Raw genomic sequence first — 72,089 nt, forward strand, 5'->3', positions numbered from 1 at the left:
AGCTAAGTTAGCAGAAAACAAGCTTCTAATGACAAAGCAAATGGGAGATACATGGAACTTGAAGCAGCTCAAGAACCACAGCCTAATGTAGTAACAGTAGACGCTAGTTTTAACAAGAGATTGTTAAAATTGAAAAATAACTATTCACAAACACAAATTGTTCGCATTAGTGGTAGAAATCATCTTTGACTTGAGAAATGTGGAATCTCTCATTGATGAGCTTTTCTGATGGATCTGGAAAATCCACCAACTACCAAGATGTTATGTAAGATGTCGAATTTGGTAACTGAATCAGAGTCATGAATATGAGATGTCATCCTTATATAAGAATCAAGTGTGGTCTTGATTAACCTTCCTCCCTATGGAAAGGCTATAAGGCGTAAGTGATTCTTCTAGAAAGAATACATTACATAGATAATTATACACATTTAAAGCAAGACTTGTTATAAAAGTATTTTCTCGTACTCATGTCATTGATTATGGTCTTCATCATACTCATAACAGTGACTATGATAAAACCTTTTTAACAAGTAACTATGATTATATCAACAAGGATATTATTTACTATAAATTTATATTCTCAATATGAGATATAGCAAATAGATTTTAAGAAATATCATTTTCCTTAACAGATATCTACTAGGAGATATCTTTATAAATTAGCCAGGAGGTTTTCTTAATCCATGTTATCCTAACAAAATTTGTAAAGCTTGAAGATCTACTTCGGGATATAAAGCAAACATCTCAAGGTTGCAATTATCATTTTAATATAAAACCACAAGGTATGCTTTTATATCAAAATGAATATAACATGTGTGTTTACTAAGAACTAGTTGGAACACTGTGACATTCGTAATCATGTATGAAAGATACATACTAAATCATGATAAACTACATTCTAACCATGCTAGGCATTTTCACCTTGACTCGGAATGTATTTCTAAAATGAAAGACTTAGGAAGGACAAGATACATTCTTGGAATGTAAAATCTATAGAGACAGATAAAATGATTGTTAAAAGTTTTATATCTTTATACATACAGTGAACATATCTTGAAAGGGATCAAGATAGAAGATTCCGTTGGAGGAAACTTAGCATTGTCACATGGCACTAAGTTTGAGCCAGCCTCAAAAGGACCTAGCTCATAGGTTTAAACTACCTAAATTGATTAATATTCAATTTGCTTGGAAAATGAATCCATCATTTACGTCATATTATGCATAGCATGTGGTATATGATCATGCTATGAGCACATCATAAAATATCAATTAAAAACATGGTTAAGTCACCAATAACTATGAGAACATTCTAAGAGTATTTAAGAAGAACTAAGAGAATGTATATGAGATAATTAGTTTACAATAAAATCTTCATGTAAATAGATAGATAATAACGAGTTATGACTTCATTGTGGGTTGAACAGTAAGTTTAGTTGGAATGTGGTCCAAGAAAAACAAAATGACACAATTTACTACAAAATAAGAACACACTAGTTTAGAAGTTGAAATCAAATATGATTGGATGAATGAGTTCATTGAAAAACTAAGTTGATTTCTGCCATTCAAGAATCACATAGAAATCTTTATGGCTTCGAGAGTATACTTAATCAAGCTAAGAGACACTAGGTTACGAAAAAACACCAATCATATACACCAAGATATTTAACTATACCTAGATTAAAGTAAAATATGGAGATGATTGTATTTGCATAATTCACAGAAATTAAGTTTAGTCGAACCTATTAATAAAGTCCTTCTTTTGAGCTAAGTATGAATGGTATCACTTCAACTGTAAGACTTTATTATTCTAGAAATGGGATTTTGATTTGGATTTAGTATTTGGATATTGGAACATTGTGACGAAAACTATTGGATAATGTCTTGATATACTAGGATATGATCATCACATTAATACTGATAACCTTACCTTATACATCAATCGTAGCTTTGAGCTTCTAGGGAATTGGGAGTTGATAGAATGGCACAAATTCATATGTTGATAGGGGCATTGAAATGTTACTAGACGTTCACCACTGTCTATATCAGTCTAATGTGAGTCTTACATAAGTGGGAGATTGAAAGATCTTGTATGCTCAAGAGTCATATTCAAGTGATATTGCTAATTAACATATGATCCTATGGGTCACACTAACAACAACTTGATATAGTTGATTATTTATTAGAAATTGATTTTAATAAATAATCAATAAACTATTATAATTAATTGGAAAATATTTACTTCATGGAAATAATAATTTTGATCAGAAATTAACATAATATATATCATATGGTATGATTTATTAAGTCATGTACATTATTTTGGACTAGAAAGATTTTTTTGAGCTAAGTATATGGAGATGATAGTATTCGCATAATTCACACAAATTAAGTTTGGTCGAACCCATTAATAAAGTCCTTCTTTTGAGCTAAGTATGAATGGTATCACTTCAGGTGTAAGACTTTATTATTCTAGAAATGGTATGTTGATTTGGATTTAGTATTTGATATTGGAACATTGTGACAACAACTATTGGATAATTTCTTGATATACTGGGATATGATCATCACAGTAATACTTATTGTGTTCTATATTAACATGTTTAATCCATGAATAATCTTATTATTCTAAAAGTTCATAGTCGGTTATACGTATGGAAGCAATTATTGATGGGTTTTGAGCACAACAACATTCCTATGTGACCATGCAACCCTAATTGCTTTGGATCTAAGTTTTTCTCTAGTTATACATGCAGATAGAAGTTCCAAAGCAACAACCCTAATACTAGCATACAATTTTCAAAATGAATATGAAAACTAGGGTTTGAATGTTACCTTACTTGGTATCTAGTATTAACAAGTATTCCTTGGATGATCTTGACTCTTGAAAGCTCTAGTGCCTCAAGTGTTGCACCTCTAATGGAGTCACAAACACCAATAGCAAAGGATGAGTGAGATAGAGGGTAGAACACTATAATTTTTGGCTAGGGTTTCTCTTAGAATGCATAGACCGAAAATCACATGCCAAGGGGTTCTTTATATAGCTGAGGCTGCTAAGGTTTTTAGGTGGAAACCCTAATCTGATTGCTTAGGCCTTAAGCAGTCCATGAACCTCCTTCCTAGAAGCCTTGGAAGAAATTCTATAGGGCCTCCTATAGATTTCTTCCACTCCATGTAAAGGAGTTCATCAGCCCAACTTTTTAACTATTATTGATTTACAAAACCAGTCCTCGTACTTTCATTCAGTTCCTTTTAATCCCAAAATTAATTCCAAATTAATTTCTGATTAATACTAATTGAATAATATGATTTATAATTAATATATTATTCTTATAATATATTAATAAATCATTTATTAACCTCTTTCTCCAAAAGTCATCATGTCAAGTTGCTATGGTGAAGGCAACCCAAAAGGACCATGCTACTATCAAATCAAGTACATACCAATTATAGTTATGGGCTTAGACACCTAATCCAACAATTATGAAGTAAGACTAATATGAATTGGATTGGTTGACTATCACCAAATGAAAGTAGCCAATGGGTTGTAACCAAGTTTCATAGGTATTGTCCAGAGAACTAGTATTAAATTAACTCGCATCAAGATCACCTCATGGATCGCTATCATGAGTGATACTTGATTAAAAGGTACAATCTTTGTATGATTAACACCTAATATACATAGTGGGACTTACGTATATGAAGTGTTGTGCTTTGATATGTTCAAATGTTGGTCCTTAAATGGGCAGTTATAAAAGCCATTTTCAAGTATAGTGTGAACTATGCAAGAGGCTTATGTAGTCAAGATGTGATTTGTTCCTCTTATGTGTTCAGAGTCAAACATCTAAGGTGCCTTAACAAAATTTGAACACCAGATGAGATTAATTGCGATCTGTATCTCATGTTGAACATGATGACTGTGACAAAGGGATAACTGATAAACTTAACTTATACACCAATTGTAGCTTTGAGCTTCTGTGGAATTGGGAGTTAATAGAATGGCACAAAGTCATATGTTGATAGGGGCATTGAAATGTTGCTACACGTTCACCACTGTCTATATCATTCTATTATAAGTATTGCATAAGTGGGAGATTGAAAGATCATGTATGATAAGGAGTCATATTAAAGTGATATTGCTAATTAACATATGATCCTATAGGTCACACTAACAACAACTTGATACAAATGATTATTTATTAGAAATTGATTTTAATAAATATTCAATAAACTCTTATAAATAATTGGAAATTACTTATTTGATTGAAATAAAAAATTTAAGTAGAAAGTAACATAATATATATCATATGGTATGATTTATTAAATTATGTACATTATTTTGGACTGGAATGAATTTTTTTTTGTCTTTTAGCCAAAAGTCGAATTTTATATCTTTTAAAAGAGTTTGAAAACTTTTATAAAATTTGGTCTTTGTCTTGGATTTTGGAAAATTAGAAGACATATAAAAGAGTATGGTGTTTTGCTTTTTATAATCAAAAGAACACTTCTCTTTGTTTCATGCTTAGACAAATGATTAAGAATGGGAGCTAGGTGCATGGTAGGGCAAAAAGGTGATGATCTAATGGGTAAAGAATGCAAGTTAAAGGCTTTCATGCACTCTTCCTTTCCTCACTTCTTTTAAACAAAATATACTCCTTTTTTCTCTCATTCTTCTCACTTTAAAGTGTTAGAGTTTACTTTCATATGCTCTCCTGAAGTTCATACTTTGATTACGAACTTTAAGCTTAGGAGCTTAAGAGTTTTATAAGACTAGCATCTTAAATCATGTTGGATGATTGTTGGTGTCTCAGAGGTTTCACCTTCTCCATCAACTTCTAAGCCTCCCCTAGAGGATTCAAAGTCTACAAAGGTTGTTAAACTCTTCTTCTTCTTTGGTGATTTTTTTATTTCCAAACTTTGCAAGAAGAATGCAAGTTAAATCATGTTGGATGATTGTTGGTGTCTCAGAGGTTCCACCTTCTCCATCAACTTCTAAGCCTCCCCTAGGGGATTCAAAGTCTACAAAGGTTGTTAAACTCTTCTTCTTCTTTGGTGCTTTTTTTATTTCCAAACTTTGCAAGAAGATACATGGTGGGTATAAACTAGTTTTTTTTATTCTAATTTTAAAGTCTTCTGTTGCTAAAATCTCATGTTTTTTAAACTAATTTTGAATAAAAACCCAAAAATTGGTATCAAAGCCACCTTGCAAGTTTGGTTAGATTTTATGATTTTGGAAATCTTAGTTTGTGCAAAATATGGATAACTTGTTTTTGTAATAAAATAAGTTCATAATATTTTCTATGACAACTTTATAATTGTTATTTTATGTGACAAAAGTTCCATGCATCTTTTGTCATTTAAAGTTGTCTTAGAAAAATAAAGGTTATTTAATGTGTATGTTAATATTTATGATGTGCATAAACTAGCCAATGACCATTGTGTTGTTGTGTTTGTTGTTTTTGTTATAAAAATGTTTATAATAATTTATTTATTCATATGGTATGTAATAAATTAAATAGATTATTTTTCTTGGTTTTTTTATATGTAATTGATTAGTTTTTACGAACAATTTATTTGTACAAAAATGTAACAAGAACCGTAGTTGGAGTCATTTTTTGAAGAAAAGAAGACAAATTCGAAGTTAATAGCATGTTATGAAGTTAGTGACAATTTCTAAAAGGTGTCACTAAAGTTGTTTTCTTAAGGGCTTTTGCACTTTTAGCGACAGTTGCTGAAATATAACATTTAAAGAAGTTTTCCAATCTTTTGTAAACAATGAGTGTTTTCTCAAGTGGGAACTTCTACAACAACGTTACAAGAATATTTTTGGTCCTTTTAAATTTCCCTTTAGCAATGGACTTGGGAAAAATGTCATTAGTTGGTTATGTTTATACACATATATTTTTTATGCATGTTTGTGTTGTTTATTTTATGCAATTAGTAAGTGTCGTTGATAAATTAGTTTTTCACATGTTAAAATAATTTTGAACAAAATAAACATCACATTGATTTTGGTTTTCAGAATTTATAATGTGAACATAAGATGTAACAAGTTATTTTTTAAAATAAAAACAAATTTTATAAAAAAATGTGAATAACGACAAATTTTGTAATACTTAATTATAAGTTTTAAAATTATGATTTTTGTAACTTATACAAACTCCAAAATGTATAAGTAATAAAATAAAGTTTTAATAAAGATATAAAAGGTTCAAATGCGCTCAAACTCAAACTTAATATCGGTTATTAAAATTGAATCGCGTTAAATTATATAGAAACTAGTTTTTTTTATATAAAACCTTTAAAAGTGATTTTTTTTTGAAAATTGATATCGTGGCTTATTATATGCATGTAATAACCATAATATCTTATGTTCTTAAAACTAGAATTATAAAACATATAAAAGACCCCTTACAAACTTCAAATCTATGCAATCCATTTTGAAGAGCACTGGCACATCTCTTGTATGCACTAGTGGGATAAAGGATACCTAACTGCTTAGTATTATCTTTTGATGACCAGGGTGTATTCGCGATTTCTATAACCAAGTTATAGGCCGATTACACAAGTTTTTCAAATTTGATGATTTGATCGGAAATCTTTTGTGATAAATGATACCTAAGCAAAAGAGTTACGAGGCTTAGATGAGATCAAACATGTCTCATTAAATTAGGTGTTAGAGATCCCATAAATCTAGGAATTATATAGTAATATATAATTGATAATCGGAATATACCAGGTTGGATTCAATTGGATGGAATAACGGATACCTAACCATTTATTTTTTTTTGCAACTTGGATCCTAGACTTTGATAATTAATGTTTTTGGAAACTAAAAGGGTATTAATTATTAAAGAATTTATATATTGAAAATATTAAATGAATTTTGTTAAAATTTTGTAGGAAAATAATCCATTCTCTTTATCATGATTTGTCATTTTTATTTAATGACTTAATGAAACAATAACATTACTATGAGGCACGTTATGCTTCAATATCAACTACATTTATTTTTAGGGAAATTGAGTAATCTAACCCTTATGAACAACCATTTTAATAAAAATAACCAACAATTTATTTTTTGGAAAAATGACCACTTGATCCAGAATACCATATTCCGGAGCACGATGTTTTGTTCCAGTGGTGTGCTCCAGAATACGATATTCCAGAGTATTTGTGATATTTTTCGGTAGGGGTTGCCGGTTGGTAGGGATGAGGTCTGGAATCTGACACTTTGTACCTTCCGGACTGGAAAAGTGTATTTCGGAGTGACGTCCGGAACGGCCGTACATCCCGGAGTAGTGTTCCGGAGAGATAGAATTAGGGGTATTATATGTTTTTCTTCCAAATATGCAATACATTTGTGTTCTTAATATATTTGTGTGTTCGATACTTTCGAAAAAAGTTCCGGAATGAGTACGTATACAGGTTTTTTCCATGTTCCAGTTTCTAATGGAGGGCAATGGCAGTGTATCGATGGATGTATGTAGTATCTTGCTTCGGATTACACATGCTTTGGTGTAGATATAGCCAGTTATATCAACTTCGTTGGGTTAGTTATGTTGGTTGCTTCCAATTCCAGGTTACACACAAATCAAATTTATCTATCTTTTCAATGTCCTGGATCAATTATAGTTATGCAGATTCTTGACGATAGCGATGTTAGATATATTCTTAGTTTCGTTACTATTATGCCTCCCAACACAGTACAATTGTTTGTTGTTAATAATGTTATGAATAATGGTACTAATTAGTTTCCCGAGTAAAATCGTTCTGGAAATGGTTCTTCTGGTGCTGGAAGTAACCAAATTTGTAATTTATTACCTATGACAACCAACCATGTTCCTTCATACAAGGACCCTATACATGGGGGTGATTATAGGTCTAAAGGTAAGGCTATTGTTCAAGATGATCTTACTGTTGATGTTGATGAATCTGCGAATGATGAGGCAAAACTAATGATGTTGGTTAATGATAGTAATATAGCTCCACTCGGAGAGCCAGTGGAACATTTTTCGAGTTATATTGAATTTGATGGGGATGGTCATGAAGATGGAGAAGATGAAATTGATCCCTTACCGCAACCCCGAAAAGTACAACAGGAAAAGTTTCTTTATTATTTTTCCGATTCTATAGAAACACAACCCACCCATTTAGGGTATGCCTGATCCTTTACCACTGCCCAAATTAACTCAAAAAATCGTAAAGGGGCCACAATACACAACTATAATTCGCATGTTAAGTTATTCCAGTTCTTCAAAAACAAAGAAGAACTTAAGCTTAATTTAGGAAAGAAAAGTGTTAGTGAAGGTTTCCAATATAAAGGGAAAAAATCTACATAAGACAGGTTTGAAGTTGTTTGCTATATAGATAATTATGACTGGCGGATTACGGAAACAAAACATAATCCTATTGATTCATTTCAAGTGGTTAAACTATTGGAGAAACACACTTGCTCAAACACTTAGCTACGTCCCCATCACCGACAAGCCAACAAAAAGGTATTGGGTCACTTCTTGAAGGGCATATTAGCTGATAGTACTGGTAATATGTTGCGGGGGAAACAGATACAACAAACTTTAAATGACCATCTTTGTGTACATGTTTCATACTGGTAAGCATTGAATGCTAAAATGTATGCTCTAAATGTATTGAGAGGGACCCCTAAAGAAAGCTTTCTTAGACTACCTATATATTGTTACAACTTAGAGAAGAAGACTCAAGGTACGGTTACACATATAAAGACGAGTGATGACAACAAATTTAAATACTTTTGTCATGGCTATAGGTTGCGTGGTAATATATTTTATATACCTACTTCTTTATATTTAATTTTTGTACACATGTGTTTGATTTAATTAAATTATTAATTACTTTTTAGGTTCGAGCGTTTCAAAGATGTTTGTGTCCTATTATTATCATTGATGGCGCACACCTTAAAGGGAAATACTTGGGCACCATGTTCCTAGCAGTAGGCATGGATGGTAATAATCAAATCCTTCCTGTTGCATTTGGTGTGGGAAAACTGAGAGTGGAGATTCATGGATTTGGTTTTTATCAAGACTCAAAGAATGTATTGGGGACATGCTATTTGTGGCTATCATATCAGACAGAGCCAATTCAATTGAAATGGCCATTCAAGACGTGTTCCTGAATGCATATCACGGAATCTGTTGTCGCCATTTGTTGATGAATATGAGAACAAAGATCGGCATGAAAGAGAGAACAAAGATTTTGTTCTGGGAGGCAGCAAAGGCATACCGAGAGTCTGATTTCAAAGAAAGCTTGAGTAGGTTACGTCGTGCACTAAACGTTGATTGTCAGACATGGCTAGACAGAATCGGCAACGAGAGATGGGCAAGGTCGTGTTTCCCCGTGGTTCTGACATCAAACAGTGCCAAGTCTGTCAATGCATTATCAAGATACGCAAGGAAACTACCGATAACAATGTTGATCGATTTCTTTCGAGCAAATATGCAACAATGGTGGTGCAAGCCACATAATGTTGGAGGTAAGTGTTTCCCTATATTGTAATAGTTCAATGATAATTGTAGTGTAATTTACTGTGCATAACAACGTATACGTAAATTTGTTATAGCTGAAAGCAAAAAAGATGCTACTGAGTATGCTGGAAGGTCATTGTTAGGAGGATCAACAAATCATCTGGTTTTCAAATATACCAGATTGATCAAAGAAGATATGAGGTGACTGACCAAATGAAAAATGGTATAGTAAACTTGGAAATTCGTTACCGCACGTGTGGGAAATGGCAATTGTTGGGTATACCGTGTAATCATGTTATAGTGATATTCAAGGAACTGAGATATCAACACTGCAGTGCATGGGTGTCATCATACTTCACAATGGAAACATATCGTTCAACATAAGCAAACGTTGTGTTTCTTGTGCCAGTTCCAACTGAATACGAAGAACAGGATGAAGTCATGGTTGTTTTGCCACCATTGATGGACAAATGACAAACTGGATGACCTAAAAACCATAACCGTGTCTCATCCCTAGGTGAAGGTCCGATTCAGAAAAAATGTAGATGTTGCCAAAGGATCGGTCACACAAGCAGAAACTATGACGCTCCGTTTCCCACAGAGTCAACAAAAAGTGAATCTTCAAGTAGGACCAAGTCAGGTGGGAAAAATAATGTTTAGTCTAAGAGTAGACATACTAGTTAAAATGGTAGCCAACAGTATGATATTGTTGATTTAAAAAACCTGTCGTGATGTATGTGCGATATCATAATTTTCTACAAAATGTTGTTCGAAAGGATAAACTTGTTTTTGCTACATCTTCAAAAGACAATTGTTTTAAAACATTAACAAAGAAAACTATAACTCAAATATTAGCGTAATACGCAGCATTTATCCACTGGACACTCTCAATCCACCACCTAGCATCACGCTCCTGCGCAGTAGGTTGCAACAACCTGTTGGGGTGACGTTGCATAAAAAACAATATATAAAGGTTAATCGTAAGTTATTTATGTCATATCAACATATAAATTATAATGTGGACTAAACAACATACATTAGTAACATCGAGAATACGTTTGTAATCAGGTGCATGCAAACACCTCATCCTAGGGTATGAAACTGCCCGAGGGATAACACTCGATATAGGGGAACCAACAATACTATTGTTGGGAAATGTCTCGAAGATCCAAATCTACAAAATTAAGATGAAAAAACAACTTACCAAGTTAAAAAAGTTACAATACTTGTTGTTTAAAAACTCTTATTAAACATAGTGTACATACCTTAAATACATAGACAAATCCCTACAGAGTACATGTGTGTCTACTGCCGATTCTTGCCGCATTTGGGTTCAAATAGTCCTCAATCTTATCAAACACAGTACGCAGTTGTTTTTAAGTGAAATCCCATCTCAATCTGCCCCATGGGCACCTATGTCAAAAAAATACACTTAATAAGTATATGTATTATTTTGATATAATGTGGATAAAAAACTGTTATACCTGTTCAACTCCTGTAAATTAGGGATGAGTGTCATACGTTCATTAGTAACTGGTTGTCGCGGGTATTTCCCCAAAAATCCTTGCTCTAACATTGTTAACACATTGCCGTGCGCGTATTAAACAAGTAAATTATCACTGTTGGTTGCACTAAAAATATAGCACATGGAAGCAGGGTCGAATCCTCAGGGACACGGCATAATGGTCAATGCCTTTTTGCATCAGGCACATCTAGTCAAGAAACAAAAATAAAAAGAGGATTTGATTAAACTAAAAACTAAAAATGCAGTGACATTGAATTAAACGAAAGTCAATAATAAAACGGTTTCAGTTCTGCTGCAACTTTCCTAATCATGCAATCAGCCCAGATCTGATTATTTGAGATGCGTTCTATCTAAGCTGGTACTGAGAAAAACTAACAAGCTCTAGTATAATCTCTTTTACCTATATTAGTTAACCAAAACAAGCTCTTTGAATTAACCCTAACTTTTTACTATTCAATTAAACAAGCTCTTAATTAAATCAGAAAAATTGCATTAAGATCTTTGTAAAATTCCCAACAATGCCCAATACTTCTCACAAGCTCGGAAGCGTAATGGTATGATTTTTACAGTTTATATCAGAGTTAAATCCCAAAACGGAACCAATATGATACTTGTTACTTTTACCAGTTGATAAGAACAATTACGGATTCTATTAACTAATTAACTGGAATGATAAAACCCTAGCTAGGTGATCAGGCTAACAAGAATTAAAATCAAACGTTCATTAAGCTCAAAACTGAAAAATCTAGATAGAAACACAACACGAAAATCAGATCTGAAAACTAATCACATGAGAAGTACTAGTCTATGCAGAACTGAAAACTAAAGTTTAGCCAAACATGGCCAAAAATGAAATCGAACTAGATAAAAGAAACAATTACTGATAAATCTTCTAAACTAAATGTGTGAGATGATTCGTAGTCTTCAGATCTTCAAAAGTCGCTGAAAGAATTCGAAAATCGCCTTCTGAAGTGGTTTTCTTCGTCTGGAATCGTCCAACCCCTACAACTGATTATGAGGGCTGTATTTATACTCAAGGTGGAAGCTTCCGGAACAAGAATCGGATAACTTGCGAAAGCATGTATCAAAGTTGTGATCGCATGTATTGAAGAAAACGCGTCTCAGGCCTTTTTAATGAAGTAGGATGCTATTTTGAGACATTTTGGCAAAGTCGCGATCACATAGAGGGAAGTTGCGATCTTATAAAGACCATTTTTTCATCCATCTGAATTTTTGGCATGAAAAAACCTCGAAGACAAGCTGCGAGCTAAACATGCGATCGCATGGACAAAGTTGTGATCGCATGGACAAGACATGTGATCGCATGTATTAAATTTGATGCGTTTTTTATCGTCATTCTTCCTTCCAAGCTGTTCTTGATCATTCCTTAGCATCCTTCCTTAGTTTAGACTCCAATTGAGCTTCAAACGCGCATCCAACTGCTCCCAAAGCACTGCTCCACTTGAACTATCTGAAATTGACATAAAAAACACGAGCATTTCAGGAATTCTAATAAAATACATGAGTTGAACATTATTTAAATAAATGACATGCAAATGTACAAAATATGATGCTAAATGATAATGAAAACTACCCTATAAGATGCATAAAATGGCATCTAACAAACATATACAGCAGGGAGACTCTCACCACGTCTTCATTGGTTAATTGATGAAGTGAGTTATTGAACACGTTCGTAAGGTCATTCATACTCACCGAACGTGAAAGCGGCACAAATGGAAATACACGTTCTCTAAATGCTGCAAAACCATAAGTGGGATGGAAATAATCCCCGAACCGCAAGTCGATGACCAAGCAGAATGCTTTCATGTGAAAGCAAACTCGATAGTCGCTAACCGGAAATGGAAACTCTTCTAGGTCAACTGGATCAAAAGTAGTTACTTCCTTGGACATAAGATAGTGACATAGTAAAGGGTGACATTCGACACCCATCGACATGTTTACATAATCACCAAAACATGATTGCCTAAACATCATCGCACAAATTGGTCGGTTTTGTAAGCGCGCCATGATTTTGCACCCAAGTTCAGGTTTGCAGGTTGTAGTAACAACCGCTACGTATGTTCTATCGTGCTACAATCAAAAAAATTATTAGTTAGGGATTTTTGTATGTATGTTTTAGAGCGGAATTAGGGTTTTTGATTGTATTCTGAAATTAGGATTTGTGTATGTATGTTCCGGAATCCGAAAATCAGGTACCGTATTCCGGACCAAAATTCTGGACCCAGTTCAATGTATTCCGGACATGATTTTCAGATTCCGGACATGATTTTCGGATTCCGAACACGTTCCGGACTAGCATGGACAAAGTTGCGCTCGCATGGACAAGACATGCGATCGCATGTATTGAATTTGATGCCTTTTTTATTGTCATTCTTCCTTCCAAGTTGTTCTTGATCATTACTCAACATCCTTCCTTAGTTTAGACTCCAATTGAGCTTCAAACGCGCATCCAACTGCTCCCAAAGCACTGCTCCACTCGAACTATCTGAAATTGACATAAAAAACATGAGCAATATGAGAATTCTAATAAAATACATGAGTTGAACATTATTTAAATAAATGAAATGCAAATGTACAAAATATGATGTTAAATGATAATGAAAACTACCATATAAGATGCATAAAATGACATCTAACAAATCTCCCCAAGCTTAAACCTTACTTGCCGTCAAGTAAGAACAAGATAAAACATTATAAACGAATAGAAAGATGTAGATGACCTAAAAAGAATTTAGAATAAAATAAAATAAAATAAAAATACTTCACTCTTTTTTTATATTTTTTTTTATATATATTTTTATACGATCAAACTTTACATCAAAGGAGTTCCAATCACTACTACCTAGACGTCCATTCTGCCACCTTTCAGGTATCACATACTCCCAAAGTGAGGAAGACCACGAAACGGTGTAACCCAATAGTCCGACCATAGTTTTATTTAAACTTTACACCTTAATTAGCTTTGTGAGCGGAAATAACACAGTCCAAGATCTCATGTCCTTAAGACTAGATAGTCAAGAACTAGAATCGACGCATCCTTAAGAACCCGCCACGGCAAATCAGCTTCCGCTGAAGAAGTGGGCCACACACGTAGGGGCCCAGCTCCTATGCTTTCACTTTTTCGAGAGCCACCAATATAATATCACACAGTTATTCATTCGCCATATTTAACTTTGAGATGGCCTCTGATTTAATTGAACTTGAATTTGTATCTTTGTTTCTAGCTTGAATTCTTCAATCAATTTTTGAATTTCTTGAAATTTCTTCGATTAAGTGCTTGAAATTTTGATTTGGGTACTGAATATGACAGTTATACCCTTTCTTCCTTCGTGACTGTGTGGATCTTATATAAGGGCTCTCTGTTACCGCGAGGGTAACACGTGTCAACAAATAGGTATGTGTTCTGTGGGTCCAGAGTTGTCGATAAAGGCTCTTTTTAAACATTCAAAAACAAATCATCCCAAAGCTGTTATTACCGCCCACAAAAATGTTTAAGTATGCCATTTTTTTATTATCTAAGACTGGGGTCTCAGATTACGGTGTTTGGGTCTCCTAGTTATGGCAACTGATTCTACACTTCCAATAACAACCTGGTTGCTTCGGACTTTCATTTTCCATCTTCGCGGAGTTATTGAATGTAAAGAATATCCTCATCTCGTATTTTTTATTTTTTTTTCGATTTTCTAAAAGATTTTTAAGAATTTTTAAATGCAGAAAATAAAAATAACTAGAAATAAAATCTTTTTGGGGGGTTTTTTTATGAATGCATAAAAATAAAAAGGAAAATATTTTTGGATTTTTCGAATATTTTATGTGCAAATGCAAAAAAAAAATATGTAAAAAGAAAAATAAAAATTGAAAAACTTTAAATGCAAAACTGAAAAGTTAAAAATTTTAACAAAAAATGCAAATTTATTACACTAACCCCCTCTCCAAGCTTAAAATGATGCATTGTCCTCAATGCTCAGAGAGAAATGAACAGCTCAATAAAAAATATAAAAATAGAAAGGGTGTAACTAGGAATGAATGTACCTGATAAGTTCGCGAAAATTATGTTTTTGACGAAGATGTGGCGAAAAATCTGAATTTCAGCAACTCTGTCGATCCTCTGATTTCCCCAAGCTTGCTTGGAAATACAACCATCTCTTTATTGAAAGCGTAAAAATTAAAACTACTCATCGTGTTGCCTCCCGGAAAGCTACCCATTTTAAAGTTGTTGGCTCGACTTTGCCCAACCAGATTAACTAACTAGTGTGGTTGGGACTTCTCTGAAGCACAAATCTTTTTCTTGTGACTCAAGATCCCTTCAAATATGGAAAGATGAGTGGATCTGGAACTTGTTCAGCAAACTTGAAAGACTCTAGAGTGTCTTCAGATAAGTCTCTCAGATGATTATATTTCTTTCTTTTTCTGATCTTCTTTTCCTTTCCAGAAGTCTTCTCTTTGAACTCTTCAGATTCTTCTTTTCAGATTATGGCATTTAAGCTTCTGTGTTGGTACTTTCTCGATTGAAATCATCACTTTCTCCTCGCCTTTTTCCAAAAGTTTGTTTCTTTTCAAATTTTTATCTGATTTTTCTTCAGCAGGAATTAGATACTCCTCCTTCACTTCCCCAAGCTTATCTTTTGCCAACTCCTCCAATGTGTATGATAAATTCTTGTCTGCAAATTTTTCTTGCACAGAGACATTAGAAAACCCATAGCAGCCCTCAGATAAATGACTGCTAGTACCCAGATAATTTAAAGAAATATTTTTAGAAGGAAAATCATCATTATTAATTTTAAAATTAACAACCTCCACATCAAACTCCATTGAAATCATGTCATTAAAAACATCAATTTTCGTTTTTGCAGTTTTCATAAATGGCCTTCCCAAAATAATAGAGTTTGCATCTGAAGTGTCCAAGTTTCCCATGTCCAAAATGTAAAAATCAGCAGGAAATATCAAATTACCCACTTGTACAAGAACATCCTCCAGTACACCTTTTAGGTGTATTGTTGAGTGGTCAACCAACTGTATAATTGTCCCAGTCTTTTGTAAAGTTCCTGTTTTTAATTTTTTTAAAACAGGAAAGGGATGGACATTTACTGAAGCTCCAAGGTCAAGCATGGCATTTGGAAAAGTAAGGTTCCCTAATTTTCAATATATTGAGAAAACCCACGGATCCTTGCACTTTAGATGCAAACCTTTTTGCAAAATTAAAGAAATATTTTTGCCAGCTACATTTTCACTAAATTTCATTTTTTCTTTGAAATACATAAATCTTTAAGAAACTTAACATATCAACGAATGTGTTTTATAACATCTAAAAGTGGAAGGTTTACCTCAACCTTGCGAAAAATTCCCATGATGTCTTCATCCTCTCTTTCGCGTTTCGTATTCTTCAGTCTTGATGGGAATGGAGGTAAAGGCTTGTACTCTTTCAGATTCAATTGGAATGGTGTTGGAGTTTCTTTTTCTTCCAGCTTTTCAGATTCTTATTCAACAAACACCTCTTTAAACTCTTCAATTTCAGCTCCTTTTTCTGTCTCTTCCACATCTCCTTCTTCTATCAGAACTTCTTCAAATTCTTCATCAGCCTCGTTTTCTGGTTCATATAAGCTTGAGCCTCCATATGTTTTCCCACTTCTCAAGGAAATAGAACTAACATTGTGCTTCAGATTGTTTTCTGTGTGTCCTGGCAACTTTCCTTGAGATTCCAGACGACCCACAGAAGTGGCAAGCTGAGACACATGTTGTTCCAGAATTTTGATATTGGTTATGGTTTCTATTTGGAATGCTTAGGTGCTCGTGGCAAGGCTTTTCACTATATCTTCTAAGGCCATGCTGGAACTACTGGGTTTCTGATTTGAAGATTGATACTGGAAATTCAGATTCTGGAAGTTGGGCTGAAAATGAGAATTCTGCTGAAGACCCGACTGCTGAAAATTTCGTTGTTGTTGAAATCCGGGTGGAGGCTGAAATTGTTGCTTCTGCTGATAATTATTCTGAAAATTATGTTGGTAGCCCCCAACAGCTTTTACTGCAGCAACATCCTCTTGTAAAATCGGACACATATCCGTAGGATGATCAGTCTTCAAACAGATACCACACGGTTTCTTTGCAGTTGCTTTTTCTTTAGTCAACAGCAACACTGCTTTCGTGAGCTCAGAAATTTGGGTTTCAAGGTGAGCATTGTTGATTTCTTTTATTCCTCTTGGCTGACCCGGATACCATTCTTCTTCATTTCCGGAATGTTTAGACTCGATCGCCAGCTTTTCGATAAGCTCTCTGATTTCAGTTGGTGTCATATCACCCAAGGAACCACCACTGGAATCATTTATTAGGCGCCTCTCCATGGGTGTCAGGCATTCACAAAAGCAATTGTAGAGCTGGTAATCACCGATTCCATGTTGTGGGCACCGAACCAGAAGCTTCTTGAATCTCTCCCAGTAGGTATGTAAAGCTTCTCTATTTCCTTCTTTGATCCCAAGGATTTATCTTCTGAGACTAGAGACTCGCGTTTCTGGAAAGTATTTCTCTAAGAACAGCTTCGCGAGTTCTGTCCAAATGGTGATGGAACCAAACGGGAGTTCATATAACCATTCCCTTGCTGAATCTTGAAGCGTAAAGAGGAATGCCCTTAACTTTATCTGGTCTTCAGCAACATCATGTGGCTTCATTCCTGAACATACCACATGAAATTCCTTGAGGAATTTATGTGGGTTTTCGTTTTCCAGACCGCGGAATGTGGGAAGGAGATGAATCAGCCCAGATTTCAACTCGAAGTTTTGGGCTTCTGGAAACGTAATGCAAAGGGGCTGCTGGTTGACCTCTTGAGTGGCCCACTCTCTAAGGGTCTTTTATGCATCATCTCCACTCATGGATGATTCTTCAGATTCAGATTCTGAAGAATCTGTGGGTTCAGATTTGACGGAAGAGGGTGGGGAATATGTTTTATAAGGGTTGTTTTGAGGAGAAGATGGGGGTACTTTCGGAAAAAAATGGATATGATTCGTTCCACAAGGGAGTGTCTTACGATGTGGAGGTTTCTGGAGGTACGGAAGATGATGAACCAAAGAGACCAGCTGATCGTTTCTTTCTTGTTGCTTCTTTCTTCAGTTTCCTTGCAGTTCGCTCGATTTCAGTTTCAAAAGCTAGAGGTGTACCTGAACGAAAAATTCTTGGCATAAAACTATTAGAAAGCACCGTGTCCCTGGCAACGACGCCAATTTGTTAACACGTTGTCGCGTGCGTATTAAACAAGTAAATTATCACTGCTGGTTGCACTAAAAATATAGCACATGGAAGCAGGGTCGAATCCTCAGGGACACGACATAATGGTCAATGCATTTTTGCATCAGGCACATCTAGTCAAGAAATAGAAATAAAAAAAAGGGATTTGATTAAACTAAAAACTAAAAATGTAGTGATATTGAATTAAACGAAAGTCAATAATAAAAACGGTTTCAGTTTTGCTGCGACTTTCCTAATCATGCAATCAACCCATATCTTATTATTTGAGATGCGTTCTATCTAAGCTGGTACTGAGAAAAACTAACAAGCTCTACTATAATCTCTTTTACCTATATTAGTTAACCAAAACAAGCTCTTTGAATTAACCCTAACTTTTTAATGTTCAATTAAACAAACTCTTAATTAAATCAGAAAAATTGCATTAAGATCTTTGTAAAATTCCCAACAATACCCAATACTTCTCACAAGCTTGGAAGCGTAAATGTATGATTTTTACAGTTTATATCAGAGTTAAATCCCAAAACGGAACCAATCTGATACTTGTTACTTTTATCAGTTGACAAGAACAATTACGGATTCTATTAACTAATTAACTGGAATGATAAAACCCTAGCTAGGTGATCAGACTAACAAGAATTAAAATCAAACGTTCATTAAGCTCAAAACTGAAAAATCTAGATAGAAACACAAAACGAAAATCAGATCTGAAAATTAATCACATGAGAAGTACTAGTCTATGCAAAACTGAAAACTAAAGTTTAGCCAGACATGGCCAAAAACGAAATCAAATTGGATAAAAGAAACATTTACTCATAAATCTTCTAAACTAAATGTGTGAGATGATTCGCAGTCTTCAATTCTTCAAAAGCCGCTGAAAGGATTCGAAAATCGCCTTCTGAAGTGGTTTTCTTCGTCTGGAATCATCCAACCCCTACAACTGATTATGAGGGTTGTATTTATACTCAAGGTGGAAGCTTCCGGAACAAGAATCTGATAACATGTGATCACATGTATCAAAGTTGCGATCGCATGTATTGAAGAAAACGCGTCTCGGGCCTTTTTAATGAAGTAGGATGTTATTTTGAGACATTTTGGCAAAGTTGTGATCGCATAGAGGGAAGTTGCGATCGCATAAAGACCATTTTTTCATCCATCTGGATTTTTGGCATGAAAAAACCTCGAAGACAAGCTGCGAGCGAAACATGCGATCGCATGGACAAAGTTGTGATCGCATGGACAAGACATGTGATCGCATGTATTAAATTTGATGCGTTTTTTATCGTCATTCTTCCTTCCAAGTTGTTCTTAATCATTCCTCAGCATCCTTCCTTAGTTTAGACTCCAATTGAGCTTCAAACGCGCATCCAACTGCTCCCAAAGCACTGCTCCACTTGAACTATCTGAAATTGACATAAAAAAAACAAGCATTTCGGGAATTCTAATAAAATACATGAGTTGAACATTATTTAAATAAATGACATGCAAATGTACAAAATATGATGCTAAATGATAATGAAAACTACCCTATAAGATGCATAAAATGGCATCTAACAAACATATACAGCAGGGAGACTCTCACCACGTCTTCATTGCTTAATTGATGAAGTGAGTTATTAAACACGTTCGTAAGGTCATTCATACTCACCGAACGTGAAAGCGGCACAAATGGAATACACGTTCTCTGAATGCTGCAAAACCATAAGTGGGATGGAAATAATCCCCGAACCGCAAGTCGATGACCAAGCAGAATGTTTTCATGTGAAAGCAAACTCGATAGTCGCTAACCGGAAATGGAAACTCTTCTAGGTCAACTGGATCAAAAGTAGTAACTTCCTTGGACATAAGATAGTGACATAGTAAAGGGTGACATTCGACACCCATCGACATGTTTACATAATCACCAAAACATGATTGCCTAAACATCATCGCACAAATTGGTCGGTTTTGTAAGCGCGCCATGATTTTGCACCCAAGTTCAGGTTTGCAGGTTGTAGTAACAACCGTTGCGTATGTTCTATCGTGCTACAATCAAAAAAATTATTAGTTAGGGATTTTTGTATGTATGTTTTAGAGCGGAATTAGGGTTTTTGATTGTATTCTGAAATTAGGATTTGTGTATGTATGTTCCGGAATCCGAAAATCGGGTACGGTATTCCGGACCAAAATTCTGGACCCAGTTCAATGTATTCCGGACATGATTTTCAGATTCCGGACTTGATTTTCGGATTCCGAACACGTTCCAGACTAGCAAAAATTAGAGTTTTTGATTACGATGTATCATGTAGTATAAATGTATAAGTCTATGTAATCCTATAATTGCCTTAACACGATTAAATTCACAGAAATCCCTATAATACTTATATAATTGCGTAAACTATTTTTTTAAACGTATTATTAAAAATAAATGCATTTAATTAGAAACAAATTTGAAACTTACAAATAAAAATTGCATTTCTTCACTGTCGGTAGACATTTTCAGTTGTAGAGGTATCCGGAATGGAATGTCGAAGTGTAGTCTGAAACAATGGATGTCGAAGCATAGTCCGAAACGGGGTAAATGATATTTATAGGAGAACCAGATTACCGGGTCGGAATTTATCTATCCGTTTAACTGAATTTTAAATCCGGTCCAGAACAACCCATTCCGGACCAAGCGGTCATTTTGCAAAAAAAAAATATTATTTTAAAATTTTGATTAGATTAGTCAATTTCCCTTATTTTTATTTACATTTTCATACATCAAACAGTATTGTGTCGTATAAGATCGATCGATCTATCGATCATTCTCCCATTATTAAAATAACATGTACACCCCTCCCTTATCAGTTATCACTCAGTGACTACCACTGGAATCTGCTGCTATTCCTTTTACATCCTTTCTCTTTGCTCTTTACTTGACTTCCTGTTTAGGAAGAAAAAGCAAAACAAAAAGAAATTTTGAATTCACACTCCATTACACCCACCCAGTTTGTAAATGCTGAGAATTTGGGTTTGGGTTTTATTCCTCCACAAATAATAGAAGGGAATGAATCAATTCCAAGTCGCCTGGCTTCCCCCTCAAGTTTTCATCTTTCTTCCGTTGCTTATTTGACCACTTCCCTGGCCTCAAGTAAAAAGAAAATCCAAAGATTCCTCCTCTCCTCTTGAGCTGCTAAACTAAACATACCCCTCCCTTTCCACAGTACTGATGCTTTGGTAACTCGGCATTTTCTTGGATTAATGTTTTCAACTGTTTCTGTTTGTTATCAAGCCTCTCGTTGTTTCTTCTTCTTCTTCTTCTTCTCTCTCTCTCTCTCTCTCTCTCTCTCTCTCTCTCTGTCTGCTCCTTTTCAAGAGCATTTTTTTCCCTCAGTTGCAAGTAGCTTGTTTGCATCTGTATTCTGATGAAAAATGGAATCTTTGAGCAGGTTTTCAGATTTTTCTTTTTAGGTCCTACTGACTGACTGACCGACCGAGAGCTCCAGGGCTTGATAGACTTGTATGCTTATTAGTTTCCATGGAGAAGAAGAGTAGTGTATATATAGTATTCGTGAAGCTTGTGTTTGTGTTGTTGTTGTATTGTGTGGAATGCCATGGTGCAACGATAAAGCGAATCCCGGCGGCGCCTCCGGCTTCAGAGCGGAGTCCAGAATTTAGGGGCAAGTTACAAAGAGTTATGTTGAGCATCTTGTTGGGAAGCATAACCGGATTAGTTTGTGCTCTTGTTTGTGCTTGCCTTGTAAGATGCGTGTTCATATATATGAAAAGAGTTCCCATCCTCAAGGGACCGGTTGTATTTTCACCTGAAATCTCTCCGAAGACCCTACAATCAGCTCTAGCAAATGAAAATGAAAGCCAGGTGCTTGGTTCGAATCCAAATGGAAAATGTTATATGGTCGTACTCGACAATGGGTTCAGAATTGCAGTGAAGAAGGTTGAGCCTTTTGTAATCGGGTCCGGATCCCCAGAAGCTCATAGACGGATACAGAGGGAGCTGGAGATACTGGCGAACTTGAGGCACAGGCATTTGATGATGTTAAGGGCATATCTTTGTGAATCTGTTAGGTTTAGTTTGATTTATGATTACATTCCGACGGGTAGCCTTGAGGATGCCATGAAGAGAGCAAGGGAAAATGAGTTGCAGCTTGGGTGGGATGCCAGGCTACGAATTGCAGTAGGCATTATCAAAGGGCTTCAGTATCTTCATTTTACTTGCACGCCTAGAATCTTGCACTATAACTTGAAGCCTTCAAATGTGATGTTAGATGCTGACTTTGAACCCAGACTCGGGGATTGTGGTTTGGCTAGGATCATGCACACTTTTGATGGAAGGTCATCAGCCTATAATGCCCCTGAATCTTGGCCAAATTTCAGGTATTTCACGTCTTCAAGTGTGTGTTTTATCTTTTGATGGTTGTGTGTAGTTATATATAGCAGGTAGAAGTTGTATTTGAGGTGTAGTTTCTATATAAACTTATTATATTATATAAGTGTGACAGAAGGAAGGAACCCCAGGTTCAGCATAAGCATGTGAATTTGTTAATTTGTTCTATTGGGCAATTGATACTGTGATTGTAATAACCAGGTTGTGAATGGTTGGGTTGTGCAGTATATACACGGAGAAGAGTGACATCTTCAGCTTTGGGGTGATATTGGGGATTCTGTTAACAGGTAAAGATCCAAGCGATCCGATGTTTGGGGAAGCTGCAACAAGTACAGGTAGTGGTGATATGGGGATGTGGTTCAGACAGCTGCTTGAGAATGGGGATGATGCTCGTGAAGCACTTGATAAGAGTCTCCTTGGAGAAGAAATGGAGGAAGACGAGATGTTGATGGCTGTAAGAATAGCTGCAGTTTGTCTCTCAGATATGCCTGCTGATCGACCTTCCAGTGATGAACTTGTTCCCATGCTCACCCAACTCCACAGTTTTTGAATTTTTTTTTTTTTTCTTCCTTGTTGCTATCGCTCTCTGTACATGGAAGCAACCAAAATGTCTTCACCAACACCCACCCCATAATGATTTGTTTTTGTTCATGCTACTTACTAGTGATTCACGGGAGATGTTGTATGCAATTCAATTATGGATGGATTGGTGGTGGTGCCTGTGTTCGGTTTGCTTATTTTCATTACATTTCCACTTTTCCTATTCACCAGATTCTCTTTACCTTACAATCGAAAGTCTGTCTGTGTCTTTTCTTGCTTGCTTTCTTGACCAAATCATTCCTTGCATTCTATTTCTAGGAGCATACAAATTTCCTTGCTAATATATAAAAGACTTATTAAGTCGTGGAATTTGATTCACCCTTCGACGCCATAGCAACTAGGCAAACCAAGCATGGATCAAAGGAGAGCCGTCATTTGGGGGAGGGGGGGTAGTTCCTTTTTCTGTTGTTGTTTTTGGGCTTGGCATCATTGATAGTTTTTAGGTAACTTACTAGTATATATATTCTTTAAATTTTTGTAATCTGTTGTTAAGTTCGTACTAGGTCAACTTTCTACACAAAATTATGCTTGGTCCATATGGTTTGTTAAAACATGCATGGTGATGACAATTATGATATTCCCGACCCCGACGCGCTTGGTTTCTGTTGTTTGATTTCTTGTGTGGTTAGTTTTTATGGTTTCATTTTTTTCAGAAATGATATGAAATTACTATTTTTATCATCTTTAATTTATTTTATATATTTTTAACTAAATTATTATTTTTTAAATAATTAATAAACGTTACCATCCCTACCCAACACCTTTTAGCCCACTTACCCTCTATCCCACTTATGCCCTTACCTCTTTTTTAGTAAAATTTATCAGCTTCTCATTCTTCTTTTCATCAGCGGCATGACCGGATCTAGTTTTGGTCACCGTCATTGAAGTAGAAGAAATTGGTATCGTTCTCCTTCACCACCACCAATGTCGTGGTCCCCTGCCTAACACATTCGAGTCCACTTATCTTCTATCCCACTTATGCCACTTACCTCTTTTTTAATAAAATTTATCAACCTCTCATTCTTCTTCCCACCAGCGGCATGACCGGATCTAGTTTCGGCCGGATCTAGTTTTGGCCGCCGTCGCTGAAGTAGAAGAAATTGGTATCGTTCTCCTTCACCACCACCAATGTCGTGGTCCTCCGTTGAAAACAACTAGTGTCATAGGAAATTGATCTAGGGCTTCACAATGCATCACTAACGTCATCCTCATTTCCCTAATCATAACACACATACATCAGTTCTAAACAAGAAGTCTACATCAACATTACTGTCCTCTCTCTCTCTCTCTCTCTCTCTCTCTCTCTCTCTCTCTCTCTCTCTCTCTCAAATCGGAATTGGCATCTTCTCTCTTCAAATTCATATGGTGTGTGGTATTTGAATCTAGGTTTGAAATCACTTCAGAGGTATGTGTGAATACGAAATTGTGTTTGTGTGTGTATTATGGGTTGAAATCAGTTCAAGGTCTATTTGTGAAGGTGGTGAGGTGGGGGTGGAGTAGGGCTTTTTTAATTTAATAATGTTAAGATTAATAAAAATAAACTACAAAGAAGATAAATACCATTTTACAAACATAAACGACTAATCAAACAATAAATAAAACGACAACGACCAAACAGATAAATATTATCATAATGAGAAATTAAATATCCTTCTACCTTTTGGTGAAAATTTTCTTCTTTTCCCTATAAAATGGTGACAAGTATGGATAATATTTTAAGACACTTGTTACCTTTAACATCCCTATTCTAATAAATGAATAAGTTTATTCTCCTATTGACAAGTGTCATACTATTAGAACTCATCATTAATATTATATGTCAATTATTATGTCACTAGTTGTGAGACCCGTATGATATACGGGTTGGATAAAACAAAAACTAAATATAAAGGTTTAAATAAAAATTTATTTAAATTTAAAATTTAAAATTTAAAATTTAAAATTTAAAATTTGAATTTAAAAGGAAACATATTAAATACTATGTGAGTTGTAGCATTGTAATTTATTAGCCATTTTCAATTAAGGCAATTATTAATTGAGGTGTAAATGTGATGTGTTAATTAAGAAAAAATAAAAATATGAGAAAATGACAAATGGAAAATACATTTATTCAAAAATATCAAAAAATAACATGTGTCCAAATTAATGAGAGAATGACATTTGGCAAAATTATTTTCATTTATTAGGGGGATTATTAGGGGGGATTTGTCAACCTATTAATTATCAATTTCAAATTTCAAATTTTAAATTTCTCACACTAATTACATTAAATTAGTAATTGATTTTCCATTTTAAATTTCAAATTTTAAACTTTTTCACTTTAATTATATTAAATTAATAACATTAGATTAAAAAATAAAATAAAATTAATATAGATTATAAGGTGATATAATTTCACGTATTTATTTAAATCAACGATTATAATTTTATATAACTAAAAAATATCTCTTAAGTAATAATTTATTTAAAATAAGTGATTAATAATTTTGATTTTTAATATGAAAGTTTAATTAAATAAGAAAAAAAATATATCATAATTGTCCTCGAGATATCGCATCATATTCGTTTTGTCAAACTATTTTGACCAATTACATAATTTTATCAAAAAATATCTTCCGCTAGAATCTAAATCAAACTTCATCCTTATCCCATTAAAAAAACGGAAAATGACACAAATGCCCTACAAACTTTCTAGGGTTTATCCTTTTAGTCCCTAAACAATTTTTGTGGCCTTATGAGGGCACGAAGTTGTTTTTGTCGGGTCGATTACATCCTTTTGGCCAAAGTGAAGGGGTCAGCCGGTTACTTCTTTGACACATTGACATTTGTTGACCAATTTTCTTATATTGACTTTGAATTTTCCCATACTCTCTCTCTCTCTCTAACTCTCTCTCCCTGAAACCCACTTGCAAATAGAGGTCCTGTACTCCTGCTGTAACTAGATTCATATCAACAAATAAGGGGATTGAGTTGTTTGTTTAATCATTGACCACCATTTGTCGTCTCCGGTGAACCTCACCGACCATCTAATAGCCACATGACTGCTGCTACTTATCTGAGTCCTCCCTCCTCCTTCCATTGTGTATGTTTTCCCAGTTCCAGTCTGGCCATAAGCAAATATAGTGCAGTTGTATCCCTCAAGAACTTCAAAAACTATGGGAGATACTGCTGAATGATATAAGTCCTTTTGTTGGGATTTTGGACCAAAGACCTTGTCAAACAGAAATGATCTATCAATCTGCTTGTTAGCTATATTCTGAACTGCACATACTTCCCTCTTGTTTTCTGAACATGTAATAACATGGGTGTGTGCAATTTCTCCTCATCAGCATTCATTGGTCTGCAAATTTTGAAACAAAACGATTGATGCCATTTTCATGGAGTAACATCCAAAATTCAATTTCACGCATGCTTGAAGAGAAAAAGTACACACCTGCAACGCACAACAACCTGAACATTCACGCCTTTTTCTTTATCATGTTTACCACTCATATTTCCTTCTACATGTCGGAGATCTCTTACTGCCTTGTCAGTGGATCTCGGGGTGTGCGATGGTGAACTGGGAACTGTATTTCCTCCTTTCCTCTCCATAACTCTAGAGTTCGCTCTTCAAATCACGACTTTTGCCTATGAATCGCTGTCAACCAGATTCAAATCTGAAAAACAAAACAAAAAACTATTTATCCAATAAATCTCTCGTTAACTAAAAAAATCACTAGCGGACACAAATATTCAGAAACAATTGAATAAGAAGAATGCTAGTATGCAGAAAACACTAGATTGTTTGGATCACGACAGATGATAGTTTGACTTATACAATAAAAAAGATTTAAGTCTAAAACAAACTTTAAATTCAATGAAAATGCAAAAATCAAAACTGTGCGTGCTCGATCAAAGCTGGAAATGTTTTTCCAGGAAACACAATAGCTAGCACAGTGCATTGGAAAAAGATTCCCAAAAACATTAAAGAAAATGTAGATGAAAATAGAAAGGTAAACGAAAATCTATAGAAATTTCCGTTCCAATTCAAATCTCAATTAATGAATCATTTACTAAGATGCAAACAGTGACCAAAACAATTAATGGAGGTAGACGAAATATGCGAAACCTGAATTCACCTGTCGTCAAGTTCTTCAAAATGTTGTATAGTGAGGTAGATTCAGTGTAGATGGAGTTAATTCATGGAAATGGTGAGATTTTTTAGGTTAAAATATACATACAGAGAGAGAGAGGTGGGCCCAAGTTTTGTCAGCCAAAAAATAAATTAAGTGGCTAAAAGGTATACTCGAAAAACATTATACCGCCTATATCTCATTTTCCCAAAAAAAAAACCTTAGCTATGAGGCCCCGGCTATATATCTGGAACCACTACTCTATCGTCCTCCATTCCATCAACATATACACAATTCAATCAATCAAAATGCAGGCTTCCATCTACTTGCCTTCAACATCGTTCCTCTCTTTGCCATCTACCAAAGCCTCAAGTTTCTCACAGACATTATTGTATACTACTACACTTACCAGACGTCAAATTTGTCAAACATCATCATCTCTCTCAAATTCAATCAAGGCAGCACCATCTGACAATAATTCTCAGTTCGATTACAGCTCCATGGCCTCATCGTACGTATGCTGCCTCCCTATCCCTCAATTTGTTAAATAGTAATGAATCCATATGGATTTATGTTTCTTCAATGCACAGAGTTTTCCCAGCAGAAGCATGTGAGACTCTAGGTGGTGATGCTTGTGATGTTGAGATGTTCCCGGAGACCAAGATCAAACAACAACCCAACCCCAAAATTGATCCTCCCACTTCAGAACAAGTTGATAGAGAGTATCTCGAGTACAGCAGTACCAACACGTAACATCAATCTGTGATTCTCAACTCTTTAATTGTGTCAATGTTTATATATAAATGGACCTTAATATTCTTTTTCTACAGGGTGTTTATTGCAGAGGCCTGCGATGATCTTGGAGGGGAGTTCTGTGACCCGGCGTATCAGAGTGGAGTTAACTAAATCAACATCAGTATTTAATTCTCAATATTATAAATTATATAATCAACTGTGGGATTTGTCATCTTTTGATCGGTAGATTCTCAATATTATAAATTATTATAAATTATTTAATTCTCACAGCCTTATTTCTCGTTTGTGTTCTTGCCCACCTTTTTAACTTTCTCCAGCGACCGGCTCCTAACTTTGAAATTGTGTGTTATATGAGTATATCACTTTTGTTAACCTAATTGTTTATAAGAATATATTTTGCCTTATTTTATATCATATATTGTTTGTTATATATTATTTTGTTGTTATTGATAATTGTTTTTATTTTCATAATACATATATGAATCCGATGATATTTAATATGGTTTGTTTAGTATATTTATATGATTTGTCTAGTGTATAAAACATGTAATCAATTCTAATTTTTTAAATTATATTTTTGAAAATATTAAAAATATCAAAAAAATTCATTATCGTTAGAAAAAGGATAAGTACATATGTTCCCGTTACCTTTAGTGTTCGTGTTCTGCCTTTGATATACAACTTCTCTTCTCAAAAAACGATCAAACCAACATTAAATTAAATCAACAAGTGTGTAAACCGGGGAAAACACATCTATTCATATACTACATAAATATTTATGAATTTAGATGAATTATGATTAGCATGATTTGCCGTATGTATATTTAGACCATCGACTACTTATTACATCATTACATGTTGACAAAACCTCATAAACGGTCTATTTGGTTTCCAAAAACCTAGGATATAGTCGTTAATTTCAAAAAACATCATAGATAGTCCATTTGGTTTCAAAACTCTTAACAAAATAGTCATTGGTTTCAAAAAATTTAATAAATAATCTCTCACCCTCATAAAGAGACTTATTTACTATTTTTATTTTATTTAACTAACCCTTTAAAAAAGCGAAAATAAATATCTCATTTTGGGCTCTCTCTCTCTCTCTCTCTCTCTCTCTCTCTCTCTCTCTCTCTCTCTCTCTCTCTCTCTCTCTCTCTCTCTCTCTCTCAAGCGACAAGCATTACCCAATAAACAATTACAAAATGGAAGACTTTGCATCATCTATACCATCGATATGGGCATCCATGAACACGTTCAACTCTCATTGTCCTCGTCTCTCGTAGCCCACCCCCACCACCACCACCAACAACAACAAGAAACTCTAGAAATCGCTGCTACACAATACGTCTTCAACCACCCTTTCCCTCATCAACACACGATGTACAACCGATTTCTACACACAGACAATTTGGATCTCAACCTTACTCGTTTCGACTCTTTCGAACAAGAAACTGATGCCAACGTTGTTGAATATGTTGATTTCAATAATACGAATGAGATATAACTCGCTAATGTAGAGACCCATTTTGTTTTTTAACAGAACCACACCGTGGAACGAGTAATTACCCATTTAGATTTCGTTTCAGCTGATGGTGAAACCCTACTCGATACGGGTTCTATTGAGAACCATGAGGAAGATCAAGGTCAGTTTCAGAGTTTAGATGAGGTTTATAACAGTATAACAGGCGTGCATGTTAACAGATCAATGTCTGACACTCTGCTCCCGACTTTGATCCCGACTTCATGGGCTTCAAGGACCATATCTTGTCTTCCTGCATCAGGAAAGTGGGTTGGGGAAGACAAAGCTTTGAGGTTTAATTTTGGTTGGGTTTGTAGATCTTTCTAATAATCTTTTAGATTTTTAGATTAATAATATATATTAGTTATCATCGTACAACGAATGAGATGGCAAACGGGCAACAAGCTGTGCCGCTAAGCCTTTTTGTATGGTAAAGCTAATTCTTTTGAAAACTACATCCATAAATCTAGGGGATATAACATTGTTATGCATGATCCATTGTACTCTCTTAAGAAGCTCCATCGCATCTGGCGCGAGGAACCAAACGTATCAAATGTAAATGATATGAAACAGTGTTGATTTTCCATGCACGATTTCTCATGTTTGGTGACTTTGTCTGTTTTTCTTTAATCCGAAACAATAAAAATGATTTGTTCTTTGGGGTTTTGATTTTAAGTTTAGGTTTGATTTCGATTGGGTTTTATGAAATCTCGGGAATGATAATGCATTAGGTTCAATATGAAAACAATAACGATTGGAGTACCGGTACTTATTATTATTCTTTGGGATTTTGTTTGGTTTTGATTTTAATTTCAGATTTTTAATGGTTTTGGCTTCATTTGACTTGGTTGAAAAGGATAATCGGTGGAGCTTCTGGAGGTGGACACTTGTAACATAGAAATGAGAGAGAGGGCTTCATTTGACTTGGTTGAAAAGGATAATCGGTGGAGTTGCCGAAGGTGGACACTTGTAACATAGAAATGAGAGAGAGAGAAAGAGAGAGAGAGAGAGAGAGAGAGAGAGGTGGGTCAAAGGCGGGGTTTTTTACTTATCGTCTTTTTCTTTTTCTTTTTTTCAATAGATTTAAATAAAGAAATGCAACACATTAAAAAGGGTGTATAAGTTTTTCTACTTGGGTGAAAGACAATTTGTTAAAAGTTTTGAAACCATAGGAACCATTTATGGGGTTTTTTGAACTTAAGGACTATATTTCAGATTTCTGGACTCTACATGGACCATTTATGAGATTTTGTCTTATCTTTTTTTTCAACCCTAAGTTAAAAAGCTCCATTGTTAATGTTCAAGGCACGTTTAACCGAACCTATTATTAATGATATCAAAATATATTAAGATGTACGACTCACCCCTAAGGTTGCCAAATACAATTCATATTAATATCAGAATAAGTAACACAAATATATATATACATATATATATATATATATATATATATATATATATATATATATATATATATATATCCATGTGTTCTAACTATCTATTATGTGGATGTAGGGATGATTATGGACCAATCATTTCAAAAATCAGAGTAGGGGTATAATAGTAATCTATGTCACACTTAGTTATGGTAAATATTTAAAAAATTTAGCACCTTTGAATTATGGGAATTATTTTCTCAACCATAAAAAACCACCAATCCCTCATCACTATAAACACACGCCGTCTTCCTTGTTTCTCCTCCACCGCCATCAACATTATGTAGCAGAAACCGTCATCCCCTTCCATCGTTCCATGCTTTCTATAACTCGTCGTCATCGTTATTACATCCTTTGTTCTCGTCGGTGGTACATTTTCACATGATCCTTCCTCGTCATCCTCTTCTCCTTGAATTTGTACATTTTCATATGGTAGACACTCATCTCACGATCATCGCTTAGCATTCTAAGTTTAAGTCTAGAAATCCTACAAATTTCCTAGTTCGCTTAAACTAATGCTCTGATACCAACTTTGACATCCCCAAATTCACGGCCAGAAAGACCGATTTGTTTATGCTTTATTTTCAAAATCAGAGTAATCCTTTTAACAAAAAGTGTTGCGGAATTTGTTCCCATAAAAATATAGATAAAAGCATTTCCGAATAAATGTGTTTTCATTGCATTCAAATCCCGGAATGTCATCGTCATTACAGATCAAAAGCATAAACAGAACAACATAGGCAACATAGGCATTAAAATAACATAGACCTTATAAATATTCTATTTATTTCTACTGGTCTATAATCCATAATCTCTCGTCAGATTACCCAACTATGCTCTTGTGCCACTACCTGTAATATAAATAAAACTGAGTGGGTCAGGCTTGTGAAACCTAGTGAGTACATAGGGTTTTCAACCCACAATAATATAACTATTATGTTTAAACATCAAACATTCAACCCAATTACCCATCCCCATTATCTTCTTTACTCTTAAGGTTCTACCGTAAGCATCAACTGCCGTTCACTTTTTCATTCCTAAGGATTCTCCCAAGGAATAGGCACGAAGTCCATCTTTGCCTATAGCGCAGCTGCCAATGTTATCTATTAGGCGTAGCTGCCAATATTATCATTTAGGCGCAGCTGCCAGGATTATGACGTTCTCTATTAGGCGCAGCTGCCGATGTTATCCTTTTGTGCAGCTGCTAGGATGTTTAAAGTGCATCGTAGTTTGAAAATATCTACATGTTGTGGTGCAGCTACCAATATTCATCTATATCATCTTTCATATCTCATCATTTATCTACCCATGTTCTACCCAACATATTTGTAGATATAAAATACATCTATAGTTTTAGATCTGAAGAAAAGGTTCAGATCTGAAAACATAATACATCTACAGCCTAGATCTGAAGAAAAAGGTCCAGATCTGAGATCTAAATACATATACAGTTTAGATCTGAAAAACAAAGAAGCTTAAATCTTTCATCTAGCACAGATCTCAAGTAAATATGCAGACTAAGCACGTAATTTATATAAAATATTTCATATCTATGTGTAAGATGAAAGTAACTATGCACTCACATTAGTAGCGTGATTGGATAGAATCTAACTAGAAACGGTCAGTGGTTCGTCGTTGTGAGGCTCGGGAAGGGAAACGGATTCAGCAAACGAGAGAGAGGAAAGAGGTTTTGGTGTAAAGAATGAAATGGTCGAATTTGATATTTATAGGCTGATTTTGGCTCTCTCACGTCATGAGCCTCACATGCTCACGTCGTGAGCTTCCATGAGTCATCTCGTAGCCTTCCCAGGTGGGTTCTAGTCTCGATTAGTGTCTGTTTGACTCCTCACGTCATGAGAAATCATGCTCACGTCGTGAGCCTTAAACGTAGACTTGCCATCTGCATTCTAGCCTTGAAAAAGTGGTGTTTTGACTCCTCACGTCGTGAGTCCAGTCAGATTAGGGTTTCTGACATGTGTCATGCTCTCATACATGTACATCTTCGAAAGGCCATAACTTTTGCATACGAGTTCCGTTTTTGACGTTCTTTATATCCACGCGTAGTTGGAGATGTACTCTACAACTTTAATTTAGACCCCTAAGGCTAAAAAGTACTTTATTAAAACTCACTTTTTACGATTCTCGGTGTGGTGCCGGTTTTGTCGCGAAACTTCGACAGGTCATAACTTCTTCGTTATAACTCGGATTTCGGCGTTCTTTATATGTACGAAAACCTTGTGACATATACTACAACTTAGTTAAAATTATTTATTCTAAATAATCCTCTATCAAAAAGTCATTTTTGACGTTTATCGTCTCTAAATTGACTAGCTCGAATCTGCGGGCGTTACAATTATCTCCCCATTAGGATGATTACGTCCCGGAATCATCAACGAAACAGGGCTTGTATAATGACTCCATACGTTATATTTTCATCCTAGGTAATAACTGTAGCTTCTATGTTCCTTCGAATCAATATCTAAGTCTTGGACTTCTTGACTGCAGGCGGTGCTAAATCTTGCACCTGCTCTTTATCCTATGTTGGACTTTCAATTGTAACCTTCGAGTTACATAATAGATCCTTATTGGAGACTCCTACTTCTTCTTAAACAGACTTATCTTAAGAGAAGTTCTTTACTTCGATTATCGTAACAGACCGATGGGTCATGTTCTAATGACCTCTCATCGTATGATGCAACGCTTAGACTTAGGTCTTTTAGAGTCAAATTCCATAATGGAATATACCTTCCTTCATGTTCTAATGTGATATAATCACATTTTAGCATGTAGCATTTCTAGCTATAGGCTTCTTACTTAAACAATGGTCGTGATACTTCTATTGATCGCTTCGATTATCTTTCACTTTAATCTTCTGGCTTAAGTCGGATGCTACATCGAACTTGGTTCTCTGAACCACGTAGCATACTTGTCTTAGTCGGACTCGATTTGATATGAACATTGGGGTCGGAATAACAGTCATCTTATTAGTCATTACCGAAACGATGGAAACGAGTTACTTGAACAAAACGGAATCAATCACTAGCTTCTTGGTAACCTTGTGACCTTCCCTGATCCAAGTGTGAATCATGTGCTTCCGGTAGTATAGGCCTCTACTACCATTCACACCTACTCATACTCATCCCAAGTATTGTCTCGTAGTTCTCCAAGTCACCATTCAAGAATTTCACAAAACCATTTAACACATCAGATGACAAAATCAAGGTTTTATATTATCTCTTGAAACGATTACATAGATGTTCAAGTTCACCCTAGACTATGCCTTCTATTTTAGGCTACATCATACGATCCTATTTATATGGATACTCTATAGATCCTTCCTCTTAATTCCTTTCATTGTCACCTGCTTCATCAAGGATCATCTAGAATGCTCTTGCCTTTGGCGGTGCATTTGGCTTTGTAGCTCCTTCCCTCTTTGGGCAGTCTTGCTTATAGTGTCCTTCTTCATTACATCCATAACACACCCTTTTGTTGAATGTACACTCATTGGCGTAATGCCCAGACATTCCACATTTGAAACATGTCACCTCCTCGCTACATTTTCCAAAGTGTTTCTTCTTGCACTTATCGCACCATCTTGCTTCACCTCCTCCTCCTCCAGACTTCGACAATTTTCTCTTCTCGTTGGACCTTGAAGATCCTTCAAACTTCCTATTATCTCCTACCTTATCTCTTTCTAGACCCTTTTCTCTTATCTGGGTCTCTACATTCTTTGCTGCTCTAACAGTTGTCTTCAAAGTAGTTGTCATTTTGACCGTTTGTCCAAAGTCTATTGGCAGTCCGTTAGCAAACCTATCTATCTTGGAGAGCTCAGTAGGCACCAAGTAGGGAAACAACTTCATCCTCTCGGTGAATGCGGTGGCATACTCATCAATACTCATCTTCCCTTTCTTCAGGTTCTAAAACTTGTTGTTTAGGTCTATCAAATATATTTCTGAGCAGTATTGCATTTTCAATTGCATCATGAATGCTTCCCAAGACATCCGCATGGCTTCTCCCCGTGGCATTGTATCTGCCAACAACTTCCACCAACTTAAAACTCCAGTCTTTAGTTGTCTGACTGCAAAGACCGTCTTTTGCTTATCGCTGCAGTTGCAGCTTTCAAATACCATCTCCATCTTGGAGATCTAGTCCATAATCTCTACTGGATTTGGACTTCCAGAAAGACTTGGTGGTTTGGCGCCCAAGAAGTTCTTATACATACGTCCATCTCTGTCGATTCTCCTTGCCGGTTCATTCCCTCTTGCCACTGGGGGTTCAACTTGTGTCACACCCCCAAACCTGTAACATCCGGATTTCCAGGCATGACAATTTGAGTATTTCTTCTTGAGTTATGAGGAGTGACTCGACGAGTTGACGCCTCAACTCGTCGAGTAGAAACGTGACTCGGTGACTAGTTTAATGAAGGGACTCGACGAGTCGGGTATCTGACTCGCCGAGTCAGCGCTGTTAAGGAAAACCCTAATTGTCCGGGTTTGGGACCTATTTAAGGGTCCTTATAGCCCTCATTTGTGGCTACCAGTCCAGAGAGAGAAACCATAGAGAGCTTGGGCGAGTTGTGTGTGAGAGCAAGACATTTTAAAACTTTTTGGTGTTGTTTTGCAAAGAAGAAGGTGTTTCCAGCTAGAGGAGGTCAAGAGGATTGCTAATCCGTGGTTTTCAAGCTTGGATCTGCAGTATTGAGGTAGCAAATCGAACTCTCCTTCTGTTTTGGTTAAGATCTATGAATCTAGGGTTTTCTATACCCTTTTTATGGCTTGAATTGATGAGTTTATGGTCCCTTTTATGTGTTAGACTTCAGATCTGGACCATAGAGGTCCAGAGAGCATTATCCATCTTGCTTTATGAAGTGTTATGGAAGGAATGAACTTAGGTTGCCATTTTTTAGGCTATTTCTTCAAAAGGAACCATATATGTGTTGCATGAGTGTAAAGGTTTCACCTTTACGTGATTAGTGGGTATGGAAAGGTCAGATATATAGGTTAGAGAAGCGGATCTGACCTCAGAAGGTCATTTGAGTGTTGCCATGGACGCTACTCGCCGAGTTCATAAGTGGACTCGACGAGTCGAGTCGGGGTTGCCCCGCGATTCGTGACAGGAGTAACCCGTCGAGTGAAGGGATGACTCGACGTGCCAAGTGAGGCTAGAAGGATTCAGAGGACCCGCATGGACTCGCCGAGTCGCCCATGTGCACTCGACGAGTCTGGTTAAAGTTTGACTGTTGACTTCAGTTGACCTTAGGGTTTTGGTCAAGCTGATTCAGGAGAGTTCAGGGAGGGGTAGAATGGCCTTCTACCCAATCTTTAGAGATGAGACTATGAGAGGGTATTGATCGGGAATGTTATCCGGATGATAGGAGGAGGCTAGGTCGGGACGTCAAGCACGAGAGTTTATCCGACTTCGTACGAGGTGAGTCTTCTCACTATACTGTACCTAGGATGGTACCTATGTGTGACCGGAAGGTCTTATATGCTATGAGATGTATGTGTTGTATGTTGTTATATGATATATATATGTGTTATGTATGTTATGAATGAGAAGGACCAGAAGGTCATTATGATGTGGACCTGAAGGTCATGATGATATGGACCGGAAGGTCATTACGGGTAGGACCGGAAGGTCTACCAGGGTTGTGGGATGGAAGTCCTCTGAGACACAGTGATCGGAAGGTCTTATAGCCTTGAGTGGTGTATGTGCGTATGTGGTATTTTGGGGAACTCACTAAGCATTTATGCTTACAGTTGTTGTGTTATGTGTTTCAGGTGCTAGCGAGGATCGCGGGAAGGCGCCGGCATGATCCGTACACACTCATAGAGTTTATGTCTTGAGATTCTGGGATATGTTTTGTTATGATAACATTGGATACATTATGTTTTGATATTACCTTATGAATAAAAGTATGTTTTAAAAATGAAAAATTGTTTTGGAAATTCTCGTCGTTACAAGTTGGTATCAAAGCCTTGGTTTGAGGGATTCGGATGCACCTTCGGGTGTATTTGAACTTAAACTGAGGATTTGAGAAAGTTTTTCATAAAAGTAACAATTTTTCTAAAAAGTAAAGGAAATTAAGGAAAACGGAAAGAAGCAGTGTGTACGATCAGCCAGCGCCCGAACGGTGATTTCCCAAAATACCCTTACATTATGTGTTATGAGATATGATATGATATGTTATGCATGCTAGGATAGGCTAGGTATTCATATTAGGACTAGAGTGACCTGATTTGTGATGCCTTAGCCTAGGGGATTACTGCTGTTATGTGATGCTTCCAGAGTGAGTAGGTAGCAGTGAGGAGCTTATGAGAGGTCTACCGAAGGGTAGCCTATGCTTAGCAAGGTGTAGAGTACTTGTGATCTGGGATCCTAGGAGGAGGACTTTGGATGAATACTGATGCGGTGTGAAAGGTAGTATAGGGCCCGTATTACTGGAAACATCGGATCAGTGAGCAGTCCAAGTAAGAATCCTTAGGGTACCAGGGAACAAGTAGGGTTGGGTGATCGAGTGCGAGTATACTCGATCGAGTCTCTGGTATCTTTGTGTTGTGTTTCAGAGACATCATGGTGGGTACACGTCACACACCAGAGAGCAGCGGAGTTAGCGATGACGAGATTCGCAAGATGATTCGTGATGAGGTGGCTGCGACCATACGTGAGGTCATACACGAGATGCTTGAGTCTATCGAGACCACGTTGATTGAGACGTTCGATGAGCGATATGCTGCAGCCACCGAAGCTGTCGCAACTGCTAGCCCACGAGGGGGTGTCTCGTTGCTATACCGGGAGCTCAGCAACACGAAGTCACCAGGGTTTGATGGGACAGGATCCGATAGCCGCAAGAGGCGATATCATGGTACGAGTACCATGATTGGTAGCGGATTGAGAAGTGATGTCATGGTTCGAGTACCATGATAAGTAGCAGATTGAGAAGTGATGTCATGGTTCGAGTACCATGATAAGTAGCAGATTGAGAAGTGATGTCATGGTTCGAGTACCATGATAAGTAGCAGATTGAGAAGTGATGTCATGGTTCGAGTACCATGATAAGTAGCGGATTGAGAAGTGATGTCATGGTTCGAGTACCATGATAAGTAGCGGATTGAGAAGTGATGTCATGGTTCGAGTACCATGATAAGTAGCGGATTGAGAAGTGACATCATGGTTCGAGTACCATGAGTTGTAGCAGGTCGAGAGGTGATGTCATGGTTCGAGTGTCATGATGTGAGGTGGATTGAGAAGAGGGAACATGGTTCGAGTACCGTGATTCGTAGAAGATTAAGAGGAGATAACATGGTTCAGGTACCATGATCCATAGCAGATCGAGAGGTGGCCACACGGTTTGAGTATCCTGACATGTGGCGGTTAGTGTTTCTGGTTATTCCGTGGGGATTGTCTAGACTGAGATCAGAGGTGAATGAGTATGGGGCCAGAAGGCCATGATGAACAATTTTTAGTGGAGCATCCCTTGAAAAGGGAAATCGAGTGAGCTCCGAGGGATTGTGGGTGATATGCCAGTTGGAGTCGCAAGACTCAGGGATGAGTAGGGATGGTGCGTTATGGGAGAATACGTTCTGGGCTGGGCAACCGGCCGATTGTGGAGAGGTCACTTTCTGTGACCCGAGTGGTGCCATTTTCGTTTCCTGTAGGAGACATAAGAGGTGTAGAGATTTCGGTTTTTGAGTTTGGGGGTGAGCCCTGTGGGATTGCACGGATGGTGATCTTCAACCAGAGTATATGGCAGTAGGTCTGCCGCGAGGTAAAGATATAGCTTGAACAGGTCGTCAGTGGGGACTGAGATGGTCAAGGACCAGGATACACCCTAATTGAGTATAGTAGGGCATGTGTTAGCTGCAGCGTCGGACGATCAAGAGGTGTATATAAGGGCGGTGGCCCTTATTGACTTTGATGGGTAATAAGAGTGGAAATATGGTTTCTGCTCTTATGATAAGTGACGTGATGGAATGGTGTGAGATCCTGAATGACTAGAGGCAGTCATGGTGGGAAGTTCTGAGGATTTTATCTGAGTTTCTGGGCATTTGGAGTTGCTCGATCTCTGTCGGGAGGTCATCGAGCGTTGCATAGCACCTTCCAATAGTAGGTGCGATGATTACTGGTGGGAACAGTCTGTGTGATAGATTGTTGGTGCGCCGATTGGGGATGGTTCGAACCCTAAGTGGGGGAGAACCGGGCATTGTATTGAGGAGATCATAGATTCGATCGAGAATGGTTAGAGATCTGGATATAGAGACCGGCGGTGCGAATTCATTGAGCCCAAGGTTGTTGGTGATTGAGACGAAGTGCAGAGCGAGATAATGCATGTGTTATGTTTGAAAAGGATGAGTGCCTCCACGGTAAGTGGCCGTTGATCAGAGACCTTGGGGTGAACGGGAATTCTTCAAGGTCGTAATGGTGAATTCGAGATGGTTGGCTTGTTGGGTGAGTTCGGCGGATGAGAAATTCTGGTTCAGTGATGGAGCTGTTATTCAGCTTGGAAAGGGCAGAAGTTGATTAGACAACCAATTTCAGGTCGTGGAACAGGAAGATCAGTGGATGAGACGAGACATCGTGAGGTCCTATGTGGTGTATCGAGGTATCCGAATTTAATGCATTGGATTTCGGATAATTTTGAGTCTTGAGTGGAGACGGCAAGTGGTGGGTCAAGCATCGATGATTCCAGTGGGAGCCCTTTCGGTTAATGACAGGAAGAGAGATTGTCCAAGAATATGGATCGTAGCAGGGAAGGGTGTTTTGTTATGACGTTTGTCGCCAGATATAGGGATGCATAATTTAGGTAAGTGCATGCACCTATCTATGATTGATCCGCGGATTGTGAGCTAGTCAGAGGTTATTGTGATGCTACGGGAAGCCGTAGTACTCACTAGTCGGAGGTTGTTGTGATGCTACGGGAAGCCGTAGTACTCACTAGTCAGAGGTTGTTGTGATGCTACGGGAAGCCGTAGTACTCACTAGTCAGAGGTTGTTGTGATGCTACAGGAAGCCGTAGTACTCACTAGTCAGAGGTTGTTGTGATGCTACGGGAAGCCGTAGTAATCACTAGTCAGAGGTTGTTGTGATGCTACGGGAAGTCGTAGTACTCACTAGTCAGAGGTGTGGTGATATTGCGGGAAGCCGTAGTACTCACCAGTCAGTGAGAGGTTGTGGTGAAACTGCGGGAAGCCATAGTACTCACCAGTCAGTAAGAGGTTGATGTGATGCTACGGCAAGACGTAGCACACACTAGTCAGCGAGAAGTTGTTATGGTAAAGTACTCTTTGATCAGAGCAGGGCGCAGAAGAGTTTTAGGCATGGGGTGGCCCTAATTTATGAGTTTTGGGAACCTGGTGGTCGGACCAGGGGCGGGACCGGGGTCTACTCAATGATAAGGAGTCATTATGTTCTGAGTAAGGTGTGGTCATCACAATCCAAAAGAATGGGATAAGTGAGGTACGCACGGGTTGCGGGAAATAAGTTCTGAGTTGAGTGCTTCGTTGGGACGAGTGGTTCCAACTCTGGGTCGGACCAAACTCTCGAGTTTGAGTTTGGTTCTGGTGGTGCGTTGGATAGACGAGATGAGATTCTGGATTCTGAGGAGGGTTCCATGTTGAGGAGTATTGTTTGTCATCTGATGTCTTAGATCTGTGTGGGTCAGTACTCGGGTACGGGAGGTACCGCAAGTTGCATGGAACGATGAGTAACAGGTGACAGAGGTCGGGGTCGAGTCGATCTCCAGTTAGGAAGGTAGCATTCGCTTAGGGTTAAGCGAACTTCGTTACTTGTGTGTCACATTGGGCCGATGTGGTTATAATAAGAAGGAAACCATGGAGACGGTTGGGATAATGCAACGGATGACCCTGGAGGTTCAATTGTTGGGTCGAGATCAGACCTGGTACTCAGTGTTAAAAAGGGATACGAGGGATGCAGCCGAGGCTTATAATTTTAGATGTCTGAGGACTTCTGAGCGAGCATGATTTTATTGTGTCAGAAAACAGGATGTTGAAAGTTTATTGTTCAAATGGATTCTGATAGTAGTTCAGTGGATGAGCCCTGGTGGGATGTGAACCCTTTCGTTCCTTGGGGTGTGATTCAGACTGTTTTGGTACGTTGGTATGAGTGATCGATAGCCGATTGTCGGATTTTGTCTTGTGAGAATCAGAGGAGCAGTGAATTATCAGGGTTTGATGTTCGAGGAGCGAATATCATGGTAATAGCGTGAGTGGGCGGTCTGGCGGCGGGCCAGGCCACTAGAGTTTCTCGGTTCTGGGAATGTCAGAAAGGGGTATTTTAGCGACAGAAGGGCCGGTTTTATCCCAAATTTGAAATTCCTGGTCGGATCCAGGTATTCAAGGAGGAAGATATCGTTTTGGTGTAAGAACCTCTCAGTGGTGCTTTTCGAGTGTTTGGTTTCTATCTATGTGGCTTGAGGAGCGATTTCGAGGGCGAAATCTATTCCAAGTGGGGGAGAATTGTAACATCCGGATTTCTAGGCATTACAATTTGAGTATTTCTTCTTGAGTTATGAGGAGTGACTCGATGAGTTGACGCCTCAACTCGTCGAGTAGAAACGTGACTCGGTGACCAGTTTAATGAAGGGACTCGACGAGTCGGGTATCTGACTCGCCGAGTCAGCGTTGTTAAGGAAAACCCTAATTGTCCGGGTTTGGGACCTATTTAAGGGTCCTTATAGCCCTCATTTGCGGCTACCAGTCCAGAGAGAGAAACCCTAGAGAGCTTGGGCGAGTTGTGTGTGTGAGCAAGCCATTTTAATCCTTTTTGGTGTTGTTTTGCAAAGAAGAAGGTGTTTCCAGCTAGAGGAGGTCAAGAGGATTGCTAATCCGTGGTTTTCAAGCTTGGATCTGCAGTATTGAGGTAGCAAATCGAACTCTCCTTCTGTTTTGGTTAAGATCTATGAATCTAGGGTTTTCTATACCCTTTTTATGGCTTGAATTGATGAGTTTATGGTCCCTTTATGTGTTAGACTTCAGATCTGGACCCATAGAGGTCCAGAGAGCATTATCCATCTTGCTTTATGAAGTGCTATGGAAGGAATGAACTTAGGTTGCCATTTTTGAGGCTATTTCTTCAAAAGGAACCATATATGTGTTGCATGAGTGTAAAGGTTTCACCTTTACGTGATTAGCAGGTATGGAAAGGTCAGATATATAGGTTAGAGAAGCGGATCTGACCTCAGAAGGTCATTTGAGTGTTGCCATGGACGCTACTCGCCGAGTTCATAAGTGGACTCGACGAGTCGAGTCGGGGTTGCCCCGCGATTCGTGACAGGAGTAACCCGTCGAGTGAAGGGATGACTCGACATGCCAAGTGAGGCTAGAAGGATTCAGAGGACCCACATGGACTCGCCGAGTCGCCCATGTGCACTCGACGAGTCGGGTCAAAGTTTGACCGTTGACTTCAGTTGACCTTAGGGTTTTGGTCAAGCTGATTCAGGAGAGTTCAGGGAGGGGTAGAATGGCCTTCTACCCAATCTTTAGAGATGATACTATGAGAGGGTATTGATCAGGAATGTTATCCGGATGATAGGAGGAGGCTAGGTCGGGACGTCAAGCACGAGAGTTTATCCGACTTCGTACGAGGTGAGTCTTCTCACTATACTGTACCTAGGATGGTACCTATGTGTGACCGGAAGGTCTTATATGCTATGAGATGTATGTGTTGTATGTGTGACCGAGCAGCTCCCCCTGGGGAGCACCGATCCTTTTTGTCAAGAAAAAGGATGGTTCACACCGGATGTGTATTGATTACCGGAAGTTAAACAAGTTGACGGTCAAGAACCGTTACCCATTACCGAGGATCGACGATTTGTTCGATCAGTTGCAGGGAGCATCTTGGTTCTCCAAGATTGACCTGAGGTCTGGATATCATTAGATGAGAGTGCGTGATGAGGATATCGAGAAGACGGCGTTCAGGACTCGTTATGGGCATTACGAGTTCGTGGTGATGCCTTTCGGGCTCACCAATGCACCAGCAGCGTTCATGGATCTCATGAACAGGGTGTGTAGACCGATGTTGGATCGTTCGGTGATCGTATTCGTCGACGATATACTAGTGTATTCGAGATCTAGAGAACAGCACGAGGAGCATCTGAGAGAGATCCTCGGGGTATTGAGGACGGAGAGGCTTTATGCCAAATTCTCCAAGTGCGAGTTCTGGTTATGGGAGGTCCAGTTCTTGGGGCATCTCGTCAACCAGGATGGGATTTTGGTCGATCCGGCCAAGATTGAGGCGGTTATGAGTTAGGAGGTGCCGAGATCTCCCACCGAGATCAGGAGTTTTCTGGGATTGGCCGGCTACTATCGGAGATTTATCAGAGATTTCTCCAAGATTGTCGTGCCTCTCACCAGGTTGACCCGGAAGGGTGTTGCTTTTTCATGGGGTCCGGAGCAGCAGACCTCGTTTGAGACACTTCGCCAGAAGTTGTGCGAAGCCCCTGTGTTAGCCCTCCCGGAAGGGATGGAGGATTTTGTGGTGTATTGTGACGCATCGATATCGGGGTTGGGTACAGTGCTTATGTAGAGGTGGCATGTGATAGCGTATGCATCGAGGCAGCTGAAGCCTCATGAGACGAGGTATCCCACCCACGATCTGGAGTTGGGGGCAGTGGTGTTCGCCCTCAAAATCTGGCGTCACTATTTGTATGGGGTTCGGTGTACCATATACACGGACCATAAGAGTTTGAAGTATCTGATGGATCAGCTCAACCTGAATATGCGCCAGAGGAGATGGTTGGATGTGGTAAAGGATTACGATTGTGAGATCCTGTATCACCCGGGGAAAGCTAATGTTGTAGCTGATGCGCTGAGTCGTAGGGCGGAAAGTGCCCCGATTCAAGACACTTGTATGCGATTGACAGTGATGACTCCGGTGTTGGACACCATTCGGGAGGCCCAGGCAGAGGCCGTGAGACCGGAAAACCGCAAGAGAGAGCGGGTGATTGGGCAGGTACCTGAGTTTTTCACCGATAGTCGTGGGCTTATGACCTTTCAGGGTCAGATTTGGGTGCCGCATGCAGGCGGGACGCGCACCACTTTGATGGAGGAGGTGCACCGATCGAGGTTCTCGATCCATCCCGGGGCCACTAAGATGTATTTGGACCTGAAGAAGGACTATTGGTGGCCCTGTATGAAGAGGGATGTGGCATGGTTTGTTGAGAGGTGCTTGACCTGTCGCAGGGTTAAGGCCGAGCACCAGCGTCCGCATGGCAAGTTGCAGCCGCTTGAGGTTCCCCAATGGAAGTGGGAACAGATTTCCATGGATTTCATCACCAAATTGCCGAGGACCGCGAGGGGTGTCGATGCAATTTGGGTGATCGTCGACCGGCTGACGAAGAGTGCGCATTTTCTTGCTATCAGTGAAAGCTCTTCTGCTGAGAGGCTGGCAGAGTTGTATGTGAGGGAGGTGGTATCGCGGCATGGGGTGCCGATCTCGATTGTGTCGGATCGAGATGTACGTTTCACTTCCAGGTTCTGGAAGAAGTTCCACGAGGAGTTGGGCACGAGGCTGCATTTCAGTACCGCTTACCACCCCCAGACGGACGGACAGAGTGAGCGGACAATTCAGATGCTCGAGGACATGCTCCAAGCATGTGTGTTGGACTTCGGAGGAAGTTAGGACACGTATCTGCCGTTGGCTGAGTTTTCCTACAACAACAGCCACCATTCGAGTATCGGTATGCCTCCCTTCAAGCTGTTGTATGGGAGGAGGTGTCGGACTCCCATTTGCTGGGGAGAGGTAGGGCAGCGTGTGATGGGTAGCACCGAGATAGTACTTCAGACGACTGAGCAGATACAACAGGTCAGGCAGAGGTTGTTGTCAACTCAGAGTCGCCAGAAGAGTTATGCGGATAGACGACGATCCGAGCTTGAGTTTCAGGTGGGAGATTTTGTACTCCTGAAGGTGTCTCCTTGGAAAGGAGTGATCCGATTCAGGAAGAGGGGGAAAGCTGGGGCCCCGGTACATCGGTCCGTTCAGGGTGACCGCGAGGGTGGGCAGGGTAGCGTATCATCTGGAGCTACCTGCGGAGTTGAGCCAGATTCATGATACCTTCCACGTGTCTCAGTTGAGGAAGTGTATTGCCGACGAGACGGCAGTGGTACCGCTAGAGGACATTCAGGTGGATGCGAGCCTGAATTATGTTGAGAGACCTATCGTGATTGTGGGTCGAAAGATCAAAGTTCTGAGGAACAAAGAGGTGCCCCTGGTTCAGGTCCAGTGGCAACATCGGAGAGGGTCCGAGCTGACTTGGGAGCCGGAGTCACAGATGCGGGAGCAGCATCCGGAGTTGTTTACGGCATGAGTCTTCGAGGGCGAAGTCTGGTTCTAGTGGGGGAGAATTTTAACATCCCGAAATTCAGGTATATCTATTTAACCCTTCTTCTTTTCCAAATTGTCAAGTTTAACCCTTAAAAGAAATAATATGGCAAATGAGTACGCTGGGCGTACTGAAGAGTACGCTGCGCGTACTCATGCGCTTAATTTAGACGCGGACTCGCCTAGGTACGCTGGGCGTACCCAAGGTTATGCTGGGCGTAGCGGGCCCAGATGCAAACCCTAATTTGTGGCTTGTGCACTATAAAAGGAATGCTAAGGCCTTATCCTCAGCCACCATTTCAGAGAGTGAAACCCTAATAGAGAGTTACCCTTCGTTCCTAGCTTGTGTGTGTGTGTTCTAAGCTTCAAAGTGTCATTTCAAGGTGGTGAAAGAGAAGAGGAGGCCATTTTAGGAGCTAGAAGTTGGTGGACAAGAGTAGATCTGAGTTCTATAGAGGTCGGAGCTTCTTTCTGAGGTAAAAAGCTCAAAGCTTTCCTTGTCATTTGTGATTTGTGCTTCTTGGACCAATTTTTAGGGTTTTTGGTCCCAAGGTGGAGACTTTATGAGCAAATGGTCTCCATTGGCCTAGATCTGCCATATTTCAGGGTAATATGAGTTGTATGTTCATAAAAATCCAATCTTGGACGTGAATATCGAGCCATGCATGAGATCTAGACTTTATGAGGAAGAAGGAAAGGTGTTAGAGTGATTAGGGACCTTTACAACTATGCAAAGGCTTAAAGGTCTCGACTTTATGGATTAAGTGATCTTAGAGAAGTCAGATCTAGAGTTTGAGCTTATGTCTTAACCGTTTAAGACCAGAACCCAAGAAAGGCTGAAACTGAGACTTGCGTTGGGCGTAAATCTCAGTACGCGCAGTGTAAGGGTCCGAGACCCCGATTCTGGATCGCCGGAGTACGCCCCGCGTAGAAGAGCTGGTACGCGCCGTGTACTGCCCCTGTTGACTTTTAGGGTGTTGGTCAACATTTGGACTTTTGGGTCAAGGAGGGTTAAAATGGTCTTTTACCCTTCTGTGGGATTGTAGAAAGGGATTTAATCTAGCCTTTGAGAGCCATTATTTATTTGAGGATATTGTGTATGTGATTAGGCGGGGGCTAAATCAGTATATTCGTGTGCGAGATTATCCGAGTTACCCGAGGTGAGTCTTCTCACTATACTGTACCTGGAAGGGTACCTATGTGTGACCGGAAGGTCTTGTATGCTATGAGATGTATGTGCTATATGCGGTTATGTGATATGTATGTGTTATGTATGCTATGTATGATAAGGACCGGAAGGTCAAGATGATAAGGACCGGAAGGACAAGATGTTATGGACCGGAAGGTCAAGAGGTTACGGACCGGAAGGTTGATACGGGTAGGACCGGAAGGTCTACCGCGATTAGGGACGGAAGTCCCCTGAGACACATGGATCGGAAGATCTTGCAGAGTTATGGCCTGGAAAGGCGTATGTGTGGTATGTGGTATTTTGGGGAACTCACTAAGCATTTATGCTTACAGTTGTTGTGTTATGTGTTTCAGGTACTAGCGAGGACCGTGGGAAGACGCCGGCATGATCCGTACACACTTATGGAGTTTATGTTATTGAGATTCTGGGACATGTTTTGTTATGACACAGTGAATACATTATGTTTTATGATTATCGTGTGATTGAAAGTATGTTTTAAAAATGAAAAATTGTTTTGAAAAATTATGTTGTTACAGATTGTGCAGCCCGAATTAAGTGAAGGGCAGTCGGAAGGAGGCAACTTCAGTGGGACTGTTGGTCAAGCCAACCCACCGTTGATTAAACAAATCAACCAAGATTGAGGAAATGATGGACTTGGATGCAAGTACAAGGACTTTTTGACTTGCAAACCATCGAACTACACTGGAAAGGAGGATTCGATCAGAATTATGGATTGGATCTCGGAGATGGAGCTAGCCTTCATGACGTGTGGCTGCAGAGGCAATTTACAAACCATATTTGCAGTGCGTCAGTTCAGAGGTGGCGCTGTTCGCTGGTGGAACACTCTGGGGAAGACCCTAGGCCCTAACGAGCCACTACAACTGACTTGGGCAGAGTTCTTGATGCAATTCAAGCACAAGTTCTGCTCGGCCCAAAATCTGCTAGAGTTGGAGAACAAAATTTTGATATTGAAGAAAGACAGCATGTCAGTTGATGAATACACTAATGCCTTCACAGACAAGATGGAGTTTGCTTTGCGCATCGTCCCAGACGAGCTGACAAAAATCAACATGTACGCAAAGGGACTTCCATGGGAGTATGTGGTGCCAGTGCGTCAGACACTTACTCTGGAGGCAGCTATCTGGGCTGCCAAGTCTGTTGAAGATATGATTAAGGGAAGGACCGCCAGCAAGGTTGAATTTGGCGAGAAAAGAAAGTTTGAAGGATCCTCGAGGTCCGATGAAAAGAGAAAATTTTCGAAGAAGTTCGAAGAAGAAGCACAATGGTGTGAGAAGTGCAAGAGGAAGCACATTGGGAGATGCTCTAAAGAAATGACTTGCTTCAAATGCGGGAAGACTGGTCATTATGCCAGCGAAGGCACAAACAAAAGAGAAGCCTGCTTTAAGTGTGGTAAAGAAGAACACTTCAAGCAAAACTGCCCAAGAAGGGAAGAGGCTACAAAGCCGAATATGCTGCCACAGCCAAAGGCAAGAGCATTTCAAATGATCCTTGACGAAGCAGATGACAATGTGAGGAATCAAGGATGAAGATTTCATATTAGGATATAGCTAGTATCAGGAAGTGTAGCCTATTAAAGGCATAGTATAGGGTGAACTTGAACTTTTGTGTAATAGTTTCAAGAAAATAATATAAACCCTAGTTTTGTTATCTGGTGTGTTAGATGATTGTGTGATTTTCTTGTGAGGTGACTTGGTTTGACTGCGGGACAATACTTGGGACGAGTATGAGTAGGTGTGAATGGTAGTAGAGGCCTATACTACCGGAAGCACAGGACTCGCACTTGGATCAGGGAAAGTCACAAGGTTACCAATAAGCTAGTAATTGATTCTGTTTTATTCAAGTATGTCATTACCATTGTTTCGGTAATGACTAGTAAGAGGGTTGTTATTCCAACCCTAGTGGTCATATCAATTGAGTCCGACTACGATGAGTTTGTTACGTGGTTCGGAGAACCAAGTTCGATGTAGCATCTGACTGAGGTCAGAAGATTGAAATGAATGCGACCGATAGCATCGCGCTCGTTGATAAAGAAGTTTGTAGCTAGAGAAGCTACATGCTAAAATATGATTATATCACATTAGAATATGAGGAAATGTATAATCCATTCTAGAATTTGACTCTAAGAGACTTGAGTCTAAACGTTGCTTCATACGATGAGAGGTCGTTAGAACATGACCCACCGGTCTGTTACAATAGATAAAGGAAAGTACTTATCCTAAGAAGAAGAAGGAGTCCTCAATAAGGATTTATTTTGTAACTCTAAGGTTACGATTGAAAGTCCAACATAGTACGAAGAGCAGATGCAGGATTGAGCACTACCTGCTATCGAGAAGTCCAAGAGTTAGATACTCATTTGAAGAAACATAGAAGTTAAGATTAATACCTAGGATGAAAAGTTAACGTATGGAATCATTATACAAGTCCTATTTTCGTTGATGATTCCGGGACGTAATCATCCTAAGGGGGAGATAATTGTAACGCCCGTAGATCCGGGCTAGTCAATTTAGAGACGATAAGCATCAAAAGTGACTTTTTGATAAAAGATTAATTAGAATGAATAATCTTAACTAAGTTGTAGTATATGTTACAAGGATTCTGTACATATAAAGAACGCCGAAATCCGAGTTATAACGAAGAAGTTATGACCTGTCGAAATTTTGCGACAGAACCGGCACGACACAGCGCAACGTAAAATATGAATTTAAGATAGAGCGATATCTAGCCTTAGTGATCTAAACGAAAGTCATATAATACGTTAAACCGAGAGCGTGCATAAAAAGAACGTCCAAATCTGACTTCGTATGAGTAAGTTATGATTTTTCTAAGTTTTAGATTAGCGGTATGCAGCCCAAAGTTCGAATGTGAGATCGAGTGGTTTCTAGCCGAAACAATCTAAACGAGAATCGAAGATCTCATCGATAGTAGTGCAACGGGAGAAAGACAGACGAAAACGGAGTTCAGATGAAGAAGTTATGAATTTCTAACGGAGTTTTCCTGTCCCGGCCTACTAAAAAAATATAATAAAAATAAACTCAAAATTATCCGACGGAGTCTAAACGAGAGTTGTAGAGCATAATCTCACCTTCGCGTGGATATAAACAACGTCGAAAACGGAGCTCGTATGCGAAAGATATGATTTTCTGAAGTTCGAGGTGCGCATCCCAAAGGGGGAACGCCCCGCGTTCAGAGTCCAGAGTCTGTCCCGTCGCCTGTCAAGTCCGAAGTTTGTAAGCAATGACGCACGGCGGAACGCATTGCGTTCGTTCAGGGAACACGCTACGTTCATTTAGGGAACGCGCTGCGTTCGGAGGCCAGACCCCTCCTATAAATTGAAAGCGAGGGCTGCCGTTTTTGTTTGCTAAATTCTTTCCTTTCACTCCCTTATTCTTCCTTTTTCTTGGCAAGTTGTACCCCCTAAGCCCCGGTATCATCCCGACACCCGAAGCAAGTCTCGACGCTCTGAAGATCCTGAGAAGAAAATAGTTTCGAGCCGAAACTCTGCCCGCGAGAGGCCCGGTTTTCAAGGAAACATTCCGGTTTCAGCGAAGAATATTATTTTAAGAGACGAGGTGATGTCAGATCATCGTCTTATTGGGTGAGTGTATAGTCCCTTTCATAAACACGATTTTAATACAAGTATTGTTTGAATGTATTAAGTATATGTTTTGGGTGAGTGTGTAGTCACTCTCTTCTAACACATAAATATGAAGTATTTGCTATGAAATACGTGCTATGTGTTTATATATTGATGTTTATTTAAGATGAGTGCAGAATGGATGTTTTATATAGTTTTAAATGAGTTAAACTGTATATGTATTTTATATCTACAAATATGTTGGGTAGAACATAGGTAGATGAGATAGTTGGTGTGTGATAAAAGATGAGTTGGATAATGAGATCAAGAGGTTAGTTTTAGATCCGAGAGTATGGATCAGGTAAATAGATAAACTTGTTATTAGTCCGGGAGTATGGATTAAGACTAAGTTAATTGTCCCTAGTCCGGGAGTATGGATCGGGCACAGTTATTGATCCGAGAGTATGGATCAGATCAGGTGAAGAGATTAGTTTTAGATCCGGGAGTATGGATCAGGTAAAGAGATTAGTTTTAGATCCGGGAGTATGGATCAGGTGAAGAGATTAGTGTTAGATCCGGGAGTACGGATCAGGTGAAGAGATTAGTTTTAGATCCGTGAGTAGGGATCAGGTAAAGAGGAAGGTTTTAGATACGAGAGTTTAGATTGTGTTGTTGTGAGGATCGATGGGGTGGGATAAGAGTTGCTTTTATATGGTGAAATTATATAAGTTTGTGAGTTCATATATATATATATATATATATATATATATATATATATATATGATATAACATTGTGGGATGAAAACCCTATATGCTCACCAGGATCCCAAGCCTGACCCACTCAGTTTTCTTTGTATCACATGTATCAATACGAAGACATATTTCACTGAGAGATTAAAGGAGATGTAAATCATTAGTGATAATGAATGTAAGTTCTGTTTATGCTTATGTTTCTGTATTGACGATGACATCCCAAATGTTTTAAAATGAATAAAAATACTTTTCTTCGGAAATTCTTTGATAACATATTTATCATGTTTTACTGGGAACAAATTCCGCAACTCTTTTAATCAAATGATTACTCTGATTTTATAAAACAAAGCATAAACAAATCGGTCTTTTCTGGCCGTGAAATTGGGGATGTCACAAAATCGCTCCTTATCAACACATAGATCGAACCCAATAAAATTCTCAATCCCAAAAAAAACGGACAGACCCTTCTGCCGCTGCGACACTCGTTCTGTCTCTTCAGAATTTGAAAAATCTAGTGGTCTGTCTCCCTGCCAGACCACCCTCGCAAAATATCATCTTTTTAACCGCTCATCGAATAACAGACTCTAAGAACACTCTACCAACTCTGATTCTCTAATCGACCCCGGTCGTAACTCAAAAGGAACAGAAAGGTCATATCCCACCAAGGACCCACCGCCTGAGAAGCTATCAGAACTCTTATGAAGGAATGATCCTCAAGCTCCCATAATCATAAGCCCCAGTTCCTCTCAAATGTTCCTTCCGACACTGAACACCAGGTCAACTCCCGACCCGACGGTTGGACCTTCAAGGCTACTCATTTCTCGTCCAACTAATCATTCTTTATAACTCCCTTCACACTAGCTATCTCAGCCCTTCATGTGACACGCGAAGTCACGAAGTTCGCCTTACCTCAAGCGAACACTACAATCCCCTCCTGGAGTCACCTCACTCCCGACCTCGGTCGTCTACTACTTACTAGTTCCGATACAGAATTGGAACCACTCGTCCCAATCTAGCACTCAACTCATGACCCATGTTCCACGATTATACGCATGCATTACACCTCGATCCGTCCGATTCGCGACAACCCCTCTTTAGCTCAAAACACAACGGTTTCGACCACTGTCGAGTTCCCAGTCTCGCCCTTGGTTCGGCCCCCAGGTTCTCACAGACTCTTCTGGTAAGGCTACCCATGCCTAAGAGCCGCTCTGCATCATATCCTGACTAATAAGGTTGCAACTCCCCGCAGTTATACAACATTTTCTCTCACTTACTAACAAGTGCTACGGCTCTCCGTAGTCCTATGGCACTCTCTCATTGCCTCGCAAATGCTACCCCCCCCCCCCGGCAGTCTTGTGATATTCTCTCTCTCTCTCTCTCTCTCTCTCTCTCTCGTTGGCTCACTAATGCTACGGCTCCCCGTAGTCTTACAATATTCTTTCTCTCTCTTGCTGACTCATGAATGCTACGGCTCCCCGCAGCTACACGATACTCTCTCTCTAACTCACGTATGCTACAGCTCCCCGCAGTCACACGATACTCTCTCTCTAACTCACGTATGCTACGGCTCCCTACAGTCACACGATACTCTCTCTCTCTCTAACTCACGTATGCTACGGCTTCCTGCGGTCACACGATACTCTCTCTCTAACTCACGTATGCTACGGCTCCCCACTGTCACACGATACTCTCTTTGGGCTCTCCCCACGGTCTCCCCTGACAGTCCTAAGTGATTACTCCCACCCGGATCTGTTTACTCTCTTATTACCACATGTTCTCATTCTCAAGTCGTCACTACACTGAGTCCACTATCAATTACTCCGCGATCCAACATAGGTAGGTACACTTACCCACCCATGTTAAGCATCACTACTCCTGACGACAACCGTCATGACAAACACTTTCTCTTGCTGCAATTCACATACTTGGATAATCCCGCTTGATGACAATTAGCTGAAGGGTTCCCACTGGAACAATAGCCACTCGGTACTCCACTTGCCATCTCACAAACTCAAGTCTCAAATAATCCCAAAAGTCTAGGGCGTCATACTCAGATACCCCGGTTCGCCATCACAGAACCTCACAATGTCTTGTCTCATCCACAGATCTTCCACTCACGGCACCATACTCGGATACCACAACATACCCTCTCAGAACCTCATAATATCTTACCTCGACCGCTGATCTTCCACTCGCACAACTCGAAATCCTCGAAATACCTCATTTCCCAATTTGAGGCAAGGAGGAATCGCCAATGACTGAGAACACCTTGGCGACAATCCGAACCTTATCTTTTTCTGAACTCATACAACATGCATTATCTCGCTCTGCACCTTACCTCATCCACATATAACCCAAGTCTCAGGTGTCCGTACCGCAGATCTCCATAGCCAGTTCTCTAACCACTCTCGAACAAACCTCTGATCCTCTCAATAAAATACCCAGTTCTCCCCCACTCAGGGTTCGAACCATCACCAATTGACATACCCCAGTCTACCTCACGGACTGGCTCGCCAGATGTACCAATTCCTTCTCATGGAATGTACCACACAACACTCGAATATCTTCCGGATAATGACCAAATAACTCCAAGTATCCCGTAACTCGGACGAATATCTCAGAATTTTCCCGACGTAACTGCCTCTAGTCATCTCGAAGTCTCAGACCGACACACCACCGGATACCCCAACTGTCCCGAATTAGTCCTGACTCTCAATCTGAAAGTAATGCACTATCACGCACCTCGTCTCTGATTCCTCGACCAGCCTCCCATCGCGGGAATCATCATAAAGCAAAAGGACCACACTCTCACAGTCGATACACAACGTAGACAACGAGGGCCACCGCTCCAGTACACTCCTCTTAATCTCCTGGAACTGCTGCTAAAAGCATGCCCCACTCATAAAGGCACCTTCCTTGGTCTCTTCCGTCTCAGTCCCCACTAATGACTCCATGATACAAGAAATACCTCATAGCAGACATACTTCCCAAAAACTCTGGTGAAAAGGTCACCACCATATGCTACCCCACGGGGTTTACCTCCAAACTCTGCAATCGGAAACTCGTTATCCCTTTTGCTCTTCCCAGGAAACGGGGACATCACAACTCTTGTCACAGAAGGTGACGTCTCATCTACCGGCCGATTGCTCAACTCAGACCGCGATCCTCCAATAAGCATCATCTCTGCTCCTCCCTTGAGTCTTGCGACTCCAACTGGCATCTCACCAGTAAAATCTCTTGGAAACTAACTCGATTTTCCTCTCAAGGTATGCTCCATTAAGACTCGCTCGACATGGCCCTCTGGCCCCACACTTTATCATATCTGATCTTAGTCTAATCAATCACAACGGGATAACTGGTAAAACCAGAAGAACTAACCGCCACGAACCATGGTACTCGAACCACGTTATCTCTCTTCTCAATCTGCTATGAATCATGGTACTCGAACCATGTTATCTCTTCTCGATCTGCTACGAATCATGGTACTCGAACCATGTTCTCTTCTCAATCTGCTACTTAAAACCTCTGGCATTCTCCCTTTTTCGAGTATGGGTCCTCTGCTTTCGGTAGTACGGGCCCATACTACCTGCCACATCTACCCGTACTTTCTACACGGATCGTCCCAGGTTTCCTAAGTAGCTACTCAACCTTCTCGATCACCAATCCCGTTACACATGTTCGCCTTCCAGCGAATACCCTCATCAATAAGTGTACTCATCTAACTCAAATCACTTCCTAGGCTCTTCCTAGGTTCTTACTCTCCTCTGCCATCAGCTGCTGAAGAACTCCTTATGATGCCAGCCATCTACCTCCTGAATATCGTCATATTCACTTAGTAGCTGACTCCCATCATGAAGAGTTCTACAAAGCACAAAGCAAGCAGTATTCGGCAATCGAATAATCTCCACCAACACGTAAAACCACTCTAGGTTACAACTCCACTTGCTCTACTCATACTCAAAAGGTATCACCACACTCAAGCAACTCTACCTCTCGCAGGTATCTAATTACTCCCTCAGTAGGCTCCTCCAATGCTCATCTAGGTATCTCTCCTAGATTATCACTCAACTCAGAACTCTCTCTAGGTGATTCCTGATAAATACTCTTACTCAACTCATACTCAAAAGCACATCCCAAATAGCAGCAACTCCTAGGCTAAGGCATCACAAATCAGGACACTCTAGTCCTAAAGTATGAAATACCTACCCTACCCTATAGCATGCATAATATCTCATAAAGTATCTCATAAATGTCTCATATGGTGTCGCGACAAGTCTAAAACTCACCAAATCCTATACTAATGAAAACACATAGTTAAAATACTATAGGAGTATTTTATGGTACTATATCACTGCATAGAGTCATCACTATTAGTACAAATCCTTATAACGAAAAACCTGCAGTTCCTTGTTAATGTTAGTAGCTATCATTATAGGTCTTTATTATCGTTGTAGGATTAAGATATATCTTGCTCAAAAATATTCGATTCATAATCATATAGGAGGCTTATCGTCATTCTTTCCCTTGTATCTTTTAGAGAAAGATGCCCCCCAGGAAGAGACCCAACAAACAGAACAACAATCCTCCGCCGCCGCCACCTCCTCAGTTCGATCTTGCATTGTTCCAGGCAGCAGTTACGGCCGTTGTGGCTGCTGCGATGTCGCAGATAAATCTGGGTGGCGCTGGTGGATCAGGAGGTGGACCTGATTCCCAAAACCTTGGTGGAGGTCAGGGACACCAGAAGGAATGTTCCTATAAAGAGTTCATGAATGCCAAGCCTAAATCTTTCGATGGTAATGGAGGAGTCATTGCCTTAACCCGATGGTTCGAGAAGATCAAATCCATTTTAGAGATTTGCGCATGTTCTGAGGCAAACAAGGTGAAGTTTGCCGCCTGCACCTTCACCGACAGAGTATTGACTTGGTGGAATAGCTGGGTTAAATCCCTAACTCTGCTGGTAGCGAATGCCATGGGTTGGGAAAGTTTAAAGGAACTCATGCTTGCCGAGTACTGCCCAAGGGGCGAGATGCACAAATTAGAGCACGATCTTTGGAACCTGAAGATGAAGGGTTCCGACATTGCCGCTTACACAGCTAGATTTTGCGATCTGGCTCTTCTATGTCCGGTAATGGTCACCCCGGAAAGCAAGAAGATAGAAAGGTACATTTGGGTATTGACGTCCCCAACTCAAGGAAATGTCTTGGCTGCTAAGCCTTCCACTTTTGACAGCACCAAGTGCCTGGCGCAGACCCTGATAGATCACGGGGTTGATCTTCATGAAGTGGCAGCCGCTCTCGAACCACCAAAGGCAAATGGTGGGAAGAAGAAGTTTTGGAACAAGCGAAAGGGCCAGTCTTCGCAGGAGCCCTCCAAGAAACAGCAAGTAGTGGCAGTTCATGCTACTACCACTACTGCCGTTGTTCCCGCAGCTCAAGCACCTGCCAGTAGATATGCTGGTACTCTTCCAAGGTGTGCCAAGTGCAACTTACATCATCATGGACAGTGTCGGGAAATGTTGTGCAATAGTTGTGGTAAGAAGGGACACACAGCTCGATTTTGCAAGACACCAGTCCAACCAACCAATCAGGCTTCTGGAGCGGGCGCTGGTCAAGCCTGTTATGGCTGTGGGGAGGTTGGGCACTTCAAGAGAAATTGCCCCAAGGAAACAACAGGGGGTAACGCAAGGAGAGTGCTAGCGATGGGCCAGGAAGAGGCAGTTGTTGATCCCACCATGGTTTCGGGTACGTTCCTCCTCGACAATTCTTATGCATGTATTCTTTTCGATTCTAGTGCGGAGAGAAGTTTTGTTAGTCATGCATTTAAACATCTTCTCAAACATAAATCCCAACCTTTAACCGAAACATTTACCGTTGAGATGGCTAATGGAAAGAAAGAAAGCACTAACGACATATTCATAGGATGTACCCTTACCTTAAGCGACCATTCTTTCTCAATCGACCTTATGCCAGTTTCCATAAAAAGCTTCGATATCATCGTCGGCATGGATTGATTGAGCCCCAATCGTGCTGATATCCTTTGTTATGAAAAAGCTGTTCGTCTCAATCTGCCCTCGGGTGAAGCCCTCATAGTCTACGGTGATAAACTCAGCTCAAACTTTCGTATCATTTAATGCATCAAAGCCCAGAAATATCTACAGAAGGAGTGCCATGCATTCTTAGCCCATGTTGTTAATGAAAAGCAGGAAGTTAAAGACCTCGAGAGCATCCCCGAAGTCTACAACTTTCCTGATGTCTTCCCCGAAGATCTTCCCGGAATCCCTCCTGGGCGCCAAGTCGAGTTCCGTATCAACTTAATTCCCGGAGCTACTCCCGTAGCTAAATCCCCATATCGTCTAGCGCCGGCAGAAATGCAACAGTTATCCAGCCAGCTCAATGAGCTACTCAGCAAAGGATTCATAAGACCAAGTTCTTCACCCTGGGGAGCCCCGGTCTTGTTTGTGAAGAAAAAAGATGGATCCTTTCGGATGTGCATAGATTATCATGAATTGAACAAGCTAACCATCAAAAACCGTTATCCCCTACCCAGAATCGACGACCTCTTCGATCAACTCCAAGGAGCCGGCTACTTCTCAAAAATAGACCTGAGATCAGGGTACCACCAGTTGCAAGTTCAAGAGAGTGATGTTCCCAAGACAGCATTCCGAACTCGCTATGGTCACTACGAGTTTGTAGTAATGCCCTTTGGTCTAACCAACGCACCCGCAATATTCATGGACCTGATGAATCGGGTGTGTCGTCCTTTCCTAGACAAGTTTGTAATAGTGTTCATTGACGATATACTTGTCTACTCTCGGAGTGAGGAAGATCATAGACAACACTTGAGACTAGTGTTAGAAACACTAAGGGCGGAGAAACTTTACGCAAAGTTTTCAAAGTGCGAATTTTGGATCAGAAAAGTAACTTTCCTTGGTCACGTGGTTAGTGAGGAAGGCATACACGTGGACCCTTCCAAAATCAAAGTGATTGAGAATCGGTCAGCACCGAAGACGCCCACAGAAATCCATCAATTCTTGGGTCTCGCTGGCTACTATCGCAGGTTTATCCAGAACTTCTCCAGAATTGCTAAGCCTTTAACCACCCTGACTCAAAAGGGTGTACCCTTTTGTTAGGGAGAAAAGCAAGACACTGCGTTTCAAACATTGAAGCAGTCCTTACGCAGCGCACCTATCTTGTCGCTGCCTGAAGGGACGGAGGACTTCGTCGTCTACTGCGATGCATCCAATCAGGGCTTAGGCTGTGTGCTCATGCAGCAAGGGAAGGTTATTGCCTATGCCTCGAGACAGTTGAAAACACACGAAGTCAATTATACAACTCGCGATCTAGAATTGGGAGCAATGGTCTTTGCGATAAAATTTTGGAGACATTATCTCTACGGAACCAAGTGTATTGTCTTCACCGACCATAAGAGCCTACAACATATCTTCGATCAGAAAGAGTTGAACATGAGGCAACGACGATGGGTAGAGCTACTCAGTGATTACGAGTGCGAAATACGCTACCATCCCGGCAAGGCCAATGTGGTAGTGGATGCCCTCAGCCGAAAAGAGTATTCGGGTCGTGAAGTGAAGGCACGGACAATGACCATCTATTCCCATTTATCCGCTCAAATCAGAGAGGCTCAGCTGGAAGCCTTAAAACCAGAGAACATGTCGGATGAAGCCTTGAGGGGAATAAAACAGAACTTAGAGGTCAAGGGAGACGGAGTTTATTATTTCATGAACCGGATCTGGACCCCGAAGCACGGCGGTTACAGGGAGGTTGTCATGAATGAAGCTCACAAGACTAGATACTCCGTTCACCCAGGTTCAGATAAGATGTATCTGGATCTCAAAAAGCTCTATTGGTGGCCGAACATGAAAGCAGAGATCGCTACCTTCGTGGGCAAGTGCCTGACTTGCGCCAAGGTGAATGTGGAATATCAAAAGCCCTCAGGTCTACTACAGCAGCCCGAAATACCTGAGTGGAAGTGGGAAAGGATTACGATGGATTTCATCACTAAGTTGCCCAAGTCTCCGAGTGGGCATGATGCCATCTGGGTAGTTGTCGATCGATTTACTAAATCCGCCCATTTCCTGCTAATCAAAGAAAACTTCAAGATAGAGAGACTGACACGAATCTACATTCGAGAGATAGTCCGCCTACATGGTGTGCCTGTGTCCATTATCTCCGATCGGGATAGCAAGTTTACCTCTAGATTTTGGCAGTCACTACAGAAGGCTCTTGGAACTAAGCTGGATATGAGCACAACTTACCATCCACAGACCGATGGGCAGAGTGAGAGAACCATTCAAACATTGGAAGACATGTTGAGAGCATGCGTCATTGACTTTGTCACGTCGTGGGACACACATTTGCCCTTGGTCGAATTTTCCTACAACAACAGCTACCATACCAGCATCAAGGTTGTGTCGTTCGAAGCCCTCTATGGCCATAAGTGCAGATCCCCTCTGTGTTGGGCTGAGGTGGGTGACACGCAGCTAGTTAAGGGTTAAGTCCCCGATAGCACTCTCACTGGCCCAAAAATCATCCGAGAAACTACTGAAAAGATCATACAAATCCGGGAACGACTAAAAGCTTCAAGAGATAGCAAAAGAGCTACGCCGATAAAAGACGAAAACCCTTGGAGTTCCAGGTTGGTGACCATGTTCTATTGAAGGTCTCACCCTGGAAAGGCATGATACGCTTTGGAAAGCGTGGAAAGCTGAATCCGAGATATATTGGACCATTCAATATCCTTGCTAGGATCGGTCCCGTAGCATACAAACTTCGTCTACCCCAGGAACTTAGCAACATTCATCCCGTCTTCCACGTCTCGAATCTTAAAAAGTGTTTATCCGACGAAACCCTTATGATTCCTCTTGATGAGATCGAGATCAACGAGAACCTTAATTTTGTGGAAGAACCAGTTGAAATCATGGATCGAGAAGTCAAAAGTACGAAACAAAGTCACATACCGATAGTGAAGGTCCGCTGGAATGCCAAGCGAGGACCTGAATTCACTTGGGAGCGCGAAGATTCAATGCAACAGAAGTATCCCCATCTCTTTTCGAGTCCATGATTTGTATTCTATGTTTGAATTTTTGGACGAAATTCCCTCTAACGGGGGGATGATATGACAACCCGAATCTTTTTCCGTTAATGATAACCCGATTCCGTTAATAAAATTTGAATTTTATTAAGTTCCGTCAAATTCCTTTGGGTTTGGAAAATCATTTAGTTATATAATTAAATTCTATATACGAGTTGGAACCAAAATCACGCGAAAAACCCGAGTTTCCTTTGAAGAATCAATAGTTTTCGGCCTGAGAGGTGTTCACGGCTGTAAACCCATTTACGGCCGTAAACTCGTTTACGGCCAGTGCCAGGTGGCCCCCACCACCGACCATACCCCCAACCTATATATACGGGACCCCCACCTTCATTTGAACTTTCTTAGCCGAAAACTCTCTCATTCTATCTCTCTACCTCTCAACCGTAAACATCAAAACACCCTCTTTTCTTCTGAAAATCATCAGAAATCACCTTTGGAAGTTGTTTTGGAGCAGCTAAAACATGTTTTTCATCGAATCCAACATCATTGTTCTTGAGTTTACGGCCGTACACCCTTCAAATCTTCAAAGGCCGCAAACCGTTTACGACCGTAAACCCTTCAAACCTTCATAGATTCTTCAAGAACACCGTTCACGGCCGTAAACCCTTCAAGAGGTTGTTCACGGCCAGAAACCCTTCACGACCGCAAACTCCTTCACACCGTAAATCTTGGCTGCAAACCCAATTTTCTGATTCAATCGAGTCCCGGTAACACTCTTAAACTGAAAGCAAATGTTTTCCCAACACTATAAATAATGGTTTCGCTAATAAAATGCATATATGTATTAATTGTATTCGGATCCCGTTGAGTGTCGCGTACATCAACTCGAGGGTCTTCACTCCCAGTTTTCGCTGTCCGACTATTTACACGACTAACAGTGAGTTCATAACCCTATGCTTTTATGATTTTAAATGTTTTCAGGGAGAGAGTACAAGCCAAACACAACTGATTTTGTGCATTTATACAAAAGGATTTCAACACATTTAAAACTTATGTAATTGATACAATCTCATAGTTTCCACATGTTTTATAAAATATTTAGATATTTTATCCCTTTTGTAACGTGCTGAGCATAAGGGACTTTTTCAATCTACAGTCGAAATTGCATAGTTTTCAGATCAATACGTAAACCAAGTACACATCATACATGCAAACTATAATAGGTATAGTTTGGGTTTTCAATACACAATTTTTACGAATTCAGAGCTTTACATAGCAAGACATATAAACTATGACAAATTTAGTTTATGAAATACATTACTACAAGAGTACAACATTTAATAATTATTTAAGTATAATTATTAACTTATGAAGTATACACACGGGTTTAAATACAGTAGATCAATACAGAACTACAAGTAAAACTAGTTAATACAGGATTGTGAGACAACACTTCAGTTGTACCTTTCGGGGTACAAGTTAAATCCTATCATAGTATAACCAGAGTCTCCTGGAGGGAGAGTGTGAGATTTGTGAATAGATCTATTCGGGACTGACAATCCCACACCTGAACTGCTAGCTACAGTTAGGCAGGCATGCCTGGGGTGACAAATGTCATTTATCCGACACTTGAAGAACGTCGTAAAGGTCACTAGGTCATATCAAGCATGGTTATACGACTCACAATAGTATAAACTAACCTTATTGTTTACAGGATTTCATTCTTCTTTAGTTTTAATTTATTAATAAAACTAGTTCATAATGCAACTGGAGGATTCCAAGGATTTCAACTCATAGTTTTATTTGAAGTAATGAAACTACTATACATACTGGTGGTAACCAGGATTTTCAAACAGAACATCTTATGCATTACTGGTGACAGTCAGGGTTTTCATACAAAGGGTTTTCATTCAAAACAATGTTATACAATACAGTTGGTGGTAACCAGAAGTACAAACTAATACATTATACACTATTACAGACACACATGAATAAACACATATGTTAGAAAATATTGGATTTTCTTAGGAAGCATACAAACATTTTACAGATTCAATGACATGATTTTCATTACAAAAACATGCTTATGAACTCACCAGCTTTATGCTGATGCTCTTTCAAAACTGCTTGTATTATCAGGAAATCAGTAAACAGGTACCTCGCGCAGATTTTTAAGAAGACGGAGCGTATTGAGTCACGTCTTTTACTTTTGGTTATGCTTTTGATGTATAAAAACATGAATCAAATAGATGTAAATACCTTTTTATATGTATTCAATGTAATGGTTGTGTTTACTTTGATTACTATGTTGCAATTGTTGTGATACTACATATGACGTCATCCACCCCCGAACGTTTCTGCCGTTCCGGTTTGGGGGTGTGACAGATTGGTATCAGAGCTATTGTTTATAGTGAACTAAATATACCGAACCTTACATGGTATACAACTATAAACACTAAAGGGGCCGAAGTGCTCTAAAGCTAAAATTATACTTTAAAAATACAAGTATTTTTACAAGAAGTATACAAGTATACGTACGTACAAGAAGCCATAACATAGTAAGAACTACATAAAAGTATTTAGGGCGAGTTGGACACTACGGTTAAACCTGGGCAGTTATGTAGTCATATGTGGGGCCAATATAACCTGATCAACTATATTTGTCCGAGATATGACCAACATGTGTTTGGGAGTGAATGTGGTGTCGCGACAAGTCTAAAACTCACCAAATCCTATACTAATGAAAACACATAGTTAAAATACTTTAGGAGTATTTTATGGTACTATATCACTGCACAGAGTCATCACTATTAGTACAAATCCTTATAACAAAAAACTGCAGTTCCTTGTTAATGTTTGTAGCTATCATTATAGGTCTTTATTATCATTGTAGGATTAAGATATATCTTGCTCAAAAATATTCGATTCATAATCATATAGGAGAATTATCGTCATTCTTTCCCTTGTATCTTTTAGAGAAAGATTCCTCCCAGGAAGAGACCCAACAAACAGAACAACAATCCTCCGCCGCCACCACCTCCTCAGTTCGATCATGCATTGTTCCAGGCAGCAGTTACGGCCGATGTGGCTGCTGCAATGTCGCAGATAAATCCGGGTGGCGCTGGCGGATCGGGAGGTGGACCCGATTCCCAAAACATTGGTGGAGGTCAGGGACACCAGAAGGAATGTTCCTATAAAGACTTCATGAATGCCAAGCCTAAATCTTTCGATGGTAATGGAGGAGTCATTTCCTTAACCTGATGGTTCGAGAAGATCGAATCCATTTTCGAGATTTGTGCATGTTCTGAGGCAAACAAGGTGAAGTTTGCCACATTCACCTTCACCGACAGAGCATTGACTTGGTGGAATAGTCGGGTCAAATCCCTAACTTTGTCGGTAGCGAATGCCATGGGTTGGGAGAGTTTGAAGGAACTCATGATTGCCGAGTACTGCCCAAGGGGCGAGATGCAGAAATTCGTGGTGGAAATTGGTGAATTGTCATTCACCTACCTTCAAATATTTTATGGCTTGGATTACGGCATCCCTCTTCCTAGTCATAAAATATTGTGTTGGGTCCTAGCATTAATATTACATTTGGGTGTCTTATTAAGGACTCTTTATCTAATCTAAACTTGTCTTTCTTCTTTTTCAGATGTCTTCCAACAATGCTTCTGGATCGAACCCTACCGGCTCCTTCTCTCTCATGAACCTTTATGGGAGAGTCATCTTTGATGGGACTAATTTCAATGATTGGATTAGGAACATAAGGATGGTCACTCGCTATGAGGACAAAGAATATGTCCTCGACAAGGAGCTAAGGGAAATTGATGAGTCTTCTGCTACTCCACAGGAGATCGCTGACTTTAGGACTCATGAGAGAGCTGCCACCAAGGTGGAATGCATCATGATGGCCATAATGACAGTCAAACTCCAAAAGTCCTATGAGGAGTTTTACCATTTTGAGATGCACCAGGACCTGATGGAAAGATACCATCAGTGTGCTCGCCAAGAGCGGTATGAAATCATCTCTTCCATGATAACAACCCGAATGAAGGATGGTGAACCCATCACGGGCCACATGCAGAAAATGCAAAGGTTTGTGGACCGTTTGCTGAAGTGAAATGTGAACTTCCCTGAGGAGATGGCTATTGATATCATACTGCGCTCCTTACCTCCCTGTTATGATCAGTTTCGCATGACCTATCATATGAATAAGGAGGAGGTCACACATAGCAAACTTCAAGGGCTTTTGAAGACCGTTGAATCTGGTCTTAAAGGCAAATCGGTTGTTACCACTCCTTCTCCTACCATCGCCCCTGTTCTGGCAATCGGGCATGGTAAAGGGAAAAAGAGGAAGACCCCTTCGAAGGGTGCCAAGGGAAAGTCTCTTGAAGGCTCCTCATCGAGTGGAACCAAAGGTGGCTCTGCTACTCCCTCTTCCAACCCAAAAGATGCTCAATGCTTCTACTGTCAGGAAAAGGGGCACTGGAAGCGAAGCTGCCCCAAGTACTTGCAGGATCTTAAGGATGGGAAAGTAAAACCCACCCATGCAGGTATTTACACTATATTGTCTGATAATTCACCACATACTAATTCTTGGGTCCTTGATACAGGGTGTAGAATTCACATTTGTTCTGATTTGTTGGGCCTAAAAAGAAGTGAGCATGTGGAGCACGGGAAGATAAACTTGATCATGGGGAATAGGAAAGTTCCACTTATCACCAAGATTGGAGTTTATTCTTTATTGCTTAGTAGTGGATTAGTATTAGATTTGAATAAATGCTGTTACTCGTCTGAAATGGCGAGAAATATTATTTCTTTTCATGGTTTGTACAAACAAGGATTTACTTTTTCATTTGATAATGAATGTGGTGGTATTGATGCTTTTTATAATGATGTTCTTTATTTTAAAGCATTACCTTGTAATGGTGTATATGAAACTGTGTCGATTGTAGACAACTTAGGAAATAATGTATTGCATATTGATTCTTCCACTAGTTTGGATAAGGCATCCTTGTGGCATTGTCGTCTTGGACATGTCAACAAGAAGCGTATAGGCCAACTCCAAAAGGCTGGAGTTTTGGAGTCATTTGACTTAAAATCAGATGATAGTTGTGAATCTTGTTTACTTGGAAAAATGACTAAGTCACCCTTCACTGGTACTTGTGCTAGGGGTGAAGGTTTGTTGGACCTCATACACACAGATGTGTGTGGACCCTTCGGAACCGCCACAAGGGATGCTAACCGCTTCTATGTGACTTTTACTGATGATTATAGTAGATATGGTTATGTCTACTTAATCAAGCATAAGTCATAAACCTTTGAGAAATTCAAAGAGTTTAAACATGAAGTGGAGAATCAGTTGGGCAGGAAGATAAAGATGCTCCGATCCGATCGATGTGGTGAGCATCTTAGTATCGAGTTCATTGACTATCTTAAGGAATGTGGAATTGTTTCATAATTGACACCTCCTAGGACACCACAACTGAATGGTGTGGCTGAGAGGCGCAATCAAACCTTGTTGGACATGGTTCGTTCCATGATGATTCGAGCTTCGATACCAATCTCATTTTGGGGGTATGCCTTAGAGACTGCCGCCCATATCCTTAATCTAGTCCCTACCAAGAAGGTTGCCAAAACACCTCACGATATGTGGACTGGGAAAGTTCCCAATCTAGACCACATCAAGATTTGGGGTTGCGAGGCTTTTGTGAGGCGTGAGACTCACGACAAGCTCGAACCTCGAAGTGAGCGGTGTATTTTCATCGGCTACCCACACAAATCCTTTGGTTACCTCTTCTACAGACCCAGTGAAAATGTGGTCTTTGTGGCAAGAAGAGGAGTCTTTCGTGAGAGAGAATTCATAAGCCAAGGAAACAGTGGGAGGCAAATTGACCTTGAATAAATTCAAGAGTCAAGCGGTGAAGGAACCTATAACATTAGCAGTCAACCTGAGGAGGAAACTCCTGTTGAGCCGATAGATGAGTCTGTGCCTCTGAGGCGTTCCACAAGAGTTAGGAATCCACCTGAGCATTACTATTGTTTCCATATTACTGTCGAAAGTGATGCATTTATCAGTGATAGTACATTGGTAAATTTTGATGAGCCTAACAGCTTTAAGGAAGCCATGGCAGGCCCTGAGTCCGCCAAATGGAAAGAGGCTATGGACAACGAGATTAAGTCCATGTGTGACAATCAAGTTTGGAACTTGGTTGACAATGTACCGGGTCGCAAGACAGTCGGGTGCAAATGGATCTTCAAGAAGAAGACCGACATGGATGGGAAGGTACACACCTATAAGGCGCGACTAGTTGCGGAGGGCTTTACTCAAACTCCGGGAGTTTACTATGATGAGACCTTCTCACCAGTGGCGAAGATTAAGTCTATTAGGGTTATGCTAGCCATTGCTGCATTTCATGATTATGAAATATGGCAAATGGATGTTAAAAACCGATTTCCTTAATGGAAAGTTGGCTGAGGATGTTTACATGAGTCAACCAGAGGGTTTTGTCGATGTAAAGTACCCTAATAGGGTGTGTAAGCTTGAGAAATCCAACTATGGGATAAAACAAGCATCTCGCAGATGGAATCTTTGTTTCGATGAGAAAGTCAAAGAGTTTGGCTTTTCGGGGAGCGAAGATGAGTCTTGTGTGTATGTTAAGGCTAGTGGGAGTGTAGTTAGCCTTTTGGGATTGTATGTGGATGACATACTACTCATAGGAAATGACATCCCAACCCTGCAGGAGGTTAAGTCCTGGCTTGGGAAGTGTTTCGCTATGAAGGACCTTGGAGAAGCTGCCTATATCCTAGGGATAAGGATATTGAGAAACAGGAGTAAGAGACTAATTAGACTTAGTCAAAGTACCTACTTGGATAAGGTGCTGAATAGGTTCAGCATGCAGGATTCCAAGAAAAGGGATTTACCGATCCAAAGTAACGCTAAACTAAGTAAGACTCAGAGCCCGAGTATAGAGGCTGAGATAGCTGAGATGAGTCGAGTACCGTATGCTTCCGCTGTAGTCTCGATCATGTATGCTATGACTTGTACTCGTCCTGATGTGGCTTTTGCTTTGAGCATGGTCAGCAGATATTAGGGGAACCCTGGCAAGGCTCACTGGACTGTGGTAAAGAACATTCTCAAGTACCTGCGGAGGACTAAGGACTGGGTTCTTACCCTCGGTGGGAGTGATGACTTGAGAGTAGTGGGGTACAACGATGCTAGCTTTCATACTGATACGGATAATTTCCATTCTCAGTCAGGCTGAGTCTTTACCCTAAATGGAGGAGCAATTACTTGGAAAAGTTCCAAGCAGGAGACAGTAGTTGATTCAACGTGCGAATCAGAGTACATAGCAGAAAGCGAGGCGGCGAAGGAGGCGATATGGCTGAAGAACTTCATTGGAGACCTTGGAGTTGTACCAGCTATAAAGGAACCTATGGAGATTTTCTGTGATAATGAAAGTGCAGTTGCCTTAGCGAAGGAACCAAGGGATCATGGCAGATCCAGACACATCGAAAGAAAATACCACTTCATTAGACATCGAATAGAAGAAGGAATCCTCGTGGCAAAGAGGGTGTCATCGGATGAGAACCCAGTAGATCCCCTCACGAAGGGACAGTGTAGGGTTAAGCATTTGCAGCATGCGAGGCGCATCGCGCTGAAGGATGATATTAGTTTTACTGATTAGATAGCTATTTCTGAAATTTGTAAAGTGTAATTGACATTTGATGATTAAATAAAAGTTGTTATTTATTTATGAGTAAAGTGTTACTATCGTGTGTCAACCGTTTACTATTGTTTCAATTTTGCATGTTTTGACTTCCAGAATAATTATGTTATGGTATATCATATTATTCGAACCATCCACAATCATACTTTGGAAGTAGGTATTGAGGCAAGACTGTCATGAACGGGTCTGTAGTTTGTCTGGGACACAGGGACTGCAGTGTTCATGAGTACTCCTGGAATGGGATTCGAGTATTGGATTCAACCCACGCTCACTTGTATCACTTATAAATCTTCAAACCTAGAGATATGAGTTGTTAACCATGAGTTGGTTGTGCATTGATTGTACGAAAACGCATCGGTAACTCGATGTTATAAAACGTGCTTCTGTGTATGATTCAACAAGTAGTTAGTACAAGCATATGAGTCGAAGTTTATCTGTTCCTTCTAGTCCTTGGAGGATTAGAAGTGATATATGGGCCCCTCGATGATTTTGTTTTGACTTATGTGCCGGGCCCGGTCAGAACTAAATTGATGTGTTCGATTAAGTTCTATGTCAAATAAATCGGAAATCGGGAAACAAACTGCTCGACAATAAGTACGACATTGTTCCATGTATTTGTCCGGCTGATATCTTGAGAACAAAGGATTATATGATCACTTATCTTAAATGGCAGGTCATCTTAGTTCCGCGAGACTTTGAAAGAACTACGATTGTTGGTCGGATCCTGAAGCCATACTTGCAGCTATAGTTATTAGACTTATCCAAGTGGGAGACTGTTGGATAAGGTGTTTAAGTCCATAACTATATCTGGTATGTACTTGACCCGATGTGGCATGGTCCATTTGGGTTGCATGGCATCATGACAATTGGATAGACAAAATGAGAAAAGAACACTTATGGTTTGTTAATATATTATAAGTTCTAATATATTAATATGAAATCATATTATTTAATTAGTATTGATGAAGAATTAATTTTGTGATCAAAAGGTACTAATTAAATATATGGGGATTGATTTGTAAATCATCCATACTTATATAGTGGGCTTATGATCCATGGTTCATTGGATTGGGCTAAAACCCATAGGGTGCTCCATGGATGCTCCATGGAGGTTAAAACCCATGTATCATGGAGGAAATGAAAAGCCATGTCAATTAGGGTTTACATGGTGTAACCCTACATGTGACACACTATAAAAAGAACCCCATATGGAGCAAAATCGGCCACTAAGAGAAGAACAAGGAGGGCTAGCCGATTTTGAGTGAAAGTGTTCTTCTTTCAAGTTATTCCAAGAGTTGTGGTGTTGTGTGAAACATTTGAGGCATCACATTTCGGGTGCTAGCTCACAAGGTCTTAAGGAATCCAAGCTACAAGAAAGGTATATCATTCTACTAGTTTTTATATTACAAGTACCCCATGCCATGCTAGTTAGGATGAGAACCTTGGAAAATTCTTATCTGTATGTATATTAGAGAAAACATAAATCCAAGGTTTCTAGGGTTGCATGTACACCATAGGAGTGTTAGATTGCTCAAAACCCATCAGGGAGATAACTCGACGAGTTGGGTTGACTGGGAGTTGACCTTGACTTTGACCTTGACCAGGACGTTGACTTTGACCAGGGGTAAAATGGTCATTTTACCCTAGGAAGGATTATCAGATTCTGATTAAGTGTTATTGTGAAATTGATAGCCGGGGAGTCGTTAGAGCAGCCGTCAGGGATTCCTCACACGAGATTTCACAGCTAGCATTCGAGGTGAGTTTCCTCCAGTAGGAACGGGTCTAACGCACCAAGACCGGCCCGTTTAGTTAGTATTAGTTCCAGACTATGGTCCGATGTCGGGCGGGGCCCGATGTAGGTTTATATGCTTTTCTGGATTTTGATCCGATGCCGGGGCGGTCCCGAGGAATGCTTGTATGCTTTATGTCTTTGTGATTCTTGCATGTGTTTGTATTGTATGTTTCCGGACTTCGGTACGATACCGGGGCGGTCCCGAGGAATGTTAGTATGTTACCGGATTATGGTCCGATGTCGGGCGGGCCCCGAAGAATGTTTAAGTGTTAATCTTATGTGCTTAGGTTTATGTGTATTGTTGTTATGCTCTTATGTTTTCCGAGATTTGCTCGATGCCGGGCGAGGCTGGATAGGGTTCGATGCCGGGCGGGGACCGATGCCGAGCTTGACTCGATGTAGAAGGGGCGGGGCCCAATATATTCTTATATGTTATGTGTATGGTATGTGGTAGTTGGGGAGACTCACTAAGCTTCGTGCTTACAGTTTTCAGTTTTGGTTTCACGTACTTCCACTAGCAAGGGGAAGGGCTCGAGATGATCGCATGACACACACCACAGTTTTAGTCTGGGATGTTTAGACTATGATATTTTTCTCATATGATTTTGATACAGTATTTGACATGATGTTTTGAGATACATGATTCTTGATTTTCTTTATGATGATGGATGATTTATGGTTTTGTTATAAGTTTTAAAACAAAAATTTTGGTCTATATTTTTGGGATGTTTCAAGTTGGTATTAGAGCCTTGGTTTGAGGGATTCGGGCACACTCTCGGGTGTGTCTAAACTCAAACTAAGGACATGGTATGAAAATTTTCAAAAGAAATTAATTTTTACATAAAGAATTTTGAAAAGAGAAAAAAAATTTAAAAAGAGAAAAAGGGTGTGGTGCATGCAATCAGCCGAGCTCAAGTAAGTACTCCCAAATTACCCATACAAGTTTATGTTATGATATGTTTATGAGAACTGCATGCTAGATTAGGACTAAGGATCTAGGAAGGATGCCTTATGTGCCTATGATATGTGTATTAGCTTTGTGAGAATTGCATGCTAGTTTAGGACTAAGGATCTAGGGAGGATGTCTTATGTGCCTGTTATATGTATCTCAGCTTTATGAAACGCATGCTAGTACAGATTAGTCAGTGATGGCCTGAATGTGATATGATTGATTATGTTTACTTGATGCTCGAATGTTGCTTGCTTTGTGCTTTTAGGAGTTCTATTTATCTCTTACTAACTAGTAAATGAATATGTTAAGTTACATATTGCGAGGATTAAATAATTTCAGAATGTAACACCTGTTCCAGGTATTACTTAATTTATGTAAGTTTTAAGGTTTTGTGTGTGGACTCGACGAGTTGGGAGTCCAACTCGTCGAGTAGAGGCATTTTTAGTGGACGCGGGATCGAGACCTACTCGACGAGTCGGAAGGCCGACTCGACGAATAGGAGCTGTAAAAAGAAACCCTAATTTTTAGGGTTTGCCCTCTATTTAAAGAACATAACCAGCCTCTTGTGGCCTCCCTTATCACTCTAGCAGCCATAGAAAATCCTAGATCGACTTTGCACCCTCTTGAGTGAGAGAAAGAGCCCTTGTGAGAGATTTTGGGGTATTTGTGAAGGATTTTAGAGCTTGAAGAAGAAGGAGATAGGAGAGGAACAATAGATCCAACATCTGCTTCATATTGGCCATCATCTTAAGGTATAAAATCGTGATATTGATCTCTAGTTGTTTAGACCTCTTTTCTTGGAAGTAAATGGCCATTCTTGGTACAAAATGGAGTCTAACTTGGATCTGGACTTATCACAAGGATATGGTCCCAGATCTGGACCTCTTTAGGTCCCCAGTGGCATAAAGTTGCTTCCTTTATGCAGTTTAGCCTCCTTCCATGCACAAGAACCTTGTAAGAAGCCTAGTTTTGAAGATATAGCCTTGGAGGACCTTGCATGCACGTAAAGTTTCCAACTTTACATGGTATATGTACTATGAGAGTTTGGATCTGGAGTTTGGAACCTTAGATGCCACTGAAAAGGGCTGAACTTAAAGAAGACTGAAGGAACTCGTCGAGTCCCTTAGCCGACTCGACGAGTCAAGTAGGGTTTACCCGTTTTCGATTGTCATGAGTTTTCGGGTTAATGAGTTTTTGGATTCATGAGTTTTCGGTTGTCATGAGTTTTTGTTTTCATGAGTTTTCGGAGGGACTCGACGAGTTACAAAGGTAACTCGGCGAGTGGATGAATTACTCAGAAAACTCGATGAGTTGCTGGATGCACTCGACGAGTTGAGGTCAACATGGACTGTTGACCTTGACAGTTGACCAGGGTTGACTTTAAGGATGTCTATGGGATTATGACAAGTTAATCACTTAATTATTATAGGCAGTTGAGTTGGAGCAGCACGTGGGACATATCTGATTCTAGCTTGTCAGATCAACATTCGAGAGGTGAGTCTTCTCACCATACCAATGGGTCTAAGGCACCAAGGCCGGACCATTATATGTTATGTGGACTATTGATTGATTATGCGTTATGTTAGTATGACATTTACATGGAAGACCCCGGGGGGGTC

At 39.8% G+C, this 72,089-nt stretch overlaps 2 protein-coding genes and 1 long non-coding RNA gene across 4 annotated transcripts; 2 read left to right on the top strand and 1 right to left on the bottom strand.

Moving 5' to 3' along the window:
* The first annotated feature begins 21,094 nt into the window (after positions 1–21,094).
* On the top strand, positions 21,095–23,437 carry CRN (Protein kinase superfamily protein). The gene is made up of 2 exons (XM_079087694.1): positions 21,095–22,638; positions 22,874–23,437. Exons 1-2 carry the CDS (start codon positions 21,782–21,784, stop codon positions 23,196–23,198), a joined length of 1,182 nt encoding a protein of 393 aa, XP_078943820.1. The 5' UTR covers positions 21,095–21,781; the 3' UTR covers positions 23,199–23,437.
* A 2,340-nt stretch (positions 23,438–25,777) lies between these two features.
* On the bottom strand, positions 25,778–27,594 carry LOC145169127 (uncharacterized). Of its 2 annotated transcripts, none has more exons than XR_013742324.1 (3): positions 27,367–27,594; positions 26,682–26,904; positions 25,778–26,588 (listed from the first exon to the last, which is right to left on the bottom strand). It is a non-coding gene; the product is annotated as an uncharacterized LOC145169127 (long non-coding RNA). The 2 variants fall into 2 exon arrangements; XR_013742323.1 differs by having other exon boundaries at positions 27,357–27,594.
* CCL (CCR-like protein) lies at positions 27,563–28,525 on the top strand. Its single transcript, XM_079087695.1, has 3 exons — positions 27,563–27,871; positions 27,951–28,109; positions 28,191–28,525. The coding sequence occupies exons 1-3, from the start codon at positions 27,588–27,590 to the stop codon at positions 28,264–28,266; spliced, it is 519 nt and encodes a 172-aa protein (XP_078943821.1). The 5' UTR covers positions 27,563–27,587; the 3' UTR covers positions 28,267–28,525.
* The last annotated feature ends 43,564 nt before the right edge of the window (positions 28,526–72,089 follow it).

This window comes from Lactuca virosa, chromosome 4, assembly GCF_052849685.1.
Source record: "Lactuca virosa cultivar CGN04683 chromosome 4, Lactuca_virosa_CGN04683_v6, whole genome shotgun sequence".
In the NCBI taxonomy this organism is placed as follows: Eukaryota; Viridiplantae; Streptophyta; class Magnoliopsida; order Asterales; family Asteraceae; genus Lactuca; species Lactuca virosa.

Bases quoted from the DNA above. Each gene is read 5' to 3' on its own strand.
- CRN (XM_079087694.1), top strand. From the start codon at position 21,782: ATGGAGAAGAAGAGTAGTGTATATATAGTATTCGTGAAGCTTGTGTTT. The intron at 22,639-22,873 runs GTATTTCACGTC...TGGGTTGTGCAG, and splicing joins GAATCTTGGCCAAATTTCAG to TATATACACGGAGAAGAGTG.
- CCL (XM_079087695.1), top strand. From the start codon at position 27,588: ATGAGGCCCCGGCTATATATCTGGAACCACTACTCTATCGTCCTCCAT. The intron at 27,872-27,950 runs GTACGTATGCTG...TTCAATGCACAG, and splicing joins TACAGCTCCATGGCCTCATC to AGTTTTCCCAGCAGAAGCAT. The intron at 28,110-28,190 runs GTAACATCAATC...CTTTTTCTACAG, and splicing joins GAGTACAGCAGTACCAACAC to GGTGTTTATTGCAGAGGCCT.